General features: G+C 56.3%; 2 protein-coding genes across 3 annotated transcripts; both read right to left on the bottom strand.

The window, feature by feature from the left end:
* Positions 1–16,026: 16,026 nt before the first annotated feature.
* DNAL4 (dynein axonemal light chain 4) lies at positions 16,027–18,774 on the bottom strand (the record flags this gene model as incomplete). Of its 2 annotated transcripts, XM_080706002.1 has the most annotated exons (3): positions 16,027–16,307; positions 17,026–17,109; positions 18,706–18,774. In XM_080706002.1, 3 exons carry the CDS (start codon positions 18,772–18,774, stop codon positions 16,143–16,145), a joined length of 318 nt encoding a protein of 105 aa, XP_080562128.1. In that variant the 3' UTR covers positions 16,027–16,142. The 2 variants fall into 2 exon arrangements, with proteins under 2 accessions (XP_080562128.1, XP_080562129.1); XM_080706003.1 differs by lacking the exon at positions 17,026–17,109.
* Positions 18,775–37,397: 18,623 nt separating this feature from the next.
* NPTXR (neuronal pentraxin receptor) lies at positions 37,398–54,993 on the bottom strand (the record flags this gene model as incomplete). The annotated part of the gene is made up of 5 exons (XM_080705990.1): positions 54,424–54,993; positions 42,315–42,540; positions 40,413–40,660; positions 38,027–38,206; positions 37,398–37,622 (listed from the first exon to the last, which is right to left on the bottom strand). Exons 1-5 carry the CDS (start codon positions 54,967–54,969, stop codon positions 37,398–37,400), a joined length of 1,425 nt encoding a protein of 474 aa, XP_080562116.1. The 5' UTR covers positions 54,970–54,993.
* Between the last annotated feature and the right edge of the window lie 14,787 nt (positions 54,994–69,780).

Genomic DNA, 69,780 nt, shown 5'->3' with positions numbered 1-69,780 from the left:
CTAAGGATCTCTGGGATCAGGGCCTTAGTTGGATTTCATGGCATAATATATATATATGGATGGATATTATGCCATGAAATATATATATATATATATATATATATATATATATATATATATATATATACTATAACACGCGCGCGCGCACACACACACACACACACACACACACACACACACGGTGGTACTGGGGATGAAACCAGGGATGTTCTACTACTGAGCTACAATCCCAACCCTTTTTGTGTGTGTGTGCAGGTCTGGGGATGGAACCCAGGGGCATCTGACCTCGGAGCTACACTCCCTGCCCTGTTTTTTATTCTTTGTTTTGAAACAGGGTCTCACTAAGTTGTGGAGGGCCTCACTAAGTAGCTGAGGCTGTCCGTGAACCGAGATCCTCTGGTCTCAGCCTCCCAAATGCTGGAATTACAAGTGTGCGCCACCACGCCCAGCTCCCAACTCTTTTTTATTTTAATCTATTTTAAAATATTTAAAATATTTATTTTATTATTTTTGGTGGTACTGGGGTTCCTGGAAGGCCTTCTACCTCTGGGCTACACTCCCAGACCTATTTCCTATTTTATATTTTTATTTGGAAACAGGGTCTCTGAAGCTACCGCGGCTGGCTTCGAACCTGCGTGATCATCCTGTCTCTGCCTCCCAAGCGCGGAGATTATAAGCGTGTGCCACCACGCCCGGCTTAAAATATTTATTTTAAATAAATATTTATTTAGCAAATATTTTGTTTGTTTGTTTGTTTGTTTGTTTTGTAGTACTGGGGATGGAACCCAGGGGCCTTCTACCTCTGGGCTACACTCCCAGACCTACTTTATATTTTATTTAGAAACAGAGTCTCACTAAGTAGCTGAGGCTGGCTTCAAACCTGCGTGATCCTGTCTCAGCCTCCCAAGTACTGGGATTACAAGCGTGTGCCACCACGCCTGGTTTTAGTAAATATTTTAAAATATTTAATCTATTAAAATTTATTGCAGCCGGGCATGGTGGCACATACTTGTAATCCCAGTATTTGGGAGGCTGAGACAGGAGGATCGAAGGTTCATTGCCAGCCTCAGCTACTTATGAGGCCCTTCACAACTTAATGAGATTGTTTCAGACTAAAGAATAAAAAATAGGGCTGGGGGTGTAGTTTGGAGATAGATGCCCTTGGGTTCAATCCCTAGTACCACAAAAAATTATTGGGGTGGTAGGAAAAAGGTGGGGTTTTTTGGGTACCAACTTTTAAAAATTAATTTGTTTTTTGGTGCTGGGGATTTAACTCAGGGTCATTCTACCTCTGAGTTATATACCCAGCCCTTTTCTTTTGCTTTGAAACAGGGTTCTGCTAGGTTGCTAAGAGTCTTGGTTTTTGCTGAGGCTGGCCTTGAACTTGAAATCCTCCTGTCTCAGCCTCCTAAGTACTGGGATTACAGGCCTGTGCCACCATGCCCAGCTCCCAGCACTTTTTATTTCTTATTTTTGAGACAAGGTCTTGCTAAGTTGCCCAGGCTGGCTTTGAACTTGCAATCCTTCTGCCTCAGCCTCCTGAGTAGCTGGTATCACAAGTGTGTACCACTATGCCTGGCTATGAAAAAAAATCTTATTCCATAAAAAAAAAACATAAAAAATTATAATGTGCAACTATGTCAGTATAAAGACAAACTTAATCTAGGTTTGATCATATCTATTTTCCTTCTGACCAAAAACAATAATTGAAACCTTTTGTGACTTTCCTGGTCAAAGTTTCTCTGGGTGGGGGGGCTGCAGCCTGCAGGATCCCCCCAGGGGCGGGAGTCAGGAGCCCCTCTGCATCCACTGTTCAGCGCGGGTCTGGAGGCAGGAGAGCTGGGTGTCAGCCAGGCCCGAGCACTGCTCGGGCATGAAGCCTGTGACACCACCGGCCCATGCATCGGACAAGGAGGGGGTGCAGATAGCCAGAATGTTCCCTGAGGAGGGGCTCCCGGCCCACCCCACCCCGCGCTTCAACGGCAGCTGCCAATCTCTCTCTCTTTGCTTTTTTTTTTTTTTTGGCAGCACTGGCGATTGAACCCATGGGCATTCTACCTCCAGAGGGCCTTCTACCTCTGAGCTCCACCCTCAACCCGATTTTTGTGTGTGTGTGTGTGGTACTGGGGTTCCTGGAAACCCTTCTACCTCCAGGCTACACTCCCAGACCTATTGTATACTTTTAATTTGGAAACAGGGTCTCTTAAGCCAGCGGGGCTGGCTCCAAACCTGCGTGATCCTCCTGTCTCCGCCTCCCAAACACGGGGATTACAAGTGTGCGCCACCATGCCCGGCCCCAGCCCGATTTTTTATTCTTTATTTTGAAACAGGGTCTCACTGAGTTTCGGAGGGCCTCACTAAGTAGCTGAGGCTGGTCGTGAACCTGGATCCTCCTGGCTCAGCCTTCTAAGCACTGGGATTATAAACGTGCACCACCACGCCCGGCTTTGCTGCTCTCCCTTTAATGCGCTGGGGTTCTCTGGGCCAATCTGAAAACAAGGATTCTGCTGCCAAAAACGAAATCAATAAGGACAAGTGGCCTGGCCGGTAGTACCCTGTGGCTCACCCTGGTCGTGGGGCTTGCCACCTGGGTCATTCAACGACGGTGACCAGGTGGGAGTCCCCAGGACCCGGGCATAGTACTCTGGGTTCACATCTCACCCAGAGGGAGGCTGGAGAGGGAGGGGCACCGCCTGACCCCACACTCTCCCTAGCCACTGAGATGTGGCGGCCATGGCCGGGGGAGGAGGGTGCTGTGAGAGGTATCAGCTGACTGTGCCCTGACCTTGCGGAAGGAAGGATGTTGGCTCAGTGTCTTCCTTTCTGGGCCGGTTTTCTCTCAGGAAGGGTGTGGCTCAGGGACCTTGCTCTGAGAGAGTGAGAGAGAGCTACGCACCTGTGCCCCAGGGGCTCGTCCCCTGTCTGAAGAGGAGGACTGCCCGGATGCTGTGGTTTCCTCATCTGTTACAAGTGGGATGGATGACCTGGGCGTGGTGGTGCAAGCTTGTAATCCCAGCACTCAGGAGGCTGAGACAGGAGGATCTGGGTTCGTGGACAGCCTCAGCTACTTAGTGAGGCCCTTTGCAACTCAGTGAGACCCTGCCTCAAAATAAAGAATAAAAAATAGAGCTGGAGATGTAGCTCAGAGGTAGAATGCCCCTAGGTCCCATCCCCAGTACAAAAAAAAAAAAAGGCTGGCATTGTAGCACATGCCTGTAATTCCAGTACTTGGGAGGCTGAGACAGTAGTATTGCAGGTTCAAGGCCAGATTCAGCAATTTAGTGATACCCTGTTTCAAAATAAAAAAACTAATAGGGGTAGGGTGTGGCTAGGAGGTTGAACACCCGGGGTTCAATCCTCAGTACCACCAAAAAAAAAAAAAAAAAAAATCTGGACAAAGACAAACGCCTTGAGGGACTCCTGGAAGGAGGCATGGAGAAGGTCCTGCAGAGCCCTGCACCCCAACGCTCCTTTCCCTCCCATGTGGCTTCCTTCCAAGAACAGTGCCTAGGCAGGCCATTCTAAAACCAAGTGTGAGCTGGGCGAGGTGGTGCATGCTTGTAATCCCCACGCTTGGGAGGCTGAGACAGGAGGATCGCACAGGTTCGAAGCCAGCCTCAGCTACTTAGTGAGGCTCTCAGCAACTTAGTGAGACCCTGTTTCCAAATAAAATATAAAAATAGGTCTGGGAGTGTAGCCTGGAGGTAGAAAAGTTCCTGGATTCCACCCTCAGTACCAAAAACAAAAGCAAAATCAAAAAACATAAAACCAGTGTGACCGTCCAGAAAACGGGCCCGGGGTCTTGGAGACTGGGCACGCAGCCCATGGGGACTAGGCAGAGCCGACTTGAAGCTGCTCCCAGAGGCTTCTCAGGCCAAGCTAGGTGCAAGTCAGAGGGGCCCTGCTGTGTGGAAGGACCCTGAGGTTATGGGGAGCCTCCCAATCCGACTCCATTACGTGAACCTGGGAGTGCAGGAGCCAGAGGCACCCACTGGATGGGCTCCAGAGGAGTGCGGGCTGGAGGGAGGTGCTCACATGGTGGAGGCTGAGGTGGTGATGACCCGGGACGGGGTCACCAGTCTTGATGTCCTCCCCGTCCTCGCCCCATCCTGTGAGCCGCGGGAGCTGTGGAGGCGCCTGGGCCTGGCTGCGCGCGAGGGGAACCCACCAACTCCGCTAGCTGGCCAGAGGGACGCAGCAGGTGCTCCACTGAGTGGGTTTGACTCACTTAAGACCCCCAAACCTATGCTCACTTGAGTCCCATGAGCCTGGGGAGGTGGTCCGTGGCCCACTGGGCATTCCAGGGCAGGTGAGTCCTCCAGCCCGCCCTCCCAGCACCCCCACCACACTCCTCCCAAGACCCTCCCAGCACCCTGGCCTGGGAGAGCTCTGGCGAGCCATGTCATGCCTGCATGCAACCACAAGAGGTCGCCCCTCACCGTCAGCTGCAGGGAGACAAGCCTCCTCCCAGCAGGCTCTGCGAAAGACTTCATCTCTGAGAAAGAGCAGGACAGGGCCAGTCAGGGCTGGAGAAGGTACCATCTAGAGGCCAGAGAGGCGGACACTGGGGGGTGTGAGTGTCAGCCCAGCAGTACTAAAGGGGGCCCCTGGGGGACAAAGGAGAGGTGGGCCCAGCGAGGATGTGGCTGGCCCCAGGGACACACAGCTACCATGTTGGCAGAACAGAGGGTGCCTGGGCCCAGGTCCTCACCCCTGTCCAGGGTTGCTCACACCATGGCTCACCTGGGCTGGGTTGCCCTGGACTTCTAGGCTACAAGGTGGGAATGAGGTTGGAGGGGGCAGAGCTGGGCGTGGAATGGAGTGGGGGCTGGGGGAGAGCCAGCCCTGAGGCCACAGCTCCTCCCCACTAGGGTGGTCCAGCAGTCACACTGGCCACAGCCCTTGTAGTGGACGAGTGTATCTGCAGGTGGAGCCAGGTAGGGCAGGCGTCCCAGGGCATCTGGCTTAGTGGCTTTGCCAATGTGGCTGGGACCTCGCCGATCCTGGGACCCCAAACCCGATGATTAGGGTTGACTCTGAATTCCCAGGCTCCCCCACCCTGTCGAGAGGCAGTGGGACCTGGCCCCACTGGCCCCACGAGTCAGGTTGAAGGGATGGGTGTTGTCCAGGGGCGGTGGGCAACCTCTGCTGCCTCTCCTCAGCCCTCGGAGCTGGGAGGGGAGGCCCGTGTTCCCAAGCTCCGCTCCATGGAGTCTCATCCTGCAAGAAGCTCCCTGGAGCCTTGCTGCTGAAACGGATGTTCTCTTTACCAAGGTTCTTGTCTACAAATACAGTGACACTTGCAGATAACAGAAGGCTGAGCGGGGAGTTTACCGTAAAGAGAACAAGAAAGAGGGAAAGAGGCAGAGCCCCTTGTGGGCCATGGGGACATGGAGTCGGGCAGCTGCCCTCTGGACACTACACTGGAGGGGCCCGAGCCACGCCTCGCTGCCCAGCAGGGTCCTGTCACTGCCCGGGAGCTGCCCGGGCCCAGTGCCTCAGTGACACACCGCTTTCTTCCAAAGCTCCCAGAGTGGGGGACTCTGGAGCGGCTCTGTCTAGGGGTTAATATACTTCTTGGAGTTTCCTTTTCCACTAGGTCCCAGAGGCAGTTTCTTGTCTTCTCCTTTTTTCCGGTTGGAGTCTCAGATACCGTCTCCTGGACTCTCCTGGGACTCCCCTAGGATTGCTGGTCAGCAGGAACACCTGGAGTTTTGTAAACCTCTGCTCACTGGCAGGAGGCATTTGATCTTGTGAGCACTCCGCGTCCAGGAGGCCTGGGCCTCTCAGGAGTTTGGGACGTCAGTTAGCATCTGTGGCCTCGCGGGAAATGAAGTTTTCCACCGTGGCCCCGGCCTATCTGCCTTTTCTCCTCTCGCCCCTCACTGCGGGTGCAATAGCTCTGCGCATCCCCGCCCCGTCTCCAGATCTGTCCGCCTCCCACTGCGGGTCCTAAGCCCCCTCAGCTTCTTGGGGCAACTGAAGCCTTTCCAGCCCCCGCTCAAGGCCTCCTCTGAGGAGGCCGGTCCTGGCACTGCAGCCTCCCCAGGGCTCGTGTTCGGGGTCTGTGGTGAAGACCTGGCCGAGTGGCAGGGTCTGGCCTCATCCAGCCATCCCAGGGCTGGCACATGCAGCTCCAAGTGAGACGGATGGAGGAAGAGGGGTCAGGGGGCCCAGAGGGGCGGGAGAACCAGCTGAGGCCCCATCTTGGAGTCCCTGAGGTGGGAAGGTGGGAGGGGCTGGCTTCTTGCCCAGGCACATGGCCGCCCCTTGGGTGTGACCAGCTGAGGAAGGCAGGGCTGGGTTCTGATGGCCCAGGAAGACAAGCCTCCAAAGATGCCGTCTGTTATCGGCGTGGCGCTGCCCTCCCAGCGTTACAGGGCCATGAGCTGGGGCGGGGAGGCCAGGGACCAAGACCCCCACCCATCTCTCACCAGCCCCTCTGGCACGGGCCTCGCTCTGTCTGCACCAAAAGGCCTTTGGAAAATATCCTGCTCTGGGTTTGTTTGTTTGTTTGTTTGTTTTGCGGTACTGGGGATGGAACCCAGAGGCATTCTACCTCCGAGCTGCATCCCCCAGCCCTATGTTTTTATTCTTTATTTTGAAACTGGGTCTCACTGAGTTGCAAAGGGCCTAAGTGGCTGAGGCTGTCCTTGAACTGCGATCCTCTGGTCTCAGCCTCCCAAATGCTGGGATTACAAGCGTGCGTCACCACGCGTGGCAATATCCCGCTCATGTGTCCTCCAGACTGGCCCACAGGCTCCTGGCTCTGCCTGTATGCCTTCCTCGCATGCTCAGCTCCAAGCCCTTCCCACAGTTGCAGTTCCAAAGTGGGCAATATGGCGCATGCCGGCAACTCAGCCCCTTGGGAGGCTGAGGCAGGAGGATTGCAAGCGCAAGGCCAGCCTTGGCAACCTCGGCGATTTGCGAGATGCTGTCTCAAAACCACAATCAATGGGCTGGCGATGTAGCTCAGGGGTGGAGCACCCATGAGTTTGCACTCCAGTGTTGGGAAGAAGAGGATGTGGAGGAGGGGGAGGAGGAGGAGGAGGAGAAAAAGATGTAGTTCAAAGGTGCCTCCCCGGTGTCTGCCCCTCCTGGACTCCCGCGTCCCCTGTGATAGCTCTATGCTCATTCAGTTGTCCCTGCTGGCGCCCAGCTTCCTAACTGCGACATACAAGGGTGACAGTCATCTTCACACTGTTCTGTAGCCCTGGGCCCAGCAGGGATTGGCTCAAAAAAAAAAAAAAAATGTGGGAAGGTCTGATGAGTGGATGACAAGTACATTTGCATAACCATTTATCGAGCACCAGCTGTATACACACCCCTCTACTAAGCACCGCAGAGGCCCCTCAGCTCCTACAAGTGCTCCTGCCCTCAAGGATGCCAAAGCAGAGAGGCTCTGCTTCCCCCCAGGGTGGTCAGAGAAGGCTCCGAAAAGGCCCTGAGGGGGTTCCTGCTGGAAACGCACGCCTGCACCCCCCACCCTGCTTCTCCTGGCTGTGACAGCCTTCCTCCAGGGAGTCCCTCTGGAGCTCTGGAGCCGTGGCTCCTCCCCTGCACAGGACCAGCCCTCACCAGCAAGGCTGGACAGCAAGCAGGGCCAAGTCGGCTGCTAACAAGCCGACAGAGCTTTTCGGCACAGCGGCTAACCAGGCTGGTGCAGTTGCTCCCCCGCCCTCAGCCTTCCCGGCAGCCCCTGGGGTCGGAGGGCAGGGACCTCCAGGAGAGTGGGGCTCAGGAGACCCAGGACCCACAAGGCCACGTGGCTGGCCACAGTAGGGTTCAGGTCTCATTGCAGAGGCGACGCTCTCCGGGCTGCGCGGCGGCCGGCGGTGGGTGCGCCACCCATGGGGACTCTCTCCTGCCGCTGCTGGCTTTTCTTCTTAAAAACCACGCCAGCCGGACGTGGTGGTGCGCACTTGGAATCCCCGCATTTGGGAGGCAGATGCTTGTAATCCCAGCATTTGGGATTCCAGAGGATCGAGGGCCAGCTACTTAGCAAGGCCCTCCACAACTTAGTGAGACCCTGTTTCAAAATAAAGAATAAAAACAAATAGGGTGGGGGCAGTGGCTCGGAGGTCGAATGCCCCTGGGTTCCATCCCCAGGCCCACAAAGAATAAAATAAAGTAAAAATAATAAACCGCATCAGAGGGAGTGACTCTGCCAGTCCCAAGCAAACCCGAGGCCTTTTGTGACCGGCCTGGAAGCTTGGCAGGGGGTGTCAGAAACCAGAGGGCGAGGGTCAGCCCTGGCCTGGGCACTGCCAGTGCCCCACCTTGTGCGCCTTCGGAAGCAGTGTCCTCAGCTTCCCACCTTCTCAGCTCCCAGCCACCCACCTACACATCCCTCCCTCCCTCCCTCCTCCCTCTCTGCCTTCATCCATCCACCCACCCACCATCCATCTCTCCCCCCACCCCACCTCTCTACCCATCAACCATCCGTCCCTCCCTCCCTCCTTCCTTCCACTGGTCCATCCATCCAGCTCTCCCTCCCTGATTCCACTCATCCATCTATGTATCCCTCCCTCCCTCCCTGCCTCCACTCACCCACCATCCAGCTCTCCTTTCTGCCTTCATCCATCTCTCCTCCATCCACCCACCCATCTATCCATTCATCTGTCTGTCTGTCCATCCATCCCTCTCTTCATTGGTCTGTCCATCCACCCCTCCCTCCCTCCTCACCCCCTACCTATCCTTCCTCCCTCCCTCCTTCCCTCCACCACTCACCTATCTACCCATCCATCTGTCCATCTCTCCCTCCCTTTATTGGCCCGTCCACCCATCCCTCTCTCCCTCCCTGCCTCCATCCACCCACCAGCCTGGCTGCTCGCTGGCTCCCTCGCTAGTCACTGCAGTTCTTTTTTTTTTTTTTTTTTCCTTTTTTTCCCCTTTTTTGGTAGTACTGGGGGTGGAACCCAGAGGCTTTCTACCTTCAGGCTATACTCCCAGACCTATTTTATATTTTATTTGGAAACAGGGTCTCACTAAGTTGCTGAGAGCCTCACTAAGTAGCCGAGTCTGGCTTCGAACCTGCGTGATCCTCCTGTCTCAGCCTCCCAAGTGCAGGGATTACAAGCGTGCACCACATCACTGCAGTTCTGATGCTCTCAGTGCAGGCATTGGGGACACACAGGGAGATAAGACACGTCCCTGCCATCAGGAAACTAAGCACAGCAGGGGCAGGCACCAGGACAGAAGATGGGGCCATCTGGATGGGGTCTGTGTCCAGGGATGCTGCGGCTGTCTGGATGGGGTCTGCGGCAGGGGACGTCGTGGCCGTCTGGATGGGGTCTGGAGTTGGGGTAAGGTGTTCTGAGCCGGCACCACTCTTGCACGGCCCCGGGCCACTGGTGCAGCGCGGCCAGGGCAGCGCCCTGCAGCACGCGGATGGGTGCCCGTGAAGCCTCACCCCACTGTGAGCAGGGTCGGTCCTCAGGGAGCCTCCCTGGCCCACGTTGCTGGGCTGTACCTGGCTGGAGGGACACACAGTGGGGGCTGGTTGACGGTAAAGGCCTCATGCTCGTGTGCTGTTGGGACTCTTTCCCGGCTCAGGATGAAACCATAGGGTCTGGTCTCAGGACAGAGGTGTGTGTGTGTGTGTGTGTGTGTGTGTGTGTGTGTGTGTGTGTGTCCTAACTCCCTTGCTTTGGCTCTGCTGGGCCCAGAGGCCTACAGGGGTCTGGAGGCAATGGCCTACCGGCCCTGCTCAGTCCAGGCCTGCACACCCCAAGCCTCCTCCCAGGATGGAGGCCAGGAGCGGAGGCTCCCACGCCGGCCCGGCCCCAGTCCTCCACCTGCCCCGGCACTTGTAGCATGTGCGCCGTGCGGTCACTATCTCCCTGGGCGCGGTCAGGCTGGAGGGGGAGGGGCAGGGGCTGTGACTCCTGTTTTGCAGGTGAAGACGCTGACATTGGAGGAGTGAGGTGGCCTGCCCGCTGGCAGGCAGCCGATGGAGAGTTGGTGTGTGTGTGTGTGTGTGTGTGTGTGTGGTACTGGGGATTAAACCCATGGGTATTCTATCTCTGAACTACACCACCAGCCCTTTTTTATTTTTATTTGGAAACAGGGTCTCCCTTAGGTTTCTGTGGTCCTCACTAAATTCCCGAGGCTGCCCTCAAATCTGCAACCCTCCCATCTTGGCCTCTGAAGTACCAGGATTACAGGTGTGTGCCACCACTCCCAGCCAGTGGAGAGGTTTTTTTTTTTATCTTTATCTTTTTTTTTTTTAATGGTACTAGGGGCGGAACCCAGGGGCTTTTCTACCTCTGGGCTATACTCCCAGACCAATTTTGTACTTTATTTGGAAACAGGGTCTCACTAAGTTGCTGAGAACCTCACTAAGTAGCTGAGGCTGGCTTCGAACCTGTGTGATCCTCCCGTCTCAGCCTCCCAAGTGTGGAGATTACAAGTGTGCGCCACCACGCCCGGCCAGTGGAGGGGCTCTGGCGTGGAACCGTGGCCTCTGTTGAATCCTGGCTCTGCCACTGGGGGAGGTAGCATGGGGCGCCCCTGCAGAAAGATGGGGGAACTAAACCAGATGGAGTGTGCAGCAGGCTCAGCACAGTGCTGGGCGCATTTGGGGACTGGACTATTATATAGCCTGGGACTATTATTAATAATAATTCAGGTCCTCTGCCGCCCAGGCCGGCTGTCTCCCCACCCCCACCGCCTTTCTAAGGATTGAAGACAGCAGCTGGCAGTGGGAGGTGGTTGCTTTAAATACAAGATGAAGAGAACAAAAGAAAAATAGAACAGGGTAGAGGCTCGGCTCACCTACCCACCCACCCCCAGACCCCCAGATCTGAGGGCTCCCTGCTCCCAGGGAACCCAGCCTCGCCCAGGGCCAGGCCTGCCTATTGGGGTGGGGGCAACTCTGGCTCGGCCTGGGCTTCCAACCCCAGGAGACACCCTGCCTACCTGTGGGGACAGTCCCTGGAGAAGGAGGAAGTAGGTTGAGAGAGTCCTGGACTTTCTCTTCACCCTTCCAAGGGTGCAGAAGGGGCTCCGCAGGACCCCAGAGAGCTTCAAAGGCAGCCCCGGCCCCCCCACTGGCAGCCTGCCCACCCCTTAGTTCCAGGGGCTTCTCACCAGGCCCTCACCTGCTGCCTGGGTGTCCGGCCACGCCTGTGCTCTTGGCGAGGCCTCTGGCTCTGGAGTCTGTGTGGCCCCTGGTGGCGGGGAACCAGGCTCTGCCCTCTGAGCTGTCCAGGCAGGCGACGGCCTGCTTGTTGGGGTGAGCACTCTGCCCTCTCCCACACAAACTCCAGCTGGGCCCAGAAGAGGTTCCAAGGTATTAGGGAGGCCAGCCGCTGCTCCCCGCACAGAGGCTGCAGAGGGAGCCGCAGGCCTGTGCTCACCACCGTCTCTAGGAAAACACTGAGATGCTGGGGTCTGAGCTGGGAGCCAGGTGGCCAGGAAGCGACTCAGAGATGGACAAGGGCGCTGACCGGCATGGGAGCCTGGCTCTCAGCAGGCTGGAGGCAGAGGCTATCTTTTTTTTTTTTTGGCATTAGGGGTTAAAACACTTGAGGATTCTACCTCCAGGCTATATCCCAGTCTTATTTGTTTGTTTGTTTTTGTGGCACTGGCGATTAAACCCAAAGGCATTCTACCTCTGAGCTATACCCCCAGCTCAATTTTATTTCTTATTTGGAAACAGGGTCTCACTAAGTTGTGAAGGGCATCGCTAAGTTTGTGAGGCTGGCTTTGAGCAACCTTCGATCCTCCTGTCTCAGCCTCCCAAATACTGGGGTTACAAGTGTGTGCCACCACACCTGGCTTATTTTTTATTTTGAAACAGGGTCTCATTAGGTTGATGAGAGTCTCACTACTTGCTGAGGCTGGTCGCCAGCCTGTGATCCTCTGGTCTCGGCCTCTCAAATACTGGGATGACAGGCATGCCTGCCCGGCCTGGCTTAGGCTAGCTATCGGAGCCTCCCGGACAACCCCCTTGGCCTCTAGCCCTTCTCTTCCTCTCCCTTCTTACCCCTGAGACCCTGATGCCTGACTGCTCGACTCCCTGACGCCTGTCGTGCTAGGGCTCCCTCAAGCAGGGGCCTCTCTCTACTGCCCTGGCTCGCCTCCCCCAGAAGTGCCATGGCCTTGTTCAATGCCACCCGCTGGCAAAGCCTCACCCAGCTCTCTCTAATCAGTGAGTCCTTCACTCCACTCCCTAAACCCCACCTTCCCTCTACTAGCAAAACACTTTACTGTGTGCCCCCTTTTTTTTTTGTGGGATTGAACCTAGAAGCGCTCTATCACCGACCTACACCCCCAGCCTTTTTACTGGTTTTTTTTTTTTTTGGTGGTACTGGGGGTGGAACCCAGAGGCTTTCTACCTCCGGGCTATACTCCCAGACCTATTTTACATTTTATTTGGAAACAGGGTCTCACTAAGTTGCTGAGAGCCTCACTGAGTAGCTGAGGCTGGCTTCGAACCCGTGCGATCCTCCTGTCTCAGCCTCCCAAGCGCGGGGATGACAAGCGTGCGCCACCACGCCCGGCTTACTTCTTCTTTTTTTTTTTTTTTTTTGGTGGTACTGGGGTTCCTGGAAGCCCTTCTACCTCCGAGCTACACTCCCAGACCTATTTTTACATTTTTATTTGGAAACAGGGTCTCCTAAGCCAGCGCGCGCGGCTGGCTTCGAACCTGCGCGATCCTCCTGTCTCTGCCTCCCAAGCGCGGGGATGACAAGCGTGCGCCACCACGCCCGGCCCCGGCTTACTTCTTATTTTGTGACAGGGTCTCACTAAGTTACCAGGTTGGCCTCGAACTTGTGACTGTCCTGCCTGTCCCGTCTGGAGTGGCTGGGATTCCAGTGGGTGCGACCACGCCAGCTTGTGTGTGAGGTTTTCCTGTTCCTCGTTCCCTCTACACGATGAGGCACAGGCCAGCAAGGATGGCTGGTTTCTTTGCAGTTTAACCCTTCTATTCTTTAGCCTTCTAGAAACCCAGGGGGAAGGCCAGAGTGACCATGGCTGTCACAGGCCTCGGGAAGCAGAGGTGGAGTAGAGCCACTAGGGCCAAGAGAAGAACCCAGACGGGTGTGGTGGCGCACGCCTATAACCCCAGAAGGATGACAGGTTGGAGGACAGCCTCAGCAACCTAGGAAGACCCTGCTTCAAAATAAATAAAAAGGGCTGGGGGCAGAGCTAAGAGGTAGAATGCTCTGGTTTGAAACCCTAGGGCCACAAAAAGGAAGGAAGGAAGAAATCCTTGGTAAACACATTTGCGATGGCCCTGGTCACCTGCTACAGCCCAGTGGTGACCATCTACCCTGGGAGCAGGAGGGATCTGACGCAGGGACAGAGTTCCCAAAGCGGGACGCATGCCGCCGCTCTGTGTCTGAGGGCCGGGCCTGTGCAAGCCCCATCTTGCTTGTGCAGAGCCCCCCCCCCCCATCCTGGGGAGCTGCTCTCAGCGCCCATCTACACTGGGAGAAGAGCATGCTGTAATGATCCAGAAGACTGGCGGGGGCATTAGCACCACACACAGTCCCGTGATGCCAGACACCTGGGAGGCGAGCGCTTATTCCAGCTCTAGAGGCCGCGAGGGACAGGGCCAGCCTGGAGCTCCTAGGGACCACCCTACCACCCTGGCTGCAGGCCGAACCAGCCTCCCTTGTTGGCACCCACATGCAGCAGATTCCAAAGAACAGATGCACAGCGGGAGGCTAATGAGCCGCAGCTATTCCGGGCGCGGCGCCCCCTCTCCACCTCCCGCGCCACCCCCCTCGCTCCTTCCCTTCCCATCTGCACTCTCCCCAACCTCCCTGGCAGCACCCCACGTGGCTTGGGGTGTGGCCCCGGCTCCAACCAGGGCAGGTGGGGCCCAAGGAGTCGGCCCCACCAAGCCCTGGAGGGCCCCGCCCAGAGTGAGGCCCTGCTCTGAGGTCAGACCCTGAAGCCCCCTGGCCACGGGGCCAGCCTCCGGCCCTAACTGAAAGCGCTCACTTGCTTTGGTCAGCCCCAGTCCCACCGCTCTCCGTCTGGTCTTGTAGACACATGGTCCCGCAAGTGTGTTGACAGATCGTCCTGCAGCTGGACACGGGCCTCAGAGGTGGGACTGGGCCAGCACCTCGGGCTCGCAGGCCCAGGTCCTAGACTGTCATCCAGAGTGCCCCCAGTCTGCCCATGCCCAGGGCTGAGACTGGGGTTCCAGGGCCAAGCCCTGAACCGGAGGGGCTTCATGGTCCTGGCCCCCGACTCCCAGGCACGTCTTGCCTCTGCCATTGGTCCCCATCCCACGACCTGCAGCCCTCACCCCAGCAGAACCCCACTCTTCCTGAGTGCGGGGTTCATGCAAGAGGCTCTCAATCCATCTAGGCCCGGCTCCTAGGGCCCGGACACGGCAGCTTTTTTTTTTTTTTTTTTTGGTGGTACTGGGGTTCCTGGAAGCCCTTCTACCTCTGGGCTACACTCCCAGACCTATTTTTACATTTTTATTTGGAAACAGGGTCTCCTAAGCCAGCGCGCGCGGCTGGCTTTGACCCTGCGCGATCCTCCTGTCTCTGCCTCCCAAGCGCGGGGATTACAAGCCCGGCTGGCAGCTTTTGAATAAGCTTCTGGTGGACTGAGCTACGTTGTGCGGGCCTGAAAATGTCTTTATGGGAGCTTGGACTGGCTCCTTCTGATGGCCTCTGCCCTGACTGGGGCACCTGAGAGGCGTGGGGCCTCTGGCAACCATTTAGCCAGAACCATCTCTAGGCTCCCAGGACCGACTGGAGGCTGAAGACAGAGATCCAACTTCCCCTGCCATCAGGAGACCATAGATAAGCTGGGAGCAGTGGTGCACACCTGTAATCCCAGGACTTGGGATGCCGAGTCAGGAGGATCACAGGTTCACAACCAGCCTCCGCTACTTAGTGAGACCTCTGCAACCTAGTAAGACCCTGCTTCAAAATAAAGAATAAACTGGGCGTGGTGGTGCACGCTTGTAATCCCAGCGCTTAGGAGGCTGAGACAGAAGGATCGCACAGGTTCGAAGCCAGCCTCAGCTACTTAGTGAGGCTCTCAGCAACTTAGTGAGACCCTGTTTCCAAATAAAGTATAAAATAGTTCTGAGAGTATAGCCAGAGGTAGAAAAGCCCCTGGGTACAACAAAAAGTCCCAGTATCACAAAAAAATAAAAATAAAAAATAAAGTCGGGGGTATAGCTTGGAGGTAGAATGCCCCTGGGTTCAACACCAAGAACCACAAAAATAAATAAGCAAATAAATAAATAAAAGATGCTACAGCTCAAGGTCAGTTTTTGGTAATTTTAATTGCAAAAAACAAGACATTTATATAAATAAGACCGCTGTGTAAAATAGGATTCACCCTTCTACGAAAACCCTTCTCCCACACTCAAAAAGAATATAGAAAACCCAGCAGAGATAAGAAGTACAAATTAGCATGCGGTCCCTGATGATAGGTCACTGGCGGCCAGGTTTCCCTGCTGAAGCGGCCCCGCGGTGAGACGCGCCTGGCCCAGCGTCTCGGGCTCACAGGCTCAGCGACCCCCGAAGCCGGCTCGCTCGCCGGGGGCCAGCCCAGGCCGCTCTGCACCGCGTGGCTGGCGAGGCAGTGTAATAGGTCCACGTGGCCTGGGGCTGGGGAGGGGAGGACGGGACCCTGCCTGGTCCTCGTGCGGAAGCCGGGCTGCGGAGCTGCTGGTCCAGTGGGACGCGGTGGTGTGCTCACCTGGGGTCAAGCTGGGGATGTCACCACGAGCCCCAGGATGGGGAGGGAAGCTGCCCAGGTCCCAGGAGAGGAGAGGTTCCATCTTGGAGCCACGTCCGTATGGCCACAAGGACGAGGACTGCGGACACTCCCCAGGACCAGCACAGCAGGGCCGGGGCCCTGGGGTGCTCGGGGGTGGGGACAGCAGCCCTGGGGAAAGCTGGGACTGCCCTCAGGAGAACCCGCCCCTCCTGGACCCTGTCGCGTGTCCACACCGCCCCCATGGGAGACGGCTGCTTCCGCCCCGTCCACAGGTCGGGGCTGGAGGGGGACGCGAGAGCCCGGGGGTAGAGAGGTCAACAGATTCACACACTGGGCGCGGCCCGAGAAACTGGTGCACAAGGACGAAAAGAAAAGACCCCACTCCTTGGAAGAGCCCGGGCCTGCCCGGCACAGCAGGCCGCAAGGGCCCGGGGCGGTCAGGAGCACTTCCACACGCACACGGCCAGCGTGCCCCCGAAGTACAGGTACAGGAGGTTCTTCACCTCGTGCGTGATTTCGAAGCCGAAGCCCTCGCCGATCACCACATGCCAGGAGGAGCCGAACTTCTTGTCCATCGTCTCCTTGATCATCTTGGCGGCGCTCTGGAGGGCAGAGGGCACGCGTCAGCTCCCCTCGGAAGGAGCCGGCACCAAGGTCTAGGCAGGAGGGAGGCCTGCTGCACTGCGGCAGCTCTCCTGCTCCCGGAACCTTCTGGAAGGGCTTCCACCCAGGCTGCCTCCTGCCAGGGCCAGGAAGCCAGACACTACCTCGTCAGCTGCGGGAAAGTGGGTTCTGGTGACAGATCCAGAGCTTCCCTCAGCATGGAGAGGGCTATGGAGGGCAGAGCGCGGCCTGGCAGTGAGGCTCGGGCTCTGCGGCAGGCCAGCAGCCCCTGCAGCCGCGCCAGGCACCGCACTGAGCACTGTGCCTACCGGCTCAGTGAGGGCCAGAGGGAGCGGCGCTCTTGAGTGGACACGGCTGGGCGCATCCCAAGCCCCCAGAACCCTCCTCGGCCCGGAGACCGTGTCCCCTCCTGTCCTGATGAGTGAGTGAGCACAGGAATGGATGCCTGGGCAAGACGGAGCCCTGGGGCAGACCCAGCGGGCGGCCCAGCGGAGGGGGTGAGGGGGCGCGGGGCAGGGGCGGCAGGGGCCCCCTGGCTTCACTCCCTGGAGAGACAGGCACCGAGGCGCACCCTCTCCTCTCAGTCTCCCACACACTGCTCCCCACAAAGGCGGGCCCGTCCCGCAGGACTCCATGGCCCTGGTGGCGGGCTCGGCCGCTCTGGTCGCAGGGCCTGCACCGCGGCGGCAGCAGTACCTCGTTGTTGTTGGAGAACTTCTCACAGGCCGTGACACACAGCTCCATGGTCTCCACGCGCATCTCCTCTGGCATGTCCGAGTGCTAGAGACAGGCGAGTGACAGACAGACAGACAGGGCTTAGCCTGCGACCTGGCCTCCCAGCCTCACGCTTAGGGCACAGGCACCTCCCCTGGCCTGCCCCGGGCCGGTGGCTCCCGTCCTGATGGGCTGGGAATTGGCGAGGGATGTGGCTTGGAGCTGAGCATGGCGGCTCTGTGGCCCAGGGCCTCCATGAGATACCACGGTCCAGCCTGCACCCAGGAGAGAGGGCAGCCCAGGCGCAGGGTGGTGGCTGCGGATGTGGGTTAGGGCTCCATCTCCCCAGAGCCAGGGCAGGTGGCCCATCCACGCCTCGGGGCTCCTGGTTCCTCCTGGCTCCTGGACCACACTTCCTCAGCCCGCCTGCTGGATGCCCCTCCCAACCACGGGGCCTGGGCCAGCTGAACCCTCTCCCTCCTTTGGCCCGGCGCCCCGAGGGTCTCATCCTTCCCACACATCTGTATGTCTTCGCCCCAGGGAGGGGGTCCACATTCACCCCCTCCTCTCAGCTGGACCCTCTTCCTTGGGCTTGGGACTCGCGCATCCGGCTGCCTACCTGATGACCTCACTTAACCATTCCGATCACCCTCACCAGCCTGCTCCGCTCGTATCTTCCCTTTCTGGGCAACTCACTTTTCTCTTCCCATTATTCAGGAAAAAAGCTCAGGGAAGACCCCTTGGCCTGCTTCCCTCATGCACAGAGCCCATCTGCGGGGCCCGTTGCCTCTGCCTGCAGCGCAGTGCCTGCCCTGGTGTTGGTCTACTGGGCCCCTGCGACCGCATCCTCATGGCTCCCCACGGCCACTCTGGAAGGCCAAGTCCGTTTTGCTCACGGCAGCCCCATGGCCTTCTAGAAACACCAACACGTCCCGTCGCCCCTCTGCTTACAGCCTCACAAGCTCCCTCCTCGCCACGGCCCTCACCGGCCACCAGCGTGGCTGGCAAGGTCGGGCCTGCACCACTCTGCCCCCAAAGCCCTGCCCTCAGCACTGCGCTGGCCACGCTGCCTTCACGCCGTGGAGGCCAAGCTCACGCCCTCTCCTCCTGCGCCTGCTGCTCCCACACTCGATCCGAGCAGCTCCTCCAGGAAAGCCGGCCTCTGCACCCTCATCCGAACGCCTGTTCTGGTTCTCTCCCTCTTTTTCTTCCCTAGTACTAGAGGTTGAACTCCTGGGTGCTCTACCACTGGGCTACACTCCCCACCCCCCAGTCCTTTTCATTTTGAGACAAGGTCTCGCTAAGTTGCTAAGTCTGGCCTCAAGCTTGCAATCCTCCTGCCTCGGCCAGGGAGTGTGCCACTGCCCCCAGCGTCTTTCTCTTCGTAGCACTCATTGCCTGCGAGTGTGTCCTTTAAACATTCCCTTCTCGTGGGCCAGGCCGACATCTGTCTTGCTTACCGCCGTCTCCACCATGCCCAGCACGTAGCAGGTGGCCTAAATATACACTTGGCGGATGAATGAATGGATGGACGACAATGACTCACGGACGCCTAGATGTTGAGATCTGAGCCAGCGGAGCCCTCTCCTTCCCACGGCCGCCCTGAGGGGACGAGTCCACCCACCTCTCCAGGCGGCCAGGCCTCCCTCCCGCAGGGCTTACCCTGACCAGAGGGAAGGTCTGCAGGCGCTTATAATCGGCCTCGTCTTTCTTCCCTTCCGTCTCTCCCATGATCCTTCCACGGTACCACGGGAGGAGAGGGGGCTTTTAGGAGGTGCCGGGGCTGGCAATGAAGACACCAGGAGACTCAGGAAGCAGCCTTGCCAACTTGGTGGGAGCAGAAAGTGTCTTCCCCAAGGGGTGCTGTAGAAAACAGGAAAATCAGGAGAAAAGAGCTGGCTTTAAAACCACACATCACAAATTAGAAATGTCTCAGTAACAATTTGACACCTCCCGTCTTACTCCTCCGCACCCCTCCCAAATGGCCAGCAGGCCTGCAGACGGAGGGTGAGTCAACGCGGGAGGCTGCAAGAACACACTGTCACTGTCAAGACAGCCGCTGACTGCGGGCCAGCCGGCGGGGCCTCCAGCTAGCGACTAGAGAATCCACTTCTCCCTGTGTTGCTTCCCAACAGCCGTGATCAGGAGGGGAAATGAAGCTGACCGCCCAGAGTCTGGTTTCGTCACCAAGTGAGGGGTCCCTCTCTGGACCCTCATCTGCCTGCTCTCAGGCTGCCGGGTCCTGTCCGGCTAGCCCGGCAGCTGGGCGGCCTGGGTACCGGAGCTGGTCCCACCACCCACCAGCCGTGTGGCCAGGGCCTCAGATTCCTCATCAGTAGCATGGGGCCCGTGATATCCACCTCCCAGAGCCGACCTGAGAACAAGACAAGGTGCGTGAAGGAGACAGCGCCAGGCCGTGCCAGGAGCTGGGTGAACAGTCGTCCTCCCCCCTCCCGCCTCCTGGGGATCAAACAGATGCACACAGGTGCCACAGGAAGTTATGAAACTGTACACACACGGGAACCCCTCGTTCTGGTTACCTAATGACAGATGGGGCTTTTTCTAGGGAGATGGGCCTGGATCCTAAGTGATGGGGGCCCTGCTGAAGTCCTGGCGTTTTTCTTTCATCCTGCAGTTCAATATATTGAGATTCAAAGAGCTTTTTAATCTCAGAAGAAGTCCTGATATACATGAATACAAATCGCCACGTTCGTAAGCCTCTTTTAACATTCTGTATTGGACAAATTCAGCCAGACCATGCTATTCCAGCATTTCTCACATTCCCCAATAAAGCTGCTTTCCCTGAGTAGCACTGAGGTGCCCGGCCTGGTACTAACAGGCAAAGTTACAGATGAACACCAAAGATGGCTCTCAGCCGGGCGTGGGTGCACGCTTGTCATCCCAGCATCAGGGAGGCTGAGACAGGAGGATCATGGTTCGCGGACAGCCTCAGCTATAGAGTGAGGCCATCTGCAACTCAGTGAGACCCTGTTTCAAAATAAAAATAAAAGGTCGGGCATGGAGGCCCACGCTTGTAATCCCCGTGCTTGGGAGGCAGAGACAGGAGGATCACGCAGGTTGGAAGCCAGCCGCGCTGGTGCAAGAGACCCTGTTTCCAAGTAAAAATATAAAAATAGGTCTGGGAGTGTAGCCTGGAGGTAGAAGGGTTTCAAGGAACCCCAGTACCACCAAATAAATAAAAATAAATAAATAAATAAATAAATAAATAAATAAAAATAGGAGTGGGGGTGTCACTTGGAGGTAGAGTACCCCTGGGTTCTATTCCCAGTACTGGGAAAAAAAAAAAAAGATGGGCTCTCACCATGCTGCCCAGGCCGGATGACCCTCCTGGGTAGCTGAGACTACAGATGAGTGCACCACGCCTGGCCTCCGGGCAGGCAACCACAGGCTGGCCGCACATCAACCCATTCTGAGTGCTTCACACGCACGTGCGCGGCTCGCACTGCGCTGGAGACCTGAGGTCCCTCACTGAGGACCGCGGGCTGGGAGCGGCCTGGTGTGTGTGCGCTCAAGCCTCACCCCTAGGGCCTCCTGGACACTCCGTGGGCCGCGCACCTGACCACCGGATCCCAGCAGGCATGGGAACGTCTCATCTGCCCGCCCAGTGCCTGCCGTCCCGACGTGCCTCGACCTGGCTTGAGCTCCGCGCCTCGGTGCCCCCCCGGCCAGCCCTCGCCAGCGAGGCTGGAAGCCGCCGACACCACAGATGCCACACTGGTGTTTTCTGATTTCCCAGGGGACAGATTTCCTCTTATCTCATGGTTCTGGGCATTTGTCCAGCTCAGATATTAGCAGTCTTTGTTTGTCTCTACCTATGAGCTGGCCAATCACCAAGCGCGGTCTCCTTGGACTTTGGGGTCAGATTTCTTCCTTCACAGAATCGAGGGAGTCATGGGTCCTCGGCCACCAGGGTCCCAGCCTGTCTCCAGTCCGTCCTGCCCTCTTGGCTTTGTTACGGCCACTGCGCTGCCACCTCCTCCTCCGTCACCCAGCGTGGCGGAAGGCGGCGGCTACGCTGGGGATGACTGGGTAGGGTGGTTGGCCTCTGAGAACTTCAAGTGGGAACAACTGAAGACGTGGAGGCTGCTCAAGCCTCTCCCACCTGAGTATTTGAATTTAATCCCATCCATCCTCAGAGCGGAAGTGCCGGCGAGAGCAGACAGGAAGGGAAGTCAGAGCGGGGGGCAGGCTGCCCTCAAGCCGAGGGTCTGTGGCATTCCCTCACACCGTGCGTAAATACACAGAACCCCGCCGAAATGCCATGGCTCCAGAGACCCCCCAGAGCCCAGGCCTCGGCAAGAAAGGGGGAAAGCCCTGAGAACTGCAGGCCCAAGCACCAGCTCTCCACAGAAGCGAGTCCTGCCTCCTTCCTTGCTCCGAAGCCTTGTGAAAGTAATGTAACCTGGGCCTTGATTTCCCCTATGAAACAGGACACTCATCTCATCTTGTTCTCGGGAAGCTGACGCAAGCCCCACGCGTACGCAAGGGAGCGTTTTGAATGTCAAACTTGCCCGGCTGTGGTGGCGCACACCTGTGATCCTAGTACTTGGGAGGCTGAGACAGGAGATTCAAGGTTCGCAGGTTCAAGGTTAGCCTTTGCAACTTAGGGAGACCCTGTTTCAAAATAAAAGGACTGGTGGTGTAGCTCAGAGGTAGAATGCCCCTGGGTTCTTTCCCCAATATTGAAGGAAGGAAAGAAGAGAGGGAAGAGGGGGGAAAGAAGGAAGGAAGGAAGGGAGGAAGGAAGGAAAGAGGGCCAAAGCTCTATTATCATTGCCCAGCTCCTCTACTGCTGACATCTTACTGGCCAGATTTGGTCCACATTATTCAACCACATGTATTAAGGACCACGATTCATTACTGCTAATAGCCTTTCCTGATCACTAGACTTCTGGTGACTCAAAGAGGGATGAGACCAACAGAATACAGAATAAAAAGGAATCATTAGAGACGATATGCTTCCAGATATGGAAAGATGGGAGAATGTTTTATGACGCCCCATCAGTACAGTGCAGCAGTCACTGGGCCGCAGTTAGAAAGCCCTGCTGAAAGGATGCTACCACAGAGAGAAGCGCCAGGGGTTTTAATACCCGTATCGATCTCCATGCGAACAGGCATGTGCCTGCGAGAAGTCGTGGCAGGCCGGGACATGTACCCATGGCCAGAGCGCCTGATCTGCTGGGGATCGAAGCCCAACCCCACACATCTGGCCCAGGGTGGCATACAAAGCCAGCCGCCGCCTCCCTCTCTCTGGATGCCCTTCACTCCCTCCTGCCCAGGCTCCTCTGGGTGCTTCACAACCCTCTCCCCCAGGCGGCACAGACGGGGCTCCATCGCCCTGTCTCATCAAAGCCAGCATCCCAGCTGGGTGTGGTGGCACGTGCCTGTAATCCCAGTACTTGGAAGGCTGAGACAGGAGGATCACTGGCGTGAGGCCAGCCTCAACAACCCAGCAAGACTTTCAGCTTCCTAGAAAGACCCTAGGTTTGTTTTTATTATTCAAATTAAAAAAAAAAAAGGGCTGGGAGTGTAGCAGAATGCCTCTGGGTTCAATCCTCATACCATAAAATAAAACAAAACAAAACAAAATGCCACCAACAACCTTGTCTTGCTGGTTCCTTTCTTCTTCTCCTTCTCCTTCTCCTTCTCCTTCTTCTTCTTCTTTTGTGGAACATGGGATTGAACCTGGGAAGGCGGTGTTCAACCTCTGAGCTACACCCCCAGCCCTATTAGTTATTTATTTGGTGGTACTGGGGATTGAACCCAGGGGCACTCTACCTCCGAGCTATATCCTGAGCCCTACTGTTTTATTCTTTATTTCAAAACAGGGTCTTACTAAGTTACAGAGGGCCTCACTAAGTAGCTGAAGCTGGCCATGAACCTCCTGTCCCAGCCTCCCAAGCACTAGGATTATAAGCATGTGCCACCACACGCGGCTTATTTTTTATTTTGAAAGTGGGTCTTGCTAAGTTGCCGTGGGTCTCTCTAACTTACTGACGCTGGCTGCGAACCTGCCATCTTCCTGTCTCAGCTTCCCAAGTACTGGGTTTACAGTGTGAGTCCCAAAACAAAGCTTGCACCTTGTTCTTTTGTGACTCTGACCTCAGGTCTTTGGGGAGAAACCCTAAGAGGATAAGGTAGGGGTGTGTGTGTGTGTGTGTGTGTGTGTGTGTGCATGCGTGTGATGGAACCTGAGAAACAGGGCCAACAGTAAGTGCCAGCCCGTGGGGTGGGAGGAGCCTGGACACTCAGTGCCTGGAAGTTCTCGGGCCTTGGATCACGTCGCCCCCGTTAGAGCCCACTGGTCTGAGATGGCAGGACACACTTGGAGCGTGTCAGGGCGGCCCCACGCCGGCCTCCACAGGGCCAACTTCGCATCTTGCTCGTTTTGGACAAGTGCTCCCCTCTGGGCCACACGGCTTTCTCGCCTGGAAGCCAGGGATGAGAACAGGCTGTACCTCATGGTAAGTGTGGGCCCTTGCTGCTGGTGCAGCAGGGAGACTTCAGTCCCTTCACCGGCCACTATTGACAGATGTAAACATCTGGCCAAACAGACCCATGCTTCCCAAGCTGCCGCTGCGCACACTGCTGATGCGGGCGGGGGTCTCAACAAAGCAGGGTGAGGCCTGCAGGGCCAGGTGTGGGGTCTCATGGGCCTGCACAGCTGTGCCTCCTTTCCACCCCATCAGCCTCCAGATCGGAGGAGGCGGCGCCTGAAGAACGGAAGGCTCTGCGTCCGGCCGAGGGTGCGCAGCTGACTTCAGTCTGCGCCTTCTTCCTTGCTAGAAGGAAACACAAGTAACTCCAATATGGGCAGCCACGAGCCCAGCCATCTGTCTAGACCCGCCTTCTGCTTCCGGCCACACCAGGGACACGTGGACGCCTCTCCTCCGCCTTTTTCCTGACACGTCCGCCTCGGCCTTCTAGCGGACAAACGAAGAAAAAGTGGTCATGACAAGAAGGGATCCCGGGGCTCAGGGGCATTCACCCAGGATGCCAGCAGTGCACTCAGTGTGGACAAGGAGGCTCAGACAGGCTGAGAAGGGGGAGCAGCCGGGCGTGGAGGCACACGCCTGTAACCCCAGGACTCAGGAAGATGAGACAAGAGGATCCAGGTTCACGGCCAGCCTCAGCAACTTAGCAAGATCCTATTTCAAAATCAAGAGATAAAAAGGGCTGGGTGTAGCGCAGAGGTAGGATGCCCCAGGGTTCAACCCTCAGCAGGAGAGAAAATGGATCTGAGTGAGTGAGAGGAGCAAACACAGATAGCCATTCTTCAATTTTGCTAAGTCGGAGCATTAGAAACACATCGCCTACTATAAAAGGGAAAATGGAACAGTAAGAAAGAGATAATCGCAGAATAAAGGCCAGCCCTCTTCAGGAAGAGACCGTCGCCGTTCACACACAGGCTATTCTGTTTGTTAACACAGTCCTTAAATATCCTAATTTTAGGCCGGGCGTGGTGGCGCACGCTTGTAATCCCCGCGCTTGGGAGGCAGAGACAGGAGGATCGCGCAGGTTCGAAGCCAGCAGCGCGCGCTGGCTTAGGAGACCCTGTTTCCAAATAAAAATGTAAAAATAGGTCTGGGAGTGTAGCCCGGAGGTAGAAGGGCTTCCAGGAACCCCAGTACCACCAAAAAAAAAAATTAAATAAATAAAAATAAATATCCTAATTTTACCCAGGCCCGGTGAGAACCTGAGAGCCTTGGACGGTGGGGAGGGGGAGCTGCACCTGTTGACTAGTCTGGACCTGCACTTCTCCGTGGTATCTGCCGAATATCACGTGAAAAACAACGCTGGCTCGCATGCTCTCCCCTCACGGAAGACCCAGGTTGGATCAAATCCCAACAGAAAGTCACCCACGGAGGGCCCTGGCTGCGCAGCTGCTTGCAGACAGCACTACGTGCTCGCCCACCCCGCTTCCCTCCCACTCGGCGGAACAGACTCAAACGCAGGGGACTGAGAATGACATTATCACAGAAACAAATTGGACTCAGCACTGGTTTATTTCTTAAAAACCCATTCACGGTTGCTAATTGCTGACATCCTACAACTGGTCACGACTTTGCCATGTGTCGTGAGTGCCGACGATCCCCCGGGGCCGAGCGACTTCATCTAGTCTCCTCTAGATGTCCGCGAGCGCGGAGACCAGCGTGTGGCACGTGGCAGAAGTCCAAAACCCATCACACTGTAATTAAATTATATTTCACTTGCCCCCCGGGAAGGAGAGGACCTAGCAAAGCCATCCAGTCATATTTATTGAACACTGATCTTCAGCCAGACAGCAGGCGGGCTGTCCTCCACACAGGAGCTCACTCCCTCCCTCCAGTAACTGCCATACAGGCACTTTTATTCCTTTTTTACTGATGAGTACACAGGCTGTGGAAAGGAAAGTGAGTTTCCACCCGGCTGATAAGTGGGGAAGCCAGGATTCCATCACTTCAAAGACTGTCTTTCAGCCGGGCGTGGTGGTGCACGCTTGTAATCCCAGTATTTGGGAGGCTGAGACAGGAATATCTGGGTTTGCGGACAGCCTCAGCTACTTAATGAGACCGTTTGCAACTCAGTGAAATCCTGTTTCAAAATAAAGAATAAAAAACACGCCGGGCGTGGTGGCGCATGCTTGTAATCCCCGCTCTTGGGAGGTGGAGACAGGAGATCACGCAAGTTCAAAGCCAGCCTCACTGGCTTAAGAGACCCTGTTTCCAAATAAAAATATAAAATAGGTCTGGGAGTGTAGCCCAGAGGTAGAAGGGCTTCCAGGAACCCCAGTATCACCAAAAAAAATAAAATAAAATAAAAATAAAAATAAAAAAACAGGGCTGGAGGTGTAGCTCAGAGGTAGAATGCCCCTGGGTTCCATCCTCAGTACCACAAAAGAAAAAAAAAAAAAGTCTTTCAACTTCTCCACTCCAAGCGAGGGCTGGTCCCTGCCTTCAAGGAGCTTCCACCTGCTAACACAGACTGCCACTCACACAAGGAAATGGGGGCCGTGGCAGGAAGCAGTAAGTGCCACAATCAGATGTCAAGACAGAAGGAAGAGAAGAATTGTGGAGGGGGAGACAGAGGGGAAGGACAGTGGCGAAGCCTGGGGCAGAAGCAGCACTGGGTCAGGCCTGAAGAGCTGAGGGGGTCCTGACAGGCGGACTCGTGAGGAGCCCCTCAGGCAGAAAGACCAGCAAGCACAGTGGCACCAGGGCCAAGCCCAGAGCTCTTCTGGGAAATCCCACCAGGCCTTATTCCTGATTTCCAGGTGAGAACTAAGGCTGGGTAAAGGGGCTGGGGTTGAGCCAGGCACAGTGGTACATGCCCGGAATCCCAGTACTTGGGAGGCTGAGACCAGAGGCCGGCAGGTTCAAGGACAGCCTCAACAACATAGCAATATTCTTAGCAACCTAGCAAGACCCTGTTTCCAAACAAAAAAAGAAAGAAGGGCTGAGGTTGTAGCTCAGAGGTAGACTGCCCCTCAGGTCAACCTCCAATACCACAAACAAACAACAACAAAAGCCTGAGAATTGCCTAAGTGGAACAGGTGCAGGAGAGCGACTGCCGATGTCCCAGAAGGATGGTGATGCTGCTGACAGGGCCAGGGGAAACTTTAGCAGAACAGATGGGAAGGTAGAGAAGTAGGCTGCTTTGATGTGATGTGCTAGTCGGGAATAAGAAATCACCGAATCACGGGCTGAAGCGAAGCCCTGGGTCCACCTCTCTCATCTCGTATCAATCACTGCCTCCTCACTCCTACCCGGAGGATCCCTAACCACCAGGCACAGGTGAGAGATCAAAGCTGGAGATGTGGACCTCAGGGTCCACTGGAGAGATGGCAGCTGACGATAAGGGGGTTGGTTAATACTTCCCAGAAGGGCTAAATAAGACGAAGGAAACTGAATATGGATTCTGCACGGCACTGGCCTCTTTGTACTTCAATTGGTATCATCCTCAGCATGCCCAAAGCTGGTTTTATGTGGGCGCGGACTGGCTCCCGGGGAGGATAGGTAACTTGCAAGGGCTGCCTATCCCGCAAGTGGGAATCCAAATCAGGTCTACCAGATCAGCCGTGGAGGGCAAGCACATCCTCCTCGGCTGGGGCAAAGAATGGCATGGAGCCCAAGAGGCCTGAGACATCCTTCAACCCAACTTCTCTTTTTCAGATGGGGAGGCTGCGGCCCAATAAGGGAGATGACCAGCGCAGAGTCCCAGGACAGCGCCAACTCTCCAAGACAAGCAGGCAGAGGCGATGGCGACCCGCAGCCCGGCCGCGGGCGGGGGATTATTACTTCGCGAAAGGTGGGGAGAGCGGGGCGGTGGGGGAGTCGGATCTGGGAGGATTCCGGGCACAAAGCTGGAAGGGCACTCGCGGAGCGCGGGGGAGGCGCGGCCTGCAGGGTCTCGACGGCGATCTGTCGCGACGGCGCTCGCAGCCCCTCCAAGTCGGGTTGCGGGGAAGGCTTGGGGCTGGGGAGCAGACGGCCGAGGCTGCTGGGGCCTCGGCCTCGCCCGCCCCGCGTCGCCTCCCGCCCTCCCTCCGGGCCAGCCCTCCCCGCCCGGCCGCCCGCCGCGCCCGGGGCCTCACCTGCTCCCGCGGGGGCCGGAGCCGGGGCCGCGGCCGCACACCCCAGCCAGGTTGTCAAGGAGCAAACAAGAGTGTCTTAGCAACCAGCAAGGAAGTCCTGCCCCCTCACCGGACGTTGACAAGAACTTCACTTCTTACTGGTGGGTAAAGGTGTCAATCATTCCGGAAGGGCCCTACGACGCAGGGGCTCAGACGGAAAGGGGCGTGGCTTAGGGGCCAGGGAGGCGGGGCTTCGCTTAGAGTTGTCCTAAGAGTGCCCGAGGAGCAGGGCACAGACTGGGGTTCTCTTTAAGAGCAACATAGCACTGAAAGCAGCAATGCCTTGGGAGTTTTCATCATTCGAAATAACAAATGCAGCCGGGCGTGGTGGCGCACGATTGTAATCTCAGTACTTGGGAGCTGAGACGGGAGAATCGCAGGTTCGCGGCCAGTCTCAGCAATTTAGTGAGACAGTTGCAAAATAAAGGAATAAAATAGGGCTGGGAGTGTAGCTCGGAGATTCTCCCCGAGCGCCTGTGCACCGACAGCTGACGGCTGCGTCCGTCCAGACCCCTGAGTTCTCGCCACAGTCTCAACTTCTCCCTGCCTTGGCGATGTTTCCCCGGATCGCGTTCCCGGGGCACCTGCCGGGATGATGGGAAGGGTGGTCTGGAAACGCCCTGGTGATTCTGCGCCCCTCCCAGGGGCTGTGCTACCTCGCGCCCTGGGTCTTGTTGGGACTGTTCCTCCAGGACCTTGTTCACGTCTGTGGTTTCCGCTGTCAGTGTCCTTTTGAATTCTGATGGCTTCTGTATTTCTGTCTCCAGATTGAGCCTCTCTTTGGAGCTCCAGGCCCCAGTATCCAACAGCCTCCTGGTCATGGCCACCAGTATGTTAAGCTACCTCACTGTGATTTGGGACTTGTCCATTTTTCTTTCTTCCTTTCCTCCTTCCCTCCCTCCCGTCCTTCCTTCCTTCCTCTTTCTTTTCTTTTCTTTCTTTTGTGGTACTAAGGATGGAACCCAGGGACATTCTACCTCCAAGTGACACCCCCTGCCCTATTTTTTATTCTTTATTTTGCAACAGGGTCTCACTGAGTTGCAAAGGGCCTAAGAAGCTGAGGCTGTCCTTGAACCGCCATCCTCCTGTCTCAGCCTCCCAAATGCTGGGATTACAAGCATGCGCCACCATGCCCAGCTGATCCTGGTTATATTAAAATGTAATGTAAAACTAGTATTTTTATTACTTCCAGGACAAAGCAAGGACATTAGAATATTTCTGTGCTTATCTCTTTCCCCTTTCTATGTCTATTACTGTCATGAATTTTAAACCTCACAAGACATAATTGCTTTTATTTTTTCCATCCACATATTCACCTTTTTTGTTGGGCATATTAACCAGCTGCTCAACATGGCCACTCAGTGAAAGCGAGCAGGGCCTGGGAGAAAGGCGCGGCCCTGAGGTCAGGCTCACTTCTCTGAACTTCTCTTCTCTCTGGGACCTGTGTCCTTCAACCCCAGCTGTCCTGAATGCTTTCTAATGCCTTCCTTGGAGAGCTTAAATATGGCGCTTGGGCCGAGCGCAGTGGCTTAGTCGCGTCTGCAATCCCAGCACCTGGGAGGCTGAGACAAGAGAATCTCCAGTTGAAAGCCAGTCTCAGAAATTCAGTGAGGCTTGCATCAACTTAGTGAGACCCTGTTTCCAAATAAAAAATAAAATAGGGTTCGGGGGTATGGCTCGGAAGTAGAATGTCCCTGAGCTGCAGCACCCTAAATAAACAAAGAAATAAACAAAGAAAACTGTGCTAGAGGTGTAGCTCACAGGTAGAATGCCCCAGGAATCAATCCTCAGTATAAAAAAGAAAAGAAAAATATATGTGTGTGCATATGTATTTACATACATGTATGTATGTACATACATGTATATGTATGTATGCACCTGTGTGTGTGTGTGTGTGTGTGTGTGTTTATGGTGCTTGGTTTTCCTGGGTTTTGTCAGTGGAAGAATTGGTCAGCAACAGAAATCCCCACTGGCCTTTGCTTCTGGAACCAGGGTTCTGATGTCCTCGAAGGGAGAAGGGCGGCCGCACTCACAGGTTTCCTGTGAGTGTTCTCACAGCTGAGCACCCCCGAAGGCTGCGTGGTGAAGGCTTGGTCCCCAACTTGGAGCTACTAGGAGAGGGTGGACCTTTGGGAGGTGGAGCCTATGGGGGCCCTTAGGTCCCTGGCGTGTGCCTGTGAGGGGACCGCAGGAGCCTGGTCTCTTCCTCTTGCGGTCTGCCTCCTGGTCATGAGGCCAGTGGGTCTGCCACACTGTGTATTCCCACCAAGTTCTCCTCCCTTGCCATAGGCCAAAACCGACGGGACCAATTGAACAAAGACTAGCACCCCCAAACTGTGAGTAGAAATAAACCTTTTCTCTTTGTGAATTGCCTGTCTCAGGTATTTCATTATACCAACAAAAAGCTAACATATATCCTTTTCTTTTTTTTTTTTTTTTTTGCGGGTCTGGGGGTGGAACCCAGGGGCATTTGACCTCTGGGCTACACCCCCTACCCTATTTTTTATTCTTTATTTTGAAACCGGGTCTCACTGAGTTGCAGAGGGCCTCACTAAGTAGCTGAGGCTGTCCGCGAACCGCGATCCTCCAGGTCTCAGCCTCCCGAATGCTGGGATTACAAGCGTGCGCCACCACGCCCGGCTAACATATATCCTTTTCTTTTCTTTCTTTCTTTCTTTCTTTCTTTCTTTCTTTCTTTCTTTCTTTCTTTCTTTCTTTCTTTCTTTCTTTCTTTTTGTTGCGGTACTGGGGATGGAACCCAGAAGCATTCTACCTCTGAGCTACACCCCCAGCCCTATTTTTTAGTCTTTATTTTGAAACAGGGTCTCACTGAGTTGCAGAGGGCCTCACTAAGTAGTTGAGGCTGTCCACGAACCACGATCCTCCTGTCTCAACCTCCCGAATGCTGGGATTACGAGTGTGTGCCACCACGCCGGACTTAACATGTATCCTTTTCTAGAGTTAAACTGGATTAAAATCCCAGTGTTAGCCAGATGTGGTGGCCCACACCTGTAATCCTGGCTGCTCAGGAGGCCAAGCGAGAGGAGGATTGGGAGTTCGAGGCCAGGCTAGACAATTTAGCAAGACCTTGTCTCTAAACAAACAAATAAATAGACAAGTAAATAAATAAATAGAGATGGGGGTGTAAGTCAGTGTTACAGCACTTGCCTAGCATGTGCAAGGGCCTGGGTTCAATCCCTAGGCCTGTCATTCCCAAATTCTTGAGAAACTTTTAAGTCTTACAGTTACTGTAAATTCACCCACAGTCTTAAGGTTGTCATAAATTCACTCACTGAAAGGCATTGCCCTGTGCACTGCGCAACGCACCAGTGTGTATGTTTAGAGTAGACTGAGCTAAGGGAGATATGATATTTTAATGAATGTATAAGATGGACATGGTGGCACATGCCTGAACCCCAGTACTTCAGAGGCTGAGATAGAAGGACCACAGGTTGGAGGCCAGCCTCAACAGCTTAGCAAGACCCTCAGTGATTTAGTGAGCCCCTGTTTCAGAATAAAAAATAAGAAGGGCTGGGGGTGTAGATTAGAGGTAGAAGGCCCCTGGGTTCAATCTCCAGTACCACAAAAATAAGAAAGAAAAGAAAAGAAAAAGAAAGAAAGAAAAGAAGAAAAAAGAGGAATGGAATATATAATGTAGGATACATTCTCAATGTTACCTATTGATCAGATAGAGGAGACCGCATCATGAGAGCCCAAGAATAGCCAAATCTCCATCTGTGACTACCAGGCTAACACCATCCCAACATACCTTCCTATGACCACTCTCCTCACCAAGTTTCCTTTAAAAGAACTTAGCCAGGCAAGAAGGCACATGCCTGTAATCCTAGTACTTGGGAGGGTAAGACAGGAGGATTCCAGGTTTGAGACCAGCCTCAGCAAGTCAGCCAGACCCTCAGCAATTCAGTGAGACCCTTTTTCAAAATGAAAAATAAAAAGGACCACTGATGTATCTTGGAGGTAGAATACTCCTGGGTTCCATCCCCAGCGCACACATACACACACAGGGGAAAAAGAAAAAACCACCTTGTTCTCCCTTCCTTTGAATGTGCGCTGCTAAGCTTTCACTAAATACATTTTTGTCTGTACCTCACTACTTGACCTGTGCTGAAATTCTTCTCTGACATAAAAGTGAAGGATGCGGTCATTTTGAGTTGACGTCCCTGTTATAATGTTCAGAGTGGATGTGATTGAGTGAGGAGGGTTCTTACCTCATCAGTGGATCTGCTCCTTGCACTGCGTTTACTGGGTGGCAGCCTGGGCAGGTCAGGTGTGGTAGAAGCTGGACCCTGGCGTGTGGCCTTGGGGACTGTGCATTTCGTCTTTGAATGCCCTTCTTGTTGGCCCTGCTCTTGCTTCTGGTCTCCGTAGTGTGAGGGCAGAGCCCTCGCTGTGTCCCTCTCCCTGCGTCCACTTTCTATTCCCTGAGCTCCACAGACCCATCCTCACCTAGACTGAACCCCAACATCTCCAAAAAACTGTGAGCAATAAATCCTCCTTTCTCTAAGTTGTGAGGTCAGTTGTTTTGGATTACAGTAGCAAGAATGTTGACCGACACAACAGTCCTCTTCGTCCAGATATCCTCAGACCTCTTCTGGTGACAAAAACAGTGGTTTTAAGGCAGGAGACACTAGGGGTGGGGGTGGGGCGCCCTGCAGACCCACTGAAATAACAAATTAGACAAGGTTGGGTGATAATTAAGGATACAAGGTCTCTAGAACGGAGTGGAAGGGGCCCAGTACACGGTGTCTCTGAGGAAGCAGGGACAGTTCAGAGCCACAGGGGGAAGCCAAGAGTGTGGGACCAATGCAGGTTCGTGGGCAGCCTTGGCGATGGGTGAGGACAGAAAGACACTGGTTGGTTCTGTCCCCAGTCAAGGACAGAGAGGATGTGATGTCGCCATCATGGGGAGCAAGACTTTAAAGTGTGCTAAGATTGCAGGGCAGGTGCGCTGCCCCGGGAGCTCTCCAGCCTTGGCTTTAAAAGGAGAGAGCCAGGCATGGTGGCGCACGCTTGTAATCCCAGCATTTGGGAGGCTGAGACAGGAAGATTGTGGTTCGTGGACAGCCTCAGCTACTTAGTGAGGCCCTTTGCAACTCAGTGAGAACCTGTTTCAAAATGAAGAATAAAAAATAGGGCTGGGGGCATAGCTCAGAGGTAGAATGCCCCTGGGTTCCATCCCCAGTACCACAAAAATAATAATAATAAAATGAGAGTCAGCAGACACGGGACCCTGTGCTTTTCCTCTGGGCAGGTAGGAGCCAGAGCAGGTGTAAAGGCAGGATTTCACCAGGGATGGACTTTGCCAGCTCAGTGAGACAGAGGGAGAGAGGGTGTGTCTGCAAGTAAAGCAGGGCAGAGAGAGGATAAACAGCGTGTGGCTGTCTGCGGCGAAGTTTCCAAGGTGTATCTGCCTGCAGCTCCGTGGGAAGTCATTACAAACATTTTTATTTTAAAACAAATCTGGACTCATTCTGGAGGAGAATGAGGGGAAAAAAGAACACACGAATTTTTTAGATCCCTCAGCACCTGAGATACGCCCGTCCTGTCTGGCAAGCCACTGCCACTACTCCTGCCTTGAATTCACTCTTGGTGGAAGTTTGTGAAGCTTTGGGAAAGTCTGGGAAGCCCTTGTCCTGCTGGTTTGACCCCTACCCCTGCCTAGCCCCCTGACTCTCCGCAGGGCTCACTGAAGAACAAAGTCCAGCCCAGACCAGTGGCGATATTGATGTAGCACCTCTAAGACAGTGTGAATAGGGGCTCAGGTCTAGATGGGGACCCTGCTGAGTCCACTGTGTAGGCCAAATGTGCCAGAGGAGTGGAGGCCTACGGTGGGAGGGGAGGCGTGAAATACACAGGCCCTCCCGTTCCCAGCCCATCTCCCCAGGGCCCACATACTCTGGGGCTCCAGCCAAGTGACTCAGACACACTGGGTCCTAGGGAACCAGCCAGGGACCCGGATCCCAGAACTGGGACACAAGGTGGGGAAGGGGTGTTCAGAATGAGGCCAGAGCTCAGTTAGCAGAACTGGGGCGCTTTCCACGTGGGACCTGTGTTCTTTACAGGCTTCCTGCATGAATCCTGGCAAATGAGCCTGGGGCCCGCAGACGTGGTCGGGTGGGGGAGCACCTTTGGGACCAGCGAGGCTTTGCTGCCCACCTGCTGCCCGCCCCAGCCCTCGCCCCCACCCCCACCCCAGCCCTCCCCCTAACCCTCACTCCAGTCCTCCCCCTAACCCTTATCCCAGCCCTCCCCCCAGCCCTCATCCCCGCCCCCACCCCCGCCCTCACCCCAGCCCCTGCAAAAAAAGAGCCTCCCAGTAAACCATATGTTTATTTTGAACATTCAAATTTACAAAAACAAAAAGTTAACAAAAATCATGACACAGATCACACACACACACACACACACACACACACACACACATACACACAGGTTGCATCTCATGTCACTTTATGTACAAAGTAGGGAGAAGGAGGGGGAGGGGAGGTGGGGGGGTCCACGGGGGCACTCACTTCACAGTGTCGGACAACTTGACATGCTTCGCTGGCTGCCCAGCGGGGGCCACGCGAGCCCCTTCCCCATCCTGCGGGGTCCGGGTCAGAGTGGGACATGGGGTCTGAGGAGCCAGGCAGCTGGAATAAAGGGTGGAGCGTGACCTCTCCTCTGGGAGGGGGACCTTCCCCAGTTTGCTCAAACTGAGACCGAGCCCCAGGCTGGGACTCTTGTGTGAGTGTGTGTGTGGGTGACCTGTCGTGGAGAGGGCCAAGTGCAGCCACAAAGCTGTGTGTCTGCAAGGTGGCCTTGATGGCCACGCGCCCTCTCCCCGGCCTCAGCTTTCTCATTTGCAAAGCCAGGGTCTCTGTCTCCTCCGGAAGCCTTCCTGCCTGAAGCTGTGGTCTTAGATCACACAGGGCTTTGGCAAGGGGATACATCCCTTGGGACATGGTGGGGATTGGGTGTCACCTAGGTGGGAAAATCTGGCAGAGAACAGCTGAGAAGCACCTGGCCCAGGGCTTGGCCGGAAGCAGGAGTAAGGAACAGCAGGCCCTCCCTTCCAGCCTGGGGCTCCCGGGACACTTAACCTCCCTCCCCGGCTTCCTGGCTCTGCCTCCCAGTTAGAGAAGGCCAAGGCAGTGGGCGCACTCACACCGGGTGGGACGCGTTCTCATGGCCTCATTGAAGGACCCTGGCTCTGGGGCCCACCCATCTGCTCCTCTGTCCCTCCTGTCACTCTGAATGGGGACCGGGCAAACACACCAGGAGTAGCACACCCAAATTCCTCTCTATAGGGTCAGACACACTGGTCCTGCGGTGGAGGTGGGCCTTGGATGTAAGCGGGATCGGCTGGCTGGCACTGGTGGCTTATTCCCCTGCATCACAGGGCTAAGAGCAGCCCTAACTCATAACACGCCATGAGGATGAACCAGATGGTGCCCACCAAGTGACATACAGATGCCTAGAAAGGACCTCAACGCCATCATCCTCAGCCACTGGGCGCAGCCCCAGAGCAGCCCAGCCCCGCACCCTGGAGCAACAAGTGCTACCAAAACTGAACTCTACCTCGTATGTTGGTGAGGGACGGCTGGGGACTTTGGACATGGTGATCCAGGCTCAGCGCTCACCACGCAACCTGTCCAATGTATTCTGTCCCCACCGGAGGGCCGACCACCGTGTCACCACCGTGACAAAGCACAGAGGGCTTGGATGGGATGACGCATCTCGAGTGGCCATGAAGGTTCTGTCGCCTCCCTCCTGAGACTCCTTCCTCCCCAGAGGCTGCCTCTTCCGAAACAATAGCACAACCCTGATAAAAGCCATGTCCCCCAAACCTAAGTTCCGAATTCTGCCATCACCCCAGCAACAGTGCGTGTCATGGTGATGAGAGGCTTGACCCAGCACGTGGCTGATGTCATTGGCTGTTACCGGGGCAACCTGACCTCTGCAGTTTCTGGCTGAAGCCCCCGCCATTGCTCTCTCTTCCAGGGGCAGTCGGACCAGAGGTGCTGAGCAACCTATCCGTGCTCTCGACAGGGAAACAAGGGCCTGGGGGCCCGAGGCAACGTGCTTGGACACGCTTCCACGGCGCGGGGCCCACAGACTGCTGCTCCTGAGTCACGTCTCAGGCTGAGTGGCCGTGGGGGGCCGAGTCAGGGAACAGAAAAGGGGGCACAGAGCCAGGGAGACCGACAGGGCAGGGACACCCGCGTCCTCAGGGGGCCACTCTGCCAGGTGTTTGGGGGTGCAGTATCATGTTGGAAAGCATCCTGACCTCTCCAACACCCCCTCTTAGGTGTGGGCTGGAGTCAAAGACCCTCAAGGGCCGGCAGTACAGTGTGGAGAGTACTGAAAGGGAGTCAGAGGCCCTGGTTTAGGGCTGTGTGATCCTGTGCAAGTTACTGGCTCTCTCTGAGCTCTTCCTGGTCTCTCCTAGAGAGAGATCAGACTGGGTGGCTCATCTCAGCGCTGAGTCCTTCTATGCTCTTGGGGGAGCTGTTGGGAACTCGAGGGTGGGGACCAGGAGGCCACTCACTCTGAGACACCCTCAGGCAGGCAAGGGTGCCAGGCTGGGGGGACCAGAGGAAGCTGAGGTTACAACCCATGTGAGTCTGGCCTGTCTTGAGCCTCATTCCTGACCCTTGCGGCTGGCTGCAGATCCTAACCCATGCCTCCCCATCCCATCTGCTGCCATCCTGGGACCTGCGGAGCCCCTGGGTCTACAGCATTCCCCGTGCTACCCACCTGGGACTACCGATCATCTCATATTTGATCTGCGGCCTCAGAAATGACCAACACCAAGGGTCTCAGCTCACACAGAAGGAAAGCCAAGCCCAGAGAGGGCAGGCACTTGGAGAAGGCCACGCAGCAGGTTAATAGCAGTTTGCTAGGAATCAAGGGCCCCTCTGTCTCCCAGAACTCTGGCCGCCTGCTCAGCTTCCTCCTCCCTCCCGGGCTTCACAGAAAGTTTGGCAATGAGGCTCTGCCCCTGGCAGGTCTCGGGGCCATGGTGTCTCTGCTGTAATCTGTTCCCAGCCCAGGCAGAAGTGACCCTGGCCCTGTCCTGGGCATGGAGGGGGCCGGTGGGCACAAGGGGTGACTTAGCCCTATAGCCTCTGGGCATCTTGGTCCCTAGTCCTCCAGGCTGGAGCCGGGATGGGAATGTTCTGGAAACTGAGGTGGGTTGGACTGAACAGGGAACCAGTACTCAAGCCATGGTGCACAAAGAAAGGGATGAGGAGGGGGAGGGAGGCTGGCAGGGTGGCTCAGCCCTGGGGCAGCGGGTGAGAAGATGGAGACGGGAAGGTGTGGTTCATCTCCCACATCTCCGCCGTCCCCTTCTACGGCCTGTTGGGGCCATGGCCTGTTGGGGCCCCGCGGGGGAAGGGGCCGGGCTGAAGGCCACCCCAGACACAGCGCCGTGGGCTGCTGCTGAGATTAGTGGAATCAGAAGTGACTGGTGGGCCAGGGGGCCAGGCTCAGGGACCACTGGCAGTGCCAGGAGGTAGACAGAGCCTGGACTCAGCCCTGCGACCCAAAGGCTGAGGGGACAGCCGCTGCGGGCAGGCGTCCTGGGGTGTGGGCACAGGTGAGGGACACCAGGTGTGGCCAGGATGGGGGAGGGAAGGCCGGTGTGTGGGGAGGGAAAGGCCCCCCCTCAAGGTCCCTAAGTGGCAGGAGAGGGAGGGCCCGGGCCAGGGCCTCCTCAGGCCTTGGCCCGCCCCTTGCAGACATCAAAGGCGACCTTCGTCGCACCCCCGAAGGCCTCCACCAGCTTGTCTTCCCAGGGCAGGACGTTGCCCAGCAGTGGCGCGGTACAGTTGGCGATGCCCAGGACCTGGGCAGGAGTCAGGGCATGGTCCCACAGGTTAAACTGGGAAATGTCACCGACGAAGGCCTGGGTGGCATCAAATCGGCCCCCCAGGGTGTCCTGGGCCAAGAGAGCAGCAGAGAAAGGAGAGAGACATGAGTGAGAGTGTACACCCCAACCCCCCGATCCCCCAGACCCCAGGTCCCACCCACCCCAGGATTCTAGCCCACCTCCAAAGTTCTAGAACCATCTAAGTTTCTAACCCCACCCCAAGGTTCAACCTCACCCTCTGGGCTCAAGCCCTATCCCCAGGTCCTAGGCCACTCTGGAAGTTTTAGAACCATCTCCAAGTTTTCCACTCTACCCCCAGATTCCAGCCCCAGCCTAAGATTCCAGCCCTTTGGCAGGCCTCTGCCTCGGGCCCTCAGGGCCCGTCTGTGGACTGGTGGGCCACGCTGGACGGTCACCGGGGTTTCAGGCTCCCTCCACCCGGCCCTCCTCCCCAGGCTCCCACAGAGCCTCACCTGCTCCTGACCCAGGATGAGGATCCCGTGCGGCTTGATGGGGTGCCAGGCCGCCAGGCTGTCCCCGGAGCCCCGCAGCTCCCCGTCCTGGTAGGCAGACCATAGGCCGTCCCTCGTGGTCCAGGAGACACAGATGTGGTGCCAGTTGCTGTCCTTCAGGCTCAGGGGCAGCTGGGCCACCTGGACATGGGTCCCCCAACCCCGGGTCAGAGGCACCACCAGGCCCAGGCTGAGCCTAGATCGGGGCGGGGCCTTTCCTGACCTGCCACGCCCTCCCTCCCTCTCACCCCGGCTCCTCTGAGCTCCCGCTTCCCTCCCAGCCTAACTAGCCGCCTCCTCAGGTCGCTAGGGACAGTCCAGTTGGTTTTCAGCTTCCCTAGGCCTGCGAGGTCATGCGGGTGTGGGGTCTCGCAGCCCTACTCCCCCAGAAGTGCTGGTAGTGACCCAAGGAGCCTTGGACCGGGGCCAGGCACCAGGATACCGACCCTGGGTGACCCTGCCCTTCCCCCACCCACGGCAGGCATGGCTAATCAATCCAGAGCCTGGATCACAGCACTCCGGAGCCTGTGCTGATGGACTGGGGTTGGCCAGTGAGATAAATGGTCCTGGCTGGCTGTGTACGTGGTGCTCCTGGAGGGCTCCCTCTCATTCATTCTAAGCCAACAGTTTAATGCCGTGTCCTCTGCGGCCACGTCCCCAGTGCGGTGGCCTCAAGTGAGCTGTGCCTGCGCAGAGGTCAGGATTTCAGGGACAAGTCTGTCTGGCCACAGCGGCTGTGAAGGCCCAGAGGAGGTGGGGACGGGGCACAGTGGAATCCGGCTCTCAGTTCCTGGGCAAACCAAGGACCTGGGCAGGAGCAAAGGCCCAGAGGCCCAGATGGGAGGCCAGGGAGCTGTCCAGGGTGCTGAACGCCTTCTGCTGGGAACTGAGGGCACGGCAGGCTTGGGGCAAGGCCAGGGGTGGCAGCCAAGGGGTGGTGATGCAGACAGGGTCCTAGAGCTTATGGGGCCACAAGGGAAGCTCCCTGTCCCCTGGCCCATCCCCTTCCTTCCCCTCTACAGCTGAAGGCCGTCTTTCGCCTCTGTGGCCGTGGGCTGGTCGTGGTGGGTGGGAGGGGCGGAGCCTGCATTCCCAGGGTGACTCTTTTGTGTGTGCATGTGGGTTTGTGGGACTGAAGACTGAACCCGGGGGCATTCTACCTCAGCCTTTTTTTTTTAAAGATTTTTCATTTTGAAACAGGATCTTGCTAGGTTGCTGAGTCTCGCTACGTTGCTGAGGCTGGCCTCGATCTTGCGATGCTCCTGTCTCGGCCTCCCAAGGACTGGAGTACAGGTGTGCCACCACACCTGGCTCAGGAGGGGTCTTACAAGATCGCCACCCCTGCAAGGCTGAAGCTGCGGCAGGGAGCCGCGTGGCCTGGGAGCAGTTTCCCCTCTCTGAGCCTCGGTTCCCCATCTGCACACGGAGTCCCGGGGTACCCGCCCACAGGTGCGGCTGGGAAGGCGGAGTGTGCGCTTATTAGCAGCGCACTTCGCCTGATGCGAGAGCTCACGGTTCCTGAGGCTGGCTGCTCAGAAGCCTCTATGCAGGCTTAAGCCACGAGTCTTACTACAACCTTGAGACGTAGGGACTGTTCTCATTCCTGTTTATGACCGAGGAAACTGAGGCTGGCGGAGGCCAAATGCTTCAGTCACCGGTGGGCAGGGTGTGCCCCAGAGCAGGACCTCGGCACCACTGGCCTCTCCATGGCGGGATGGGCACAGGGCCAGGCTCCAGGGCTGGAGAGGGGCCAGGGCTGGCAGCCGACCCTCCCCAGGTAGGCCCTTGCGCCTCAGGTTTCCTTCTGTCTCTGTCTAGAAGATGAGCAGGGGCCTTGGGCACAGATGCCACCAGCCTGGCACAATGGATGGGTCCCTGGGGGTGTTACTTAAGGTCTGTGTGCCTGGCCCACCTCCTCTATAAAAGAGGGACGGAAGCCGGGCATGGTGGCGCATGCTTGTAATCCCAGTATTTGGGAGGCTGAGACAGGAGGCTTGCAGTTTGCGGCCAGCCTCGGCTACTTAATAAGGCCCTTTCCAACTCAGTGAGACCCTGTTTCAAAATAAAGAATACAAAATAGGGCTGGGGATGTAGCTCAGAGGTCAAATGTCCCTGGGTTCCCTCCCCAGTACCACACACACACACACATACACACACACACACACACACACGGACGGGCACAGGGCCTCTGTTGGACACCAGCCCCCCTTCAGCCAGCCCTGCTCTGGCTCATCACCCAGCCTGGCACACAGTTGGCATTTCGCGTGTGCTGAAGATGACAGCCCTGCCCGGGGCCCGCGGGGGTGCTCGGGGGTGGGGGGGCTCCCGCCGCCTGGCCCCTGCCCACCTTGTCGTTGATCAGCAGCTCCATGGGCTCGTGGCCTGCCTCCAGCAGCACGATCTCATTGGCCTGCCCGGGCACCGAATAGGAGAAGGGGGTGCCCTGGCCGGTGCCCCCCGACCTGGACCGCAGCCACATGCAGGCGGTGAAGGCGTAGAGCTCGGGCAGCGCCTTGCGAACACGGCCGTACATGTAGTTGTTGCGGATGGGGATGCTGATCTTGAAGGCGCCCGGGGGGCTGAAGGCCGAGGGCCCTGGGGATGGCACGGCAGGCGTCAGGGCGCTGGCGAGGGCGGGGCACGCCAGGACGCGGACTCGCAGGTCCTGGCCGCCTGGCATGTGGCAGGTGCCTTCCTGCCCTCTTTAACTTGGCTGAGGGTTGTGTCAAAGCCCACGGGCTCTGGGCCTGGATGCTCTGAGTTCAAATCCTGCTTCTAACACTTCCCGGTATGTGACCTTCCACAGGTTAACTTAACCTCTCTGGTTAAGTTACAGGGCCTGGCCCAGGGTGACCTTGGCCCATAGGTTCTTCCCTCCCAGGGCCTCAGTTTCCCTGTCTGTAAAGCAAAGAGGCCAGACAAGGGAGGGCAAACACACCCTCAAAAATATCGTTATAGCCAAAATGTTGACTACTGTAATGGTGATTTAGAGTTCTTTGCCTACTTAACAAGAATTATCGAGGGCTTTCTATGTCGTGGACACCGCTCTGAGTGCTTTTTTTGTGCTCATAACGACCCTATGAGGCAGACGCTTTTACAATCTTCGTTTATAGATGGGGGCACCTCGGCACAGAGGGGTTGTTACTCCCTCATGGCCACACAGCTCGCGAGTGGCAGAGATGGGATTTGAACAAAATATCCTTCGGGGTCTCTGCTCTTCAGGGTGTCCTCCACATCAGAGTTTCTGGGGTTCTACATCTGAGTATCAGAGGGCTCCCTGCAGGGAGGTGGTCACCCCCACCAGGGAGGGAGAATACCTCCTCCTGCCGCCCGCATCTCTGGGGTGTGGGTCATGGGGGCTGTTACCTCGTTATGCCTGATCCCTGGAGAATCCACCCCATCCTAAGCTGGTCGGTGAGGCCAGAGTGGGGAGCCCAGGTCCCCAGATCTTCCCAGAATTCGGGATAAAGGCCAGTGTGATGCGCCGTGATAAGAGAGGAAGGGGTCCACTGAGGAGGGGGGAGGTGGCCTTCCCGTGGGCGCACAGATGTCCCACGGTGACCCCTCTGCTGAGCAGCCCCTGGAGATGGCCTCTCCTCTGATCCCTGTGAGACTCGGAACGGAGGGACCGGCGACAGGGCGGGGGCAGGGATGGAGGTGACCTCTGCTGTCCCTGCATGCCCGCCAGGGTGCTGCCCCCCAGCTGTGCTCCGCTGTGGGCCCTCCACTCTGAAATTTGCTCTCCACCTCTGCTTTCAAGAACTGGCTTGAGGCCCCCTCCTGCAGGAAGCCGCCTGGATTTCTGCTGCTGAACTCCTGCCCTGCACCTCAGCCGGTCCCACGCTTGCCCCAGTCTCCGCGCCTTGTCCTCCCAGGGACAGCGCCGCGGTCAGCGAGGGACGGCTCTGACTGGTTCGCTGAAGGTGCTACTGTGGGTAGTTAGAGGCATGACTGTGGAGGCAAACACTTTGAGGTCTAGGTCCTCCAGGGACTGGCTGTGTGACCGTGGGCAGGTCACCTGACCTCTCTGAGCTTCCATTTTCTCAGCTGTAAAAATCCCCACAAGGCTGTGAAGATGAAATCAGCCAAGATGTCAAGCACTCGGAGGCCACTGTCAGTGATGACTCTGATAATGATAAACCCATTCCTCAGGAATATCTCCCTCGGGCACTCCGCGGCCTCCTCTCCACAGCCCAGCAGACCCACCCGGGATGGGGCCTCCCGCCCTCTCCTCGGGCCCGGGACCCACCGTGCTCCAGCTCAGCCACGCGGCCCTGCAGGGCGTCCAGCTCCTTCTCCACCTCCTGCCGCTGCCGGTGGCCGCTGTGGCTGAGGGCCGCGCGCTCCTTCTCCAGCGCCATCACCTTGGCCAGCAGCTGCCCCTCCAGCTCGTCCATCTTGGAGTGCAGGGCGGTGGGCACCGCAGGGCCGGGGGCCGGGGCCCCCGAGAGGTTCACGTGGGCAGGGAGCTCCTGCTGTTCAGGGAGAGAAGAGGGGCACGTGAGGTCGTGTGCAGCAGGAGGGGAGGGCTCGGGGTGTGCAGACACCTGGGAGGCCCCAGGCGAGTCTTGGCTTCCCACATGCAAAACGGGGCTGGCACACCAGCCAGGAGCCGGCGCATCCCACCCAGGCATGCGCACAGTGGCATCCTAGAGAAGCAGAGCGAGGGAGGGATGAAGAGAGTCCACCCCTTGCCGGCCGGGCAGCCTTCTAAGTACGAGGGACACGGATGGTGGACACAGAGCCGCCGGCAGCGCCCCCGCGCCCCATTGCCAGGCCCCAGTCTCCTGCCATAGGCCGGGCTGTCCTTGGGCGGGGAACGGCTCTGCCGCCACCCAGCGTTGTGCACAGGCACCAGGAACAGAGCCCGCTGGGATGCGGGCACAACCTCCCGGGGCGGGGTTGTCTGCAGTTGTTACTGCCAATCTGGGCAGACCGGGGGCACAAGCCAAGGTCTTCTGGAACAGGACTCTGGTCTCAGCCTCTCCAGGGTGACAGGTGGTTAAGATTCTACACTCTGGAGTCAACAGCCCAGAGTACAAATCCGGCTTGGGAACCAACCTGCTGTGTGACTCTGGGAAAACCCTTGACCTCTCTGATACAACCTGCCCCTCTTTAGGAGGGTTTTAGGTGCACTGAGTGGCAGGTGTCAATAAACAGGCTGCTTACTGCAATTACTGCCGAAGGCAGTGTCCTGGGGCGGACTCTGACGCCCCCATACAGCCCAGGATCAGAGCAAAGTGTGTAGAGTCGCCCCACCCCGTCCTGTCTTAAGAGCCCAGTGAGCAGGAGAACTGGGGCAGGAGCCAGGGGGCCTCTCCTCCCCCACTCTTGGGGTGGAGGAAGGCAGGTGAGGCCCCAGGGTCCAGACCCTCTGAGGGGAAGGTCTCTGGTAGATACATCACAGGAACAGCAGTAGGAGATTAATAATTCAAGGAGCTTCTAGGAGCCCAATTAAACATTCACCATTTCCCGGCCCTTCCCCCGCTTCCAATTCCCAGGGGCCTGGGTGGTTCCTGCTCTGCCCAGGACCCAGACAAGAGCTCATCAGCTCCTTGCAACTAATTCACTGAGCAAGCACTTAGTGAGAACCTACTGTGTGCTGGGCTCTGTCCTAGGTGCTGAAGACACAGCCTGAGGCAGCGCAGAAAACCACAGATGGGGCATCTCGCAAGGGTCCCAGCGAAGCCGACCTTCCCAGCCTCATCCCGGCCCCAGATTTGTTGGTCATCTGCTGGGTGACCTTGGGCATGCCCCTGAGCCTTTCTTAGCCTGTTTCCTGTGACAAGGGGAGCAGGGTGATAGAAGCTGCTACTGTGACTGGTGACATGACCTCACGCCGAGGAGACGGAGGGACTGGCCTTGGCTCTGGTGCCCCCCCAAGAGCAGGGACAGTGGGGACCTGCCTGGTGCCATTGTGGCCACCTAGAAGATGGGCCTGGGATGCCCAGCTGTGCTGCACTCACCCGTAGCCTGGCCACAGCAGGTGTCAGGCAAGGCTGCAGGGGCCCGGCCAGGTGGGAAGACAGAAAGGGATGTGCTGGGCTGCAGCCCGAGCCCCGCTGGCCTGCAGGGTCCCCTTACATGTCATGCGCAGGGAGATGGATGGAGTCACCGCGGCGGCGTTAGGAGCAGGCAGCAGAGGGCTCCACGCAGCCTGGCTAGCTCTCCTCGCTCTGCCCCAGAGACACGTGGCTTCTCTCGGACCTGCCCTGCAGCCCCTGCGGGCGCCCTCCTATCCGTCCCAAGCTCTGCTGAGTGGGAAAGGTGCGGTGGCTCAGAAGCCCAGGGGTCTCCAACCAGCTGGGACTTAGCCCTCGCCTCCCCTGCAGCTGGTGGCTGGGGTGGGAGACTGAGGAGCAACCCTGCATTCCAGCCTTGAGATGGGCCTCTGGGATGGGAGTCACTGAGGCTGGCTCAGGGAGGGCCTCAACCACCTTCCTCCCCCAAGCCCCGCTACATCCCGTGTAAGAGGGCATTGGCCCTCTCTGGGTGTCCGTGTGGCCGCCAGGCCGGGACGTGAGCCGGGGGAGGTGGGTGTGGTGACGGCTGGCCAACACACCTGGTCACACTCATCTTTGCACCCCGAGGGCTCCTCCTCACTCCCCAGGTGCCTACACACCCGGCTGTGTTGCAGACTAACCCCAAGGCCTCAGTTTCCCCTCCTATAAATGGGGACAGCAGATCCCACTCCGTCCACCAGAGCTGATGGAAAGACGGAAGGGAAGCGTGGACGTGACCCTGGGAACTAGGGAAGCGTAAGGAAAGCGTGAGGCTCGGGCATAGGCGCTTGGGGGCCGCACTTGACAGAGGGCGGTGACCCCACCGCCATCCAGGGGCGCACTCCCAGGAGGTTATGGCCTGTTTGCTCACATGGGCATCCTCCCTGGGGCTGGAAAGGCCACAGCAGGGCCCCTGGGGCCCAGCGTCCACCCCCAGCCCCCCACCTTCCCCATCCACGCTGGAGAGAGGCGCCCTGAGAGGCCAGAGCCAGGCTGGCCTTGGAGCTGTCTGCGTGCTCACTCCCAAGCCTCCACACCTCGCTTGAACCTGGTACTCTCAGTACCCCCCTTTCAGCAGCCGGGGAAACTGAGGCGGGTGCCCGGGCTCCCTGGAGCCAACATCGTCCTCCCTAGCCACTCTCACTGGCGCTGTCCTGTTCCGCTGCCTCCTTCCAGGACTCGGGGGGCGGGGTGCACAAGCTGTCCCTCATCAGAGACACCAGCTCTGCTGGCTCCACGGTGGCCAGGAAAGCCAGCGAGGCGGTGGGCGCCTCGGCTCATGCACCAGCCCCCCCGCCCCACGCCTGATCCGAGGAACACGACTCCCCAGCCCCCCGCCATCTGCTGCGGGCTGCACTGTGCTGCGTGGGCTCTGGGCCTGGTGCCAAGTGGGCCCCCCGCCCGAGATGCTGAGGGACAGTGGGGGCGACAGCCGCGCCACCGCCCCGCTCGGCTCCTGACGAGGCTGAAGAGCGGGGGCTTGGAACCCCCAGCTGTCCTGCCGGAAGTCAGGGAGGGAGGAGTTCAGTGTACGTGCCCCAGGTGAGCACTGTCCCCAGGGAGCCCTGCACCAGCATCTCCACAACCCAGGAGAGGTGCAGTAGCCATGAGGAGGCTGGGGGGCTGGCATGTCCTGCCAGGGTGGGTGCCCCAACATGGGCGGGGGCCCAACCACCCCGGCCCTGCCTAGGGTCTACTTCCCTCCTGTGGGCAGCAGAAGGAGGTGCCAGGCCGCAGGGTTGGGGTCACCCCTGCACAGCCCGCCCTAGCCTGCTGGGCACAAGACTCGGATCAGGGGCCGCAGGGCAGGTGGGGGGAGTGGAAGGGCCAGGCCAGCACTGTGAGCCACAGTCCCCACCTCCCCGCCCATCGTCTAGCCCAGCCCTGGCTCCACCAGCCGAGTGGCCCTGTCGTGTACGGTTCCCATGCCTCAGTTCCCCCACTGGCAAACACGGGCATGTGGTAAGGATTAACCGAGTTCACAGGCTCGATGTGCGTGGGTGGGGCTGGCACCGGAAGCGCACCGGAGTGTCAGCGCACGCTGTTGCCGATACCGCACGAATCCCTCTCGAAGGGGCCCGCTGTTCTGTTCTCTGTGTCCACCCCAGACGGTCATTATATTAAGAGGTGACTGAGTCCCGGGGCAGACGCCTTTCTCTCTCTCTTTTGTGGTAATGGGGATGGAACCCAGGGGCATTGCACCTCTGAGCTACACCCCCAGTCCTACTTTTTAGTCTTTTGTTTTGAAACAGGGTCTCACTGAGTTGCGAAAGGCCTCGCTAAGTCGCTGAGGCTGTCCGTGAACCGCGATCCTGGGGTCTCCACCTCCCAAATGCTGGGATTACAAACGTGTGCCACCATGCCTGGCGGGTAGACTCCTTTCTATAAGGTAGTAAAGTGTGTGACATCTAGTTACGGAACACAGGACAGAGGTGGCCATAGCCAGAGGAGGGGGCAGGGATGGTGTCAGCCAGTCGGGATGGTGCCCCCCCAGGGCGGGCAGGGAGGGGAGGCTCTGGAAGGGCCTCAGCTGGTCAGAACCGGGGGATGGAGGGTCCTTGAGCATGGGCAGGAGCTAGAGGCACCTTTATCCCTTTTTGCTGAAATACTACATGATGGTTTAAAAACAGAAAGGAAACCCCCAGAGCAATGTGTGTAATGGAGAATCAAGCCCTGCGTCCTGGGGGCCTCCCCAGCCCGACTGCCCCCAGTAGGCTGTCAGCCCTGAGGTTGACTCTGGCCCTTTCCACGCCGCTCTTCTGGCGCGGCATCTTCCACCGATGGAGTCCTGCACCCACCGCGCCCTCGCTACACCACACCAGGCTGCAGCCCACTGCACCAGAGGCACCCCAGCTCCCACCCCCTCGCCCTCAGGCTCCGCACACGCCCTTCCTTCTGCCAAGCACGTGCCCCGCCCCACGCCCTCCTGCCACCCCCAGATGGCAGCCCTGACGCAGGTCTAAGACCTCCGGAGGGAGAGGAGGCCCCGCGGGCTTCCCCGGTGAGAGCAGACGCCTGTCCATGCCTTGATTCGCTCATGCATCCATCTGTGCACGTCTGCCGTGTCGTGGTTATGGGGAGAAACTCTCACATCGCTCAGACCTGGGGCATTTCCGGCCTCCCCGCCGCTCAGGTCGGTGGCCTTGGGCGAGGTGCTCAACCACTCTGACCCTGCTTCCTCATCTGTGGGTCATAACAGCACCTACCTTTGGAGATATAGCAATGATGGCAGAATAGATGCACAGTCTGGGGTGGAAGTGGCTGACAAATGGTCGCAACTATTGCTAGTATCCTTTGCTATTATTAAGAGGCAGGACCGTGGGCCTTGGAGCTGCACTGATCGTAAGGCCAGCTGAGTGGCCTGGGCCAGTTTCTGAATGTCTCTGCCTTTCCCTCGGCGTCCCTCTCTGTGAAAGGGGGATATGACAGTTGCACGGTGCTTGTGGGATTCAGTCTGAGGCCGTCAGACAGGCCTGGAACAGAGCTTCAGCTAAGCCGCTGCTGCGACCCCAGCGGGCCCGCCCAGGGCGTTCTCCTACGGGCACCAGGCACACAGCGCCGGCTCTGCTTAGACAGGGTTGGAACGAACACCAGGGAGGGGGTCAGGGAAGGCTCTAAAGCAGCCCAGGAGGCCAAGTCACCCATCCGGCAGGCTCCCTCCTCCTCAGGAGCAAGCCCAGCAGCCGCTCTGTGTCCATCTACCCAGGCAGGATTGGTGGACAGCGAGGGCCAGGGCAGGGTGGCTTCTGTGGCCTGAGTCCCCCAGTCCCTATCTGATAAATGGGTACCACAGCCAATGCCTGTGATCCCAGGACTTGGGAGGCTGAGACAGGAGCATCACAGGTTTGAGATCAGCCTCAGCAACTTAGCGAGACTCTGTTTCAAAATAAAAAATGTAGGGCTTGGAGTGTAGCTTGGAGGTAGAAGGTCCGAGAGTTCAATCCCCAATATCTACCAAGAAAAAAAGAAAGGGGAGAAGGACCCTCTCTGGAGCCCGCAGCCGGGGCGCGCATGGCCCAGACACCTCTCAGACTCAGAGCCACCCGGAGTGTGGACAGGACTCAGCCAGTACCCCAATCAAGCCATTGCTTTGAGAAGGCTGGAGGTTTTCCTCTCGGGCCCTCGCTTGCCATACACCCTCTGGGCCTGAGCCCAAAATTGTCACAAAAACGGGGCCCCCAGCCCTGGCTCACTTTCCTCAGAAATCCTGGCGGAGGTCTTAGCTCAACTCTGCCACACTGCGCGGCCCCAGGCAAGTCCTGGGCTTCTCGGAGCCGGAGCCTCGGTGAGCCCTGGGGTAACACTGTAGGGACCTGTAAGTGCTTCCGCTCTGGGTGGGTCGCCTCAGTCCCCGCCCCCAGAATCCCATGGGGGCTAAGTGAACAGGACTGTCCTGGGGAGACCCACTGCGCGCTCCCCCACTGAAGAGCACTGCCCTCCGACCTCATTCCGCCTCCCACGGACATCTCAAAATGGCCAGTCCACACAAAGGAAAGGTGCTCCGTGAGTCATCGGAACAAAACCAGTGAAAGCCACAAAGAGCCCACACACGCCCACCACAACGAGACACGTTGGAAATGACCAAGTCCGGGCTGGCGAGGCTAACACGCAGGTGGGCGTGCAGACACTTACAGCCACTTTGGGAGAATGCTTGGCAGGACCTACCTAGCGGTGCTAAATATACACCCCTCCTGCAACCCAGACATCCCACTCCTGGGGACGGACGTCACCCACCGATACCACAAGAATGTTCACAAGCAGCCCCCAGCCACGTCCCTCCGCAGAAGGGCGGGGAGATGAATTATGGTCCATCTGTACAACGAGACAGCGCGTGGCCACGAGAGGAGACGAAGCCTGTGACCAGAGGTCACAGGTGTGGTGCTGAATGAAGAAGGCCAGGTGCAGGGAGACAGGTGTCCAGAGTTCAAACCTGGCCAAGACTGGACCAGGCCGGGAGAAGCCAGACTCCTAGGGACCTTCAGGAAAGTGCTGACTTTGGGGGGCACAGGGAGCCTTCTGGGGAGCTGGGCATGTCCTGGCATTTTCATGGCACTGAAGATTGAATCCGGGGTGCTCTACCACTGAGTTACACCCCCAGCTCTTTTTATTTTATTTGGAGACATGGGCTTACTAAGTTGCCCATGCTGACGTTGAACTTGCGATCCTCCTGCCTCAGCCCCCCCTGGCTGCAATTACAGGTGTGTGCCACCGTTCCGGTTTTTCACCTGGGTGGTACCCATGCATAAATCTCCATGGCACTTGTCCTCACAGGATATAAGCTATATAAAAATAATAATAATAATAATTAATAATAATAATACAGCCCGCAGGGGAGGAGGCCCTGTCTTCTGCCCAAGTGGTACCTGCCAATTTGACAGCAGGGAAGGGTCTCACCTCCTGGAAGAGGGCCTGCCACAGATGAGTGTCTAAAAAGGCACAAAGATTACATGTGCCCTTTGACAGGTGGGGAAACTGAGGAACAGAGGGGAGAAGGAGCTTTCTGAAGTCGTAGCAAGCAAGTGCAGAGGTGGGGTTTAAGAAGCCAAGCGTCAAACTTCTTTAAATCTTCAAAAAAAAAAAAAAAAAAAAGAAGCCAAGCGTCTTGCCAGGAGCCACAGCTCATGCCTGTAACCCAGGAGGCTAAGACCGGAGGATCACAGGCTCAAGGCCAGCCTCAGCAACTTAGCAAGATCTTCTGCAACTTAGTGAGACCCTGTTTGGAAAGTAAAAAATAAAAAGGGCTGGGGATGTAGCTCAGAGGCAGAATGCCTTCGGGGAAGGAGGAGGAGGAGGAGGAGACAGGCTTCCTGCCAGAACGAAGCTCTCCCTGATCTCAGGAGCGGGAGGTTAAGGGTCTCCAAGGAAGCCCCCACCTAACAGATAAGAACAGTGAGACAGGGAAGAGGCGGGAGCCCAGCCCTGTGCCGGCCGCCCTCCTACCACAGAAGCTGCTTCCAGCTGGAAGGTGTCTGGGAGCATCTGCCCCCCCATAAGGTTCAAAGCCAGCACAGGGCTGAAGACTTAACAACGAAAGGCGATGTCGTCAGCGCCCGGGAAGCGCCTGAGCTCTGGGTCGTCTTGGAAGGCAGCGGGAGCCTTCAGGGACTGGCCTGCGCTGCTCCCGATTTGGGCGCTCTGAGGCGGAAGCGGTCCAGGGCGGTTTCCAGCGGGCACTGTCCTCGCCTGTCTCCCCCACTCTCGCAGGGGGGTGAGGTCTGGTCCCCGCAGATGAGTCTCGACTTAATGAAGATGAACAAGAGCTCGGGAGCCAGACGCCGACAGGTCAAATCTAGGAGCCACTGCTGTGTGCCTGGGGCCAGTCGCTTAACCTCTCTGAACACTAGTGTCTTTGTAAAAGGGAGACAGAAGAGAACCTCCTCCATAGAGATTCTGTGGACTAAATGAGATCGTGCTTAGCGCCTGGTGCGTGCTAAGGGCTCTGGAAGCCATAATCGTTATTACAGCTTCCCTGAGTCTAGCGCCCTCTGTGGTGGCCATCAGGATAGACCCTGCCCCCGCTCCCACTCCAGGGTAGGGGGGCAGTCGCTTGCCAGGCTAGGTTAAGGATGGGGTTTCTGTCAAAGAAATGCTCCTAAATCCATCTTGTAGTTTCACTGTGCACATAAATTTGCACAAACACAGAACACCGGGATGTGTATTCATGGCTCATGGCCACAAAAACGTCCAGCTCTCTTGGAAAGGGGTTCTTGGCCACCGCCACCAAAACTCACTTACTTGCCTGGAGTCCCAGGTACTTGCAAAGCTGTGGTAGAAGGAGCTTAAGTTCAAGATCGGCCCGGGCAGCTTAGTGAGGAAAAATAATAAGCAGAGTAAAATAAAAAGGGCTGGAAGTCCTGAGCGTAGTGGATTAAAAGTGTGGTGGAGCCGGGCGTGGTGGCGCACGCTTGTAATCCCGCGCTTGGGAGGCAGAGACAGGAGGATCGTGCAGGTCCGAAGCCAGCTGTGCGCGCTGGCTTAGGAGACCCTGTTTCCAAATAAAAATATAAAATAGGTCTGGGAGTGTAGCCCGGAGGTAGAAGGGCTTCCAGGAACCCCAGTACCACCAAAAAAAAAAAAAAAAAGCATGGCGGTACACACTTGTAATCCCAGTACCTGGGAGGCCGAGACAAGAGGATCCCAGGTTCAAGGCCAGCCTCAGCTACTTAGGCCCTCTTCAATTCAGTGTGACCCTGTTTCAAAATAAAATAATAAAATAGGTCTGGGAGTATAGCTCAGAGGTAGGATGCTTCTGGGTTCCATCTCCAGTACCACAAAAAAATAAACTAAAAAGGGCTGGGATGTGGCTCCGTGGTAGAGCCCTTTCCTGGTATGTTTGAGACCCTGGGTTCAATCCCCAGTGCGTAAAAAAAAAAAAAAGTCAATATCCTCTGACCTAGGAATACCACTCCTGGGAACTTAAGCCTAAAGAAACAATTCAACAGATTTGAAAAGAAAACAAACAGACTGCTCTGCATGAAGCTGATCCGGCAATGAGAATCTAGAAGAAAAGTAATTAGCGACAGCCACATTCCCAGCAACAGGGCCTGCAGAGGGACAGGGCAACAGTAAAATGTGAATTACACAGGGCTGCTTAGGGGCGGGGACGCAGACGGGGCTGCGAAAGGGGAGGCGATGGAATGAAAGACCATTTTCCTGAGAAGCCTTTTGCTTTTTTCAATGAACAGCAACAACATATAAAGACAGTTTCTCCTGAGCCCTCCAGTGTGGTTCTGATGAGAGCTGCCGGGGCAGCCAGTCCAGCCAAACTTCCCCGCCCTTTGTGGTCGGCTCTGGCTGGGAAGAAAGGGGGTGACTTACAGATGTGTGGGTGGTTAAGAGGCTTGGGAGAGCACGGGGGTGGAGGGGACAGCAGGATCAGGGAAGGCCTCCGGAGGAGGTGGCCTCAGAGCAGGCTCTAGGCAAGAAGCTGGGACACTGGAGATGGGCCGGATCCAGACCGCATCAGGGGGGCTGCTGTGGATTCAAGACCCCTGTGCAGCAAGGTGCGGTGGCACTCGCCTCTAATTCCCATACTTGAGGAGGCTGAGACAGGAGGATCACAGGTTCAAGGTTGGCCTCAGCAATTAAGCAAGACCTTCAGCAACTTGGAGAAACTGTTTCAGAATAGAAAAATAAAAAGAGGTGGAATGCTTCCTAGGTTCAGTCTCCAGTACCAAACAATAGAAATAAGAAGAAATTTTAAAAAGAGGAGGAGGAAGGAAGGTGGGTTGCACCTGGAGGAGGACAGCCAGCCCAGGGGCTGCTGGGATGGTGGCAGAGGAGGGGGACCCTGCAAACCTGGGGGTTCGGGGATACTGCCACACACCCCTCCCTTTCTCACATCCGATGTGCTCAGGAAACAAGGGCGTGCGAAGAAGCCGGGGCTCCCCGACCTGGAAGTCTCAACTGCGCCAAACCCCAGCCGCCAGGATCCCCCGGCCTCGGCAGGCTCTCTGGAGGGAAGCCCCTCCTGCCCTGGGCTGCAGGTGCCAGGGGAACAGGGCCAGGCCAGGCCAGCCTGCCAGCCCCAGACGTGGGAGGAACCACCTGCACGCTCTGGGCATGGGGCAGGCGCCACAGCTGCCAAGGGGAGGGCGACGCAACGTCAAAACATTTTTTTACATGAATAAAATCTATTCCCCAGGAGGAGAGTTCGTTTGCCGTTTTCACTTGGGTTACATTTTAAAAATCAGCGATGTTCTGGCATAATGGTAAGGCGAGCAACCACTCCGTGGATTGGGTGCTCTGCGCCCGCGCTGTTCTGAATCCCTCACAGACTCTCCCTGGACCTCCTGGCACCTGCCGAGGTCCGTGCCGCTGTATGCCCGCTTTTTAGAGGAGAAAATGGAGATTCCCGATAGCTGTGCGCTTTGAGCTGTTCCCAGGGCATCTGCCTGCTTGTGGCTCTAGAAACCCCCCCAGAGCTGGAGTCAGGGAATGGAGGGCTGGCTGGGCTTCCCACCTCGACTAGGCACCTGAGGAGGTTTCTGAGCCTGGGTTTGCTGGCCTCTAAGGGGAGCAGAGGACTATGAATCTGACCCCAGGGGTGGGTGTGGCCATCAGCAAACCCCTGGGGGGGGGGAGGCTGCTTGCCCTGAGCATTGCCTGTGTGCTGGAGCCTGGGGGGCTCAGTCTGGGGGAGTAGCAGGGGTTAACTGCTAAGTCCTCCAGTGTTACTTACCTTACTGCTAAGGCAGTGTCCACTTGCAGTGAAAATTGTACCTTAATAAGGTACTTACTTAGTGGTAGATACCTTAACCCCCTCCTCCCACAGATCTAAACTGGAGCCTGCGATCTGGAAATCAGCCCACAGCTAGGATGGTCACTGTTTCCTAGCTGTCTGGCCTACCCCGTTTGATTTGCTGACCACATTCCTGAGGACCCCAGATTTACTCCTTCAGGGAGGAAGGAGGCTGGGGAGCTCCAAAGGAGAAATGAATGGCCAGAGTCACATACACCAAGAGTGGGCTCCCTACTGCCCAGGTCTTCCCCCAGTTTGATGCAGCAGTGCCCAGGGCAGGAGAGTGGAGGAGGAGCCAGGGCAGGGCCCTGTTCTCCATCCATCACCCACCCAAGGGTGGTGGGCCCCCAGGCACTGAGGCTGGCCTGGCCTCTGAGGTCCTGCCGGCAGGCTTCTAGCCTGAGCCCATTCAAGAGTGGGAGGTGGTGAGGACACCCAGGTTTGTCCTTTGGGGTGCTGGTCCTCCACTCTCTGGCACAGAGGAGGACCCTGAGCCCCTTCCTTGGACAGTGCATCCTATCCCCTGACAATGGAGTCGCTGCAGCCCTCTGCTCCCTACAGGGGAGAGAACCCAGGCTCCAAAGGGCCCCAGGTGCGCGGAGGTGGGGAGCCAGGACGCACCTTGTTCCTGCCCTGGGGAGTTCTAGAGATGAGTGTGGGGCTGGAGCTCTTGGGGTCCTGGGAAAGGAGAACGCAGTGGACACTCGGTGAGCTCCTGGCCTGTGCCCAGTGCTCACACCCCGGCATCGCAATGCCCACTACAAGTGGACACTGTTTTACCCCACCCCATCCTGCGGATTGAACCCGGTAGATTCTACCTCCGAGGTCCACCCCAGACCTTTTCTTTTCTTTTCTTTTGGAATCTGGATCTTACTAAGTTGCTCAGGTGGCCTCCAACCTGCGAGCCTCCTATCTCAGCGTCCTGGATTACAGGTGCGCCCACCGCCCCAGCTGTTACACGCAGCCCGCAGCCGCGGGCACTGAGGCTCTCAGGTCCCCGAGAGGAAAAGGGGTCGGACGCCGCCCCCCCCGCCCCCGGCCCGCGGGGACCCGGCCTCGCCGGCGGGCCCTCCCGCGCCGCCCCCCGCGCTCCCTCCGACGGCGCCGGCGCTCACCTCCAGGCGGTCGAGGCGGTCCCGGAGCGCGCGCACGGCGTCCTCCAGCTGGAGCACCAGCGCCGGCGAGTCCCCGGCCCCGTCGGCCATGGCGTCGCGGCGGGGCCCGGGGTCCTGCAGGCCGCGCGGCAGGCCGCCCTCGCAGCGGCCCAGCTTGCCCGTGAGCTCGCGGATGGTGTCGCGGTCGGCGCGGATGCGCGCCTCCTGCTGCAGCGCCGTCTGGCGCAGCTGCGCGGCCGCGCTCTGCAGCAGCAGCAGCTCCTCGCGGGCGGGCGCCGCGTCGCCCTGCTCGGCCCCCGACGGGCAGGCGGCGGCCAGCGGCGTGCACAGGAAGCGGCTGAGCGGCGGCCCGGCCGGGGGGGGCGCGCTGGCCGCCGCGGGCCGCGCCGAGGGCCCCGCGCCCGCGCCGTGCAGGGCGCTCAGGCCGCGCTGCGGGCCCGGGCCGGCCGACGCGTTGTCGGCGCCCCCGGGCAGCGCGCGCGCGGGGCCGGCCGCCAGGGGCACGCTGGCGATGATGCAGATGACCGCACCGAGGAACGCCAGCATGCCCGCGGCCAGCAGCACGGCCAGGAACTTCAGCGTGAGGCGGGGGGGCGCCGAGGCCCCGGCAGAGCGGCGAAGGGGAGGGCGCGGGGCCCGAGCGAGCGCGGCAGCCGAGCCCGAGAGCTGCCGCCGCGGCCGCTGCTGCTGCGGCTCTGAGCCGCGCGGAGGGAGGGGAGGGAGGCGGGGACGGAGGGATGGGGGAGGGAGGCGGGGATGGAGGGAGGGGGGAGGGAGAGAGGGGAGGGAGGGAGGGGGGAGGGAGAGAGGGGAGGGAGGCGGGGATGGAGGGAGGGGGGAGGGAGAGAGGGGAGGGAGGGAGGGAGGGGGGAGGGAGAGAGGGGAGGGAGGTGGGGATGGAGGGAGGGGGAGGGAGGGAGGGGGGAGGGAGAGAGGGGAGGGAGGCGGGGATGGAGGGAGGGGGAGGGAGAGAGGGGAGGGAGGGAGGGGGGAGGGAGAGAGGGGAGGGAGGCGGGGATGGAGGGAGGGGGGAGGGAGAGGGAGAGAGGGGGAGGGAGGGGGCGGGAGGGAGGGGGAGGAAGAGGGGGGGGAGGCCGGGATGGAGGGGGAGGGAGGGGGCGGGAGGGGAGGGAGGAGGGAGCGGCGGCGCCCCGCCCCCGGCCCCCACCCGCTCCCGCGCGGCCCAGCCCCGCACCGCACCCGCTCTGCTCCCGATGAGAGGCGATGGCGGGGCCTCGACCCCAGCCCTCCGCCCGGCCCCGCCCCCCCCACCTGTACCGCGAATAGCTGCCTTCCCCGGACACGCTCACAATGCCCATGGGGACACTGAGGCCCGCCGGGGTCAGCTGCTGCCCAAGGTCACGGGCGGGGAGGCCCGCGGGCAGCATCGGTGCCCGGCTGCTTCCACCTGGACCCAGAAGGCTGGGTGGAGAGGCACGGAGAGGCCCGCGCTGGCTGGGGGGTGACCCGGCCTCTGTTTATGTTATGGCCACCTGCCTGTGGCCGGCCACCTCCAACCTCCTAAAGGAGTGCGGTTCACGGCCCCATTTAAAAAAATCCTAGCCAGGCAGGTAGTGCATACCTGTAAGCCTAGTGAGTGAGACCACTTAGCAAGACCCTGCCTCAAAATAGAAAATAGAAAGGGCTGGGGGTATAGCTCAGAGGTGGGGTCCCCCTGGGTTCCATCCCTAATGCCATGCAAAAAAATATATATCTGATATCTAAGAGTGACAGAAATCCCCCCCCCCCGTGTGTGTGTGTGTGTGTGTGTGTGTGTGTGTGTGTGTGTGAGAGAGAGAGAGAGAGAGAGAGAGAGAGAGAGAGAGAGAGAGAGAGAGAGAGGGAGAGAGATGAAACCCAGGGGCACCTCTGAGCTACACCTCCAGCCCTATTTATTTATTTATTTATTTATTTATTTATTTATTTATTTTGAAACAGTATCACTAAGTTCCTGAGGGACTCACTAAGTTGCTGAGGCTGCCCTTGAGCCTGCGATCCTCCTGTCTCAGCCTCCCAAGTTTACACGCGTGGGCCACCACGCCAGACAGAAACCCCCTGTTCTGAGTCCTTTGACAGCACAGACATCAAAGGCCCAAGAGAAGCTCTCTCCCCACCCCATCAGCATTAGGGTACTGGAAGGAAGACCCCTGGGGGGCCTCAGAAAAGGGAGTGGGCTGAGTGTGGGAGGGGGGAGAAGCATTTTTCTTTATCCTGTCAAAATGTCTTTCTACATTCTGTTGAAAATTAACTTTGCAATTAAGAACTAAAAAAAAAAATCCTCCCAACCTTCATCATTCCCCCAGCTCCACTTTTCCATCTCCTTGGCAGGTGTGGACTCCCAGGGCAGAGGGTGTTGGGAAGGCTGTTCACGCAGGCAGCTCGGGGCTCAGGCCTGGCAGGTCAGGACCCAGGCCCAGCTCCTTCCAGCCCTGCATTCCTGACTTGTAGGGAAGGCTGGACCAGTGAGGCACGGACCACACAGCTTACTGCGGTCCTCAGTGGTCTTTATGCAGTGCTGGGGGGGGGGGTCCCAGAAATTTCTGAGGAGGCACCAGCCCTGGAGGACCCTACCTGGGCACCGGGATCCTGCCCAGTGGTCCCTGGGCATGTGCTCCGCTCCCACCCCTCCATGCCCACAGGGACAAGGTGCCCCTTGCTCACCCTACCTCAAGGAATCGGGGACTTTTTGTCCAGATCTGAGCTGGGGGATGGGAGCAAAGCAAAGGTGCGCTCTGGGCTGTGCATGCACGGCTGTGCATGCACGGCATGCACGGCTGTGAGTTGACCTGAAAACCCAGCCCAGGCAGCACCGCCTGGCAGAAGCAGCTCCTCAATGGAGCGATGAGCTAGGCTCCTTGGGGACCAGACAGGTGGCAGCGCCCCAAAGCCCTGGGCGCACAGGGGGCATTGGGACCCCGGCTCATCTTCCTGTGTCCTGTGCAGACAGAAACACTCAGGTACCATCCCCAGAAGAGACTGTCGTAGGAGAGTCAGAGAAGGGCAGGAGAAGCCATGAGGGAGGGGCACCAGGGGCAGCAGAGCCCTGGGACTTGGGCACCAAATGGGGCCGCTTTCATATGAGCCTGTGAGACTTTGGGGACACTTGGATAAATAGGTCCAGGGGCTGGAGTAGAATCTTGTTGAAACTGGTTTGTTTATTCTCTACCATGACTTTTTTTGGGAGGAGGGAGGAAGGTTGTATAAACAGGGTCTTGCTAGGTTGCTGAGGGCCTAAGTTACTGAGTTGGCCTCAAATCTGTGATCCTCCTGTCTCAACCTCCTAAGTCCTGAGATTACAGGTTTGCACCACCATGCCGGGTTCTAGCATAATTTTTTTTTTTTGTGTGTGTGTGTGTGTGTGGTACTGGGGATGGAACATAGGGCCTTTCTACCTCTGGGGTACACTCCCAGACCTATTTTATATTTTATTTGGGAACAGGGCCTCACTAAGTTGCTGAGAGCCTCACTCAGTAGCTGAGGCTGGCTTCGAATATGCGCGATCCTCCTGTCTCAGCCTCCCAAGTACTGGGATTACAAGTGTGTACTCCATGCCCGGCTTGCTAGCATGACTTTTAAACCTGTGATGTGAACATATCATTCCTCTTTTTAAAGACCTGTCAGTGAGTCAGGTGCAGGCCTGCAATCCCAGTACTCAGAATATCCCTCCACCTTGACCTGTCCACTTACGATCCACTTAGCCGGGCATGGTGCCACATGCCAGTAATCCCAGTACTTGGGAGGCTGAGCTGGGAAGATTGCAGGTTTGAGGCCAGCCCCTGCAACTTGGTGAGGCCCTCAGCAATTTAGTGAGACCCTGTTTCAAAATAAGAAATAAAGCTGGGCATAGTGGCACATGCCTGTGGTCCCATTACTTGGGAGGCTGAGACAGAAGGACTGCAGGTTTGAGGACCACTTCAACAATTTAGTGAGGTTCTTAGCCACCTAGGGAGACTGTTTCAAAATAAAAAATAATGCCCGGTGTGGTGGCGCACACTTGTAATCCCTGCGCTTGGGAGGCGGAGACAGGAGGATCGCGCAGGTTTGAAGCCAGCTGCGCTGGCTTAAGAGAGCTTGTTTCCAAATAAAAAGTATAAAATAGGTCTGGGAGTGTAGCCCGGAGGTGGTAGAAGGGTTTCAGGAACCCCAGCACCACAAAATAATAATAATAATAATAATAATAATAATAATAATAATAATAAATAATTTAAAAAGCCAGGCATGGTGGATGCTTATAATCCCAGCATTTGGGAGGCTGAGACAGGAGGATCGTGGTTGGTGGACAGCCTTGGCTACTACTTAGTGAAGCCCTTTGCAATTCAGTGAGACCCTGTTTCAAAATAAGGAATACAAAATAGGGCTAGGGGTGTAGCTCAGAGGTATAATGCCCCTGGATTCCATTCCTCGTATCTAATATGGGGCTCTTTCTTCCATGGTACTTTGTATTCTTAGGTCATAGCACAGTGCCTGGTACTTAGTAGGTGCCCAGTGTTAGGCACAGTTCGAGGAGTCCCCAAAGACCACCAGGAGACCGACACCGTATGCAAAAGCAAAGAGCCTTTATTGGGGCTTAAGCTCGGGCTCTCAGACTTTACCGCCGCAGGGGATCCGTACTGAGAGCCCCTTCAGCAGTTTATGGTGGTTAGGTGGGGAACTAGCTGCATCTGAGCAAGGTTGGTCTGGTGCAAGGGGACTGGTCATACTGACCACATCAGCTTAAACTTTTCAAGCACAGGTTTTGGGGTTTTAACAGTCAGTATTCGCTGGGCTAACAACCAATTCGTAGCCTACCAAGGTCAATCCTGGCTGCAGCTCTTTGGATGATGGCTTTAGAGACGGAAGGATTTTGTTCCGCCTAAGTCTTCTTCACCCAGTACTTCCTTATTTGTGCCCGGCATCTACTAGGTGCTCAATAAATATTAATTTTCTTTCTCACTTCCTTTTTTTTTTTTTTTGGTGGTACTGGGGTTCCTGGAAACCCTGCTACCTCCAGAATACACTCCCAGACCTATTTTATATTATTTTTATTTGGAAACGGTCTCTTAAGCCAGTGAGGCTGACTTAGAACCTGCGCGATCCTCCTGTCTCCGCCTCCCAAGCGCGGGGATGACAAGCGTGCGCCACCACGCCCGGCGTCACTTCTTATTTTTAATCCCCTAAGTACCTGCCATGCCTTCGTCCATGGAGCCCTTTCTTGGCTCCCCTTCCATCTGCTGCTCATACAGATTCTGGCAACACCCTCCAGGCTGGGGTCTTCCAAGAAGGAAGCAGGGTCCACGAAGGCCCAGAAATGCTTGCTCTTCCGGAGCAGAGCCTGGGCTAAAGAGCCCAGCTTGGAGGGAGGGCAGAAGCCAGGAAGGAGTTTTCCTGTCTTCCTCTCTGGGGAAGCCCGGAGATTTTCATCGACCTGGCTCACAGGCTCGGCAGGAAGGAAGGACATCTGTTCTCCACAAGCTCCAGTGCGCCAGCACCAGGAGGAAGTGTGTGTCCTCCTTCAGGAGGCCTGGGAGTTGGCCAGAAAGTGTGTGGCCCAGGCCAGAGCGGGGAAGAAAGGCCGGAGGAGTCACGACACCCTCTCTCTGTGGCTGCCTGGGGTGGGCTGGGGCCCTCGGTGTCTCTGGAGCATCTGATGGCCTCGTGGCTCCCTCCCCCCCCCCCCGCCATGGCCACCCTGGATCTCCATGTTACACAGTCTGTTTCACCAATGAGAAAACGGAAATGCAGAGAGCTTTGGTCTTCGGCTCAGGGTCCCACGGCTGGCACTTGAACCCCAAAGTTGTCAGACTTCCCATCTGGCCTTTCTCTCTCTCTCCCCGGAAAGAAAGGAGCCAGGGACCTCCTAGGAAGCGTCCCTCCTCCCTGGACTCTTCCCCTGACCCCCTAGCCGCTGCAGCCCCCCATCCCCACCCAGTGCTCAGGTACCAGGCTTTCCTGCATTGCCCTGTAGCCTGTGTCTCTCCAGCAAGTCCGTGGACCTCGAGGCCGGCCACCCTGTGTCTTCGTATGTGGGTCACTGACACCCAGGGAGTGCCAGGCTATATTTACTTCATGCACAATGGCGTCTAGGGGCTGATGGCCATGTCTCCAGTCTCCCTAGAAAAGGCAGTTTTCTGGGGAACCCTGGGAGTCTTCAGGTGCTGCTGCACGTAGAGTTTTAGGGCTTCCTTTCCCAGTCTGTAAAATGGGTATGCAAGCCCCTGAGCTACCCGTGGCTCTGGGACCTTGCCTGGAGGCCATGTGTGCGTCCCTGGCAGCGACACCTCAGATGCAGTCTGCCCCCCACTTCAGCTCGGTCATCAGGCCGAGGCCCAGGAGTGGCAGGCAGGCGGGGGACACTCTTTGGTTGGGAGAAGTGAGAGCGCTCACATCCAGCTCCTCCCTCCGCCCCGCCTCTGCGAGTCTTTCTCCTCTCCCAAGTTTCTCAGCGATAGCTTTAGCCACTAGCGAATTGTACTCGATTTATTTTCCAGATGCGGAGCGTGAGATGCGGGGCGGGAATGGACTTTCCCAGTGTGACACAACAAGAAGGCATGTGCCCGGAGGGCTGGTTCCCTGACAGGTCTTAGATACTCTGGCTCTGGTCCTGAGAGCTGCACCTGTCACCTTGCTCTCCAGCCTTGATGAGAGAGGCTGGTTTTTTTGTTTGTTTGTTTGTTTGTTTGTTTGTTTGTTTGTTTGTTTTGTGTGTGTGTGTGTGTTACTGGGGATGGAACCCAGGGGCATTCTACCTCTGAGCTATACCTCCAGCCCTATTTTTATTCTTTATTTTGAAACAGGGTCTCAGTGAGTTGCAAAGGGCCTCACTAAGTAGCTGAGGCTGTCTGCGAACCGCGATCCTCCTGGCTCAGCCTCCCGAATGCTGTCATTACAAGCGTGCGCCCCCACGCCTGGCTAATAGGCTTGTTTTGCCACCATTCCCACGTGGCTGACCACGATTCTGAAGTCCAGAGAGGTCAAGCTACTTGCTTCAGGTCACTTAGCAGCTAAATCCAGGAGCTGGGATTCAAACCCAGCCATGACCTCTGGAATACACTGTCTCTCTGGATAGAAGGCCAGTGCAGGGAAAGCTTATCTGGCAGGCCTGAGCCTGGCAGACTATTGTGTTGTCCTCAGCAATTTAGAGAGGCCCTGTTTCAAAATAAAAAATGAAAAGGGTTGAGAGTATAACTCAGAGATAGAAGGTCCCTCAGGCTCAATCCCCAGTACCAAAAGAACGGAACCAGTATATCATGTCTCTAAAATGCCCTTTCCATTCCCCTAAAATGCCCTTCTCCTTCCTTTTTTTTTTTTTATTTATTTATTTTGGTGGTACTGGGGGTGGAAACCAGAGGCTTTCTACCTCCGGGCTATACTCCCAGACCCATTTATATTTTATTTGGAAACAGGGTCTCACTAAGTTGCTGAGAGCCTCACTAAGTAGCTGAGGCTGGCTTTGAACCTGCGCAATCCTCCTGTCTCAGCCTCCCAAGCGCGGGGATTACAAACTTGCGCCACCACGCCCAGCTTTTCTCCTTCCTTTTTCTTTTTCTTTTCTTTTCTTTTTTTTTTTTTTTTCAGTACTGGGGATGGAACCCAGGGTCATTCTGCCTTTGAGCTACACCCTCAGCCCAATTTTTTATTCTTTTTTTTTTTTTTTTTTTTTGGTGGTACTGGGGTTCCTGGAAGCCCTTCTACCTCCGGACTACACTCCCAGACCTATTTTATACATTTTTATTTTTGGAAACAGGGTCTCTTAAGTTATTCTTTATTTTGAAACCGGGTCTCACTAAGTTGCAGAGGGCCTCACTAAGTAGCTGAGGCTGGCCACGAACCTGCGCTCCTCCTGTCTCAGCTTCCCAAGCGCTGGGATTACAAGTGTGTGCCACCACGCCCGGCACAACATGCCCCTTCTTTCCTAGCTAAATTAGGGGAATGATAAAGCAGGCCTGGACTGAGTGTCCAGGGAAATGCTATCTTGATAGACACTGCCTCCTTCTCCTGGGTAGGACCACGAGGGCAGCCTGGTGCTACCTGTGGGAACCGCTGTCTTGCACGCACGCTGGGACAGCTCCTCCTTGGGATGCCGGCCACGTAAGGGATAAGTCACACTGACTTATGAACCCTCTCCCTGCAGCTACTGGTGCAGCTCAGAGCGCCTCGGAGAGGGCCGCGCTCACCCTGGACAAAGCACTGGGAGGGCCAGAGGCACCGTTCGCCTCTCCAGCCCGCACCACCGGACCCTCCCGGAAGCACCTTTCAGCAAAGCCTGTGCCCCGCACGCCATGTTCCAGTGCTTTCTTTGGTTTCTCGGCAACCTATCCATCCCCCTGCCCTAGAATAACTGGGCTGTGGGCCAGACAAGTAAGGACGTGGAACTCATTGTCCTCGGCTTTGGGGGTCTGGACTGGAGAGGAACAGCAGGGCTGGAGAGAGAGGGATGGATCAGAGTGAGATTTCCATTTGGGGGCCAGTTAGTCACACATGCTGGGGGCTGGCCAGAGGGAGCTGAGTCACAGACCAGCACAGGGCTCGGGCTCCCATCAGGCGAGGGGGGTGAGTCAGGCCGCGCACGGGATGCGGTTTGCAGCCAGGAGATGGTTGCGACTAGGGAGATCAGGAGTGCCACAGTGAGGCAGGGCGGAGCCATTCCAAGCACGGACTTTGAAGTCAGGGCTTTGGTGTTTCAGTCCCAGCCACACTAATGATGTCGCCTGGAAGGAGTGATCAGTCTCTCTCCGGTTTCCCCGGCTACACCACGGGAGGGTTCAGGTAAGAGTGTCTGCAAGCTCCAAGCCCGGATTGTGAGCCGCCCAGCAAGGCTCCCCCCCATTCCACAAGGAGGGGGACATTACTACATTTCCCCATTTTATGGGTGGGAAAACCAAGCACAGACAGGTAAGCACTATGCCCAGGGTCCCATGCAAGCGGCAGTCCAGCTCCGGTGGCTGCGCCCTTAACCACCTGCTGCGAAGCTGTGGGCAGGTGGCTGCTCATGCTCGCATGAGTGTGTGGGGTCAAACCCTGCCTCTGCCACTTACAAATCTCTGAGCAAGTTTCTTCGTCTGAGCCTGAGTCCCTGCATCTGTGTATTGTGGGAATTGAGCCTTCAAAGTTATAATCAGTCGGAGCCGGGCGTGGTGGCGCACGCTTGTAATCCTAGTACTTGGGAGGCTGAGACAGGAGGATCACACAGGTTCAAAGCCAGCCTCAGCTACGTAGCGAGGCTCTGAGTACCTTAGTGAGACCCTGTTTCCAAATAAAATATAAAATAGGCCTGGGAGTGTAGCCCAGAGGTAGAAGGCCCCTGGGTTCCATCCCCAGTACCACACACACAAAAAAAAAGTCCTTAAAAAATCCACACTGCGCATGTTAGTTATCCATAGAGTAAGCCTGGAAAGGGTAACTAGGAGGAGCCACTTCCCCCATTTTACAGAAATACAGAGGCCCCGATTGGGTGGCTGACCAGCTTACGCGCATACAGCCGGCAGAGCTAGACCTCCTTCCCTGTGCACCTGCTGTCCTCGAGTGCAAGGCAGGAGGAGGACATGGAGAATTGGTAAGTGAGTTCGGTGCGGTGGCGCACATCTGTAATCCCAGTACTTGGGAGGCTGAGACAGGAGGATTACAGGTTCAAGGCCAGCCTCAGAAACTTAGTGAGGCCCTCAGTGAATTAATAAGACTGTATTTCAAAAAAAAAAAAAAAAAAAAGATCTGGAGTGTAGTAAGGGGTCAAACACCCCTGGGTCCATTTCCTAGAACTATAGTTAATAATAATAATAATAATAATAATAATAATAACAACAACAACAACAACAATGGCCAGGAGTGGTGGCACACGGGCAGCTGGACTGAGCGCCATGGGGGCAGAGCCCACATTTGCCTTCCTCAAAGCATGTCCTATTTCCTTGCTTGATCTGGGAGTCTCTGAGCCCTGACAGAGACCTCCCAGGACCTCCAGATCCACCCCCCCAGGGCCCGTTGATCCAGAACACCAGCTAGAAGGGCAGGAGGAAGTGGCAGGCTGCAGGATGAGACCCCCCACTGCCCACCTGGCTCTGCGGGGTCCAGCCTAGTCGGCTTCCCAGACCCGCTTACTCATAAAGGCTGCTCGCAGGCGGCCCTCATTAAACGGAGGCTTAGTGTGTGTCACGCTCTGAGCTCACTCAGCCTTTGGAAAGGGCAGAAGAGACTTTGGTACCAAGTTGCTCTAATGAAGGCCACATCCCATCCACAGGGATCAGAGGGGCCTGTTCCAGCTCAGCCCGGCTCGGTGCCTCTGAGCATCCTTCTTCTGTTAGGCGGGTCTCCATCCATCCCTGGATCCCACTGTCCTAAAGCGGTTTCAGAAGGTGGGGACAGAACAAGACGCAGGGAAGCCAGACGCCTCGTTTCCATCCTGATACATGAAGTTCTCTTCTCTAGTCATCATTTTGCTATTGATTTTTTTTTATCCCAATTTCTTTTTCTGCTACCACGGATTGAGCCCAGGGGTATTCTACCTCTGCGACACTCCCAGCCTTCCTTTCTTTCTTTTAAATTTTTAATTAACTGTGTGTGTGTGTGTGTGTGTGTGTGTGTGTGTGTGTGTGTGTTACTGGGGATAGAACCCAGGGGCTTTTCTACCTCCGGGCTACACTCCCAGACCTATTTTATAATTTATTTGGAAACAGGGTCTCACTAAGTTGCTGAGAGCCTCACTAAGTAGCCGAGGCTGGCTTCGAACCTGCGCGATCCTCCTGTCTCAGCCTCCCAAGTGCTGGGATTACAGGTGAATGCCATGATGCCCGGTTTCTTCTAACTTTTTGTTATAGTAAAATCTGCAACATAAGTCAGGCGTGGTGGCGCACACTTGTAATCCCCGCACTTGGGAGGCTGAGACAGGAGGATCGTGCAAGTTCGAAGCCAGCCTCAACTGGCTTAAGAGACCCTGTTTCCAAATAAAATATAAAATAGGTCTGGGAGTGTAGCCCGAGGTAGAAGGCCCCTGGGTTCCATCCCCAGTACCACCAAAAAAAAAAAACCCAAAAACCAAAAAACTGCAACATAACCTTGCACACAGTGCCGCACTCCTGTAATCCCAGTACTTAGGAGACTGAGACAGGAAGATGGCAGGTCCGAGGCCAGCCTCAGCAACTTAGGGAGACCTTTGCAAAATAAATAGCCGGGCGTGGTGGGCGCGTTTGTAATCCCAGCATTCGGGAGGCTGAGACCGGAGGATCATGGTTCATGGACAGGCTCAGGTACTACTTAGGCTCATCGCAACTCAGTGAGACCCTGTTTCCAAATAAATAATAAAAAATTAGGACTGGGGGTGTAGCTAGGAGGTAGAATGCCCCTGGGTTCCATCCCAGTACCGCAAACATAAATAAATAAATAAATAAATAAATAAATAAATAAATAAACAAACAAATAAATAAGAGCTGGAGGTGTAGCTCAGAGGTAGAATACCCCTGGGTTCAATCCCCACTAACACAAACACACACACACACACACACACACACACGTAACATAAAATTTGCCATCAAAACTAATTTTTTTGTGTGTTGTACTGGGGTTCCTGGAAACCCTTCTTCCTCCGAGATACACTCCCAGACACCTATTTTTTATATTTTTATTTGGAAACAGGGTCTCTTAAACCAGCGCGGCTGGCTTCGAACCTGCACAATCCTCCTGTCTCCGCCTCCCAAGAGTGGGGATTACAAGCGTGCGCCACCACGCCCGGCCATCACAACTATTTTTAGGTATACGCTTCAGTGAAATTAAATACAATACACTTGAAAACTGTCCTTCAGCCCCCCAACACCACAACCCATCTTCAGGACCCTCTTTATCTTGGAAAAATGAAACTCTGTGCCCACTAACCACTCGCTCTCCTTGTTGCCTGCCCGCAGCCCCTGGCAACCTGTTCTATTGTCTAGCATTGTGGCTGCTCTAAGTGTCTCACTGTATCATTCCTGGAGAAAAGGGGCCAGTTCATCACCATGTCCCCAAAGCATCCCTCTTCATTCTCAAGAACCCAGCCACGACCAGACAATAAGAGAGCAAGGCGGGCAGCAATGTCCAGATGCATATTACTATTATTACAAGGCACCGGAGATTGAATTTAGGGGCATTTTACCTCCAAACTACAATCCCAGCCCTATTCCTATTCTATTTTTTACTTTTACTTATTTATTTTGTGGCACTGGGGATTTGAATACAGGGGCATTTTACCTCTGAAGTACACCCCCAACCCAATTTTATTTTTTTATTTGGAAACAGAATCTCACTAAGTTGCAGAGGCTGGCTTCGAATCTGGGATCCTCCTGCCTCGGCCTCCCAAGTGCTGGGATTATAAGCGTGTGACATCATACCTAGCTTCATTTTTTTTGTTTTGTTTTGTTTTTACTTTGAAACAGGGTCTTGCTAAATCGCTGAGGGGCCCGCTAAATTGCCGAAGCTGTCCTCAAACCTGTGATCCTCCTGTCTCAGCCTCCTGAGTACTGGGATTACAGGTGTGTGCCACCAAGCCAGGCTCAGATAAATATTATCTTGAAGGACACTGGCTTGATGTCACATATGCTAGAAAGAGGATGAGATAGTCTCTGTAGAAAGCTGTCTTCCCGCATGCACACCAAGGTCCTTGGCACACAAACCAAAGCTGAGCCTCTGGTCCAAGTCACTGGTCCAAGTCAGAGCATCTCGGGAGGGAGGCGCTCCTGGAGCTGGCCGCCACTGGACAAAGCATTTGGAGGCGCTGTTTTCTGGGGAAGCTCCGGGGGCACCGTGTGAATGGAGGTGCACCTTGCAGCCTGCCCCGCTGGATCTTCCCAGTAAGCATTTCTCAATAAACCTATGTCTCCGGTGCCTTCTTCGGTCTCTTAGTAAATACACTGTCTCTTTGCTATTGGCTGGTTTCACTTAGCATAATGTCCTCAGGGTTCACCCATGTCGTAACATCCCATCCGTCAGAATTCCCTTCCTTTCCAAGACTGAATACTATTCCGTCGTCAGAGTGTACACCATTTTGTCCTTCTTTTTTTTTTTTTTTTTTGGTGGTACTGGGGTTCCTGGAAGCCCTTCTACCTCCGGGCTACACTCCCAGACCTATTTTTTACATTTTCATTTTTGGAAACAGGGTCTCCTAAGCCAGCGCGCGCGGCTGGCTTCGAACCTGCGCGATCCTCCTGTCTCTGCCTCCCAAGCGCGGGGATTACAGGCGTGCGCCACCACGCCCGGCCCCATTTTGTCTTTCTATGCAAGCACGAGGGGCCCCTGTGTTGCTTCTACATTCTAGCTATTGTTAATAACGCTGCTCTCAACACAGATAAAGAGACGTCTCTTCAAGGCTCTGCATTAGATTCTTTTAGGGATATAACCAAAAATGGAATTGCTGAATCATATGATAATTTTACTTTTATTCTTTTTAAGGATCTGCCATACTGTTTTCCAAGTGGCAGTGCTACTTTTTTTTCTCACCGACAGTGCATAAACATCCCAGTTTCTCCAACATCCTTGCCAAGACTTCTGTTTGGGGTTTGGTTTTGTGGGGGGCAGGGTCGTGAGGTGCTTCTCATTGCAGTTTTGATTTGCATTTCTCTAATGATTGGTGATGTTGGCTCTCTTTTCATGTACTTTTGGCCATGTGTATATCCTCTTTGGAGAAGTGTCTATTCAAGGATTTTGCCCATTTTTTAGTTAGAATTTTGAGTTAGTAGTCCTCTATGTATGCTGAATATTTCTCTCTGTCTCTCTCTCTCTCTGTCTCTGTCTCTCTCTCCCCCCTCTTCCTGTCTCCCTCTTTCTCTCTTTGAGGTACTATGGACTGAGTGCAGGGGTACTCTACCACTGAGCTATATTGCCAGTTCTTTTTTTTTTTTTTTTGGTGGTACTGGGGCTCCTGCTGGAAGCCTTTCTACCTCCGGGCTACACTCCCAGACCTATTTTTACATTTTTTAAAATTTGGAAACAGGGTCTCCTAAGCCAGCGCGCGTGGCTGGCTTCGAACCTGCGCGATCCTCCTGTCTCTGTCTCCCAAGCGTGGGGATTACAAGCGTGCGCCACCACGCCTGGCTATTGCCAGCTCTTTTTATTTTTCATTTTGAGATAGAATCTTGCTAAGTTGCTCAGGCTGGCTTTGAACTTGTGATCCTCCTGCCTCAGCCTCTCCAGTCACTGGGATAGCAGGTGTACACCACTGCACCACTGTTCCAGGCTAAAATTATTTATGGGGTGTGTGTGTGTGTGTGTGTGTGTGTGTGTGTGTGTGTGTGTATTTGGTACTGGGGATTGAACTCAAGGGCATTCTGCCTCTGTGCTACACTCTCAGCCCTACTTTTATTTTATTTTATTTTAAAACAGGGTCTTACTAGGTTGCAGAGGACCTCACTAAGTTGTTGAGGTTGGCTGCAAACCTGCAATCCTCCTGCCTCAGCTCCCCAAGTCCTGGGATTCCAAGTGTGCACCACCATGCCCATCTTGGGCTGGATATTAATCTCATACCAGGTATATTAGCTGCAAGAATTTTCTTCTATTCCATGGGTTACCACTTTACAGTTGGTAGTCTTTTTTGTGTGTGTTGTGGTATTGGAACCCAGGGGCTTTTCTACCTCCAGGCTACACTCCCAGACCTATTTTATACTTTATTTGGAAACAGGGTCTCACTAAGTTGCTGAGAGCCTCACTAAGTAGCTGAGGCTGGCTTCGAACCCGTGCAATCCTCCTGTCTCAGCCTCCCAAGCGCAGGGATTATAAGCGTGCGCCACCACACCCGGCAGTTGGTGCTCTTTTGATGCACAATTTTTTTTTTTTGGTGGTATTGGGGTTCCTGGAAACCCATCTACCTCTGGGCTACACTCCCAGACCTATTTTTACATTTTTATTTGGAAACAGGGTCTCCAAAGCCAGCGTGGCTGGCTTCGAAACTGCGCGATCCTCCTGTCTCCGCCTCCCAAGCGTGGGGATTACAAGCGTTGCGCCACCACGCCCGGCAGCACAAAATTTTTAAATTTTCATGTAGACCAATTGTCTATTTTGTTTATTCATTGTCTCTCTGCCTTTGGTGTCGTATCCAAGAAATCGTCGCCAAATCCAATGACATGAGCCTTTTGCCCAGCATTTTATTCTAGAAATCGTATAATTCCAGGCCTCATATAGGTCCTTTTTGAGTTCACTTTTGTATAGTTGACCCCTCCATATTTGTGGGTCCACGTCAATGAACTCAACTAATCAGTGATTGAAAATACTAAGGACAAGCTGCATGTGGTGGGCACGCCTGTGATCCCACCATTGTGGAGGCTGAGACAGAAGGATTGCAGTTTGCAGACAGCCTCAGCTACTTAGGCCCTTTGCAACTCAGTGAGACCCTGTTTCAAAATAAAGAATTAAAAATAGGGCTGGGAG

Source organism: Muscardinus avellanarius (genome assembly GCF_963383645.1).
Source record: "Muscardinus avellanarius genome assembly, chromosome: 11".
NCBI classification, from domain to species: domain Eukaryota; kingdom Metazoa; phylum Chordata; class Mammalia; order Rodentia; family Gliridae; genus Muscardinus; species Muscardinus avellanarius.
The sequence above is the reverse complement of the archived record's forward strand: the minus strand, read 5'-3'. Positions and strand labels throughout refer to the sequence as shown.